We start from the raw sequence: 72,089 nt of genomic DNA, 5'->3' as shown, positions 1-72,089 counted from the left end.
GCTGTTGCAGCCAACTGGGGAGTGAATTAGTAGATGGAGGACCTATCTCTCTCTGCCTCTCCTTCTCGTTCTGTGTAACTCTGACTTTCAAGTAAATAAATAAATCTTTAAAAAAAGAAAAATATACCTGATAAAGTAATGGTATCCATAATATACAAAGAAATTTTGTAGTGAAACACTTAAGATGCCAACAAAACAACTCTTAATTCTAAAATAGTAAACCTGTCAGAAATAGTTCACCACGGGAGAGGGAGCTGTTGTTTAGTAATGGGTTGAGCCACTCCCTACAATACTGGCATTCCATATGAGTGCTGATTTGAATTCTAGCTGCTACACTTCCAAACCAGTTATGTTAATGCTCCTGGGAGAGCAGCAGTAGATTCCACACATATTCTGACCCTGGCTCATATGTGGGAGACTTATATGAAGCGATCCTCACCAGGTAATCAGCGAGCCCTGAGTACATGTAACTTCCCACAGTGACTGCCCAAGGTCCCAGCCACACCCTGAGCCCTCCCATGCAGCCTCAGTGTTTTCACAGTCCCAGCACACAAGCCTCCCACAGTCATGAGCATCCAGACCCCCATCAGTTCTCCCCACCAAATTCAAGTTTCTCTGCTCTGCTGTTTACTAGGTGTACAGACACTGGTGCATCTATTACATATGTCCAAAATGGTGCCTGCTCTCTATCAGCTTGTTACAGAATGCCAGTTTCAGGGTGGTCAGGGAGAGAGAAACAAGCCTAGTTTGGCAGGTACACTATACCACCTAGGGCTCCTATCTGGATTCCCACCAGGATCTTTCTGCAACTTTATCACCAGTGGCATGGGCTGCTCAATTTGGTCTCATCTCCTGAGCTGCTGCTGAGGTTCTTTGCTGCTGGGTTTCTGAGTTTGCATATCCACACCCTGCACATGGGTCCACAGTTCCTTCTAATTTGTGTTGAGTTTCCTCTGCCATTTTTACCTAACTCTTCCTTGAGACTGTACTTTCTCCACTTTTTTCATAGTATCTTCTACAACAGTAAGCTCCCTCTCTATTCCTCCATCTCAATCCAATCCTTGATTTATTTTTTCTCAAGAAATTCATCAATAGGCTTTTACTCATCTGTTCCATTGTTTATTATTGGATTCAATGGCCAGCACCGCAGCTCACTAGGCTAATCCTCTGCCTTGCGGCACCAGCACACCGGGTTCTAGTCCCGGTCGGGGCACCGGATTCTGTCCCGGTTGCCCCTCTTCCAGGCCAGCTCTCTGCTGTGGCCAGGGAGTGCAGTGGAGGATGGCCCAAGTACTTGGGCCCTGTACCCCATGGGAGACCAGGAGAAGCACCTGGCTCCTGCCATCGGATCAGCGTGGTGCACCGGCCACAGCACACTGGCCACGGTGGCCATTGGAGGGTGAACCAACAGCAAAAGGAAGACCTTTCTCTCTGTCTCTCTCTCTCTCACTGTCCACTCTGCCTGTCAAAATAAAAATAAAAATAAAAAAAAATAATAAAAATAAAAATTATTGGGTTCAACAAATACTTATTGAACAACCAGTGTAGGTCCATGATAGTCACAGTGGAAATAAGCATGGCTTTTAAATTTTAAAATTTTATAATAAAAATGATAATCTGCAATAGATTGCCAATAGTTTATTTTCTAAAGTACAGATACCAAGTCCTCTCACTTTCCCTAGAGTATAAACAACTATTATATAGCACCCTGAAAAATCATAGCCATTTATGATAACAGGGTCAATGACACTGTCATATATATATAATGCTAAGGAATGGCTAAATTTCATCTTTCAAATTGCTTTTATTGGACGCATGCTTGTGAGAACAGTATTAGAAAGACTTCACCCTTAGCTCATTTTCTCAACCTTACCTCCCTCCCTACAAACTGCCCTCTCTAACTTGGATCATCTTCCCTCTCTGAAAGAGAATGCACCTGCCAACTAATGTGAAGAGCAAATCACTTCATCTCCTGTTTAGATGCTGCTTTTTGGATACTTGTGTGCTTCTACCTCCAAAAACAGCCACTCTGTTATTCAACAGTCACTGTTACGTCCTTCAACAAACAGGCACTAAAAAAAAAAAAAAAAAAAAAAAAAAGACAAGAGCAATCCCACACTTCATGGGTTTTTTGTCTTCCCAGAGCCTGTAGATTAAGATTCTCATGGCTAAGATCCCCAAGGATTTGGATCAAGACAGACAGCATAGAGTTCCCTGTTAAAAAAAAAAAAAAGGTCAGGTCTTCCTGTAACACATTTGTGTTAGCCAATTAAAATTTATTAGATTATTAGATCAGCTACTTACTACGTTAGGACAAAGAGATAACATAGCACCATGGAACGAATAAGAAAATGAACCTAGGGTGCTGTTATTTTTTCCTTTTTTCATGGAGGCAGCTGGCAGTTTGAGGAAGAAAAGAGTTTGGACGAGAGTGCATGTTCTGAGCCAGCAAAAGCCAACCCCAGCTGAAAGAGTGAGGTCCACACCAAAAGTTCTTCCTTTCCAAAATTCAGAAACAAGCTTCCCAGAAACTGAGATGCCCCAGGAAGAAAAGACAGCTAAAGAATCCAGTTAGGTTGACTCCAATGAGACAAGAAGAGAAACACATTTTTCAGCATGATCCTTGAGGTATGTTCTCCATTTCATGAGGCATCTGTCCAGGGTCTGGTGCCTTCTTGGTAATGTCAGCCATCAAACTAACACCATACTTCCCCCCTAGCTGAACTGTAGCCATCATCATTCATCAGCTGGCCTCTACCCTGTTCAGCAGCACTGAAGCCTATACCCCATCCCCAAGTACTACTTCAACATCTCCAGCTTCTGTAGGACCAGAGAGACTGGTGAGCCAAACTTGACTGAAGACAAGGCACAATAAAAACAAATATGGGGAAATGTGTGATTCAAGTTTAAGTAGTAGAAACAACATGTGCTTAACTAACCAGTCCTGGTTCCAACCAAGGTCCTGCCACATGTTAGTCTGTCACAAGACTTTGAGCCAATTATCTTGCTCCTCAGCATCTGTCTCCTCATCTGCAGAGATAAAACACCTACTTTGCAGAGCTACTATGAAAGTTAAATGCATACAAAATTGGCCTTCAGAAAACAGCAATTAAAATTCTTATTTCTTTATTAAAGGACAATCCCAAATGCACGTGAGACAACAATCAGATTTTACTAGACACAAATCCTACAGTTTAACTCTAAGAATATAAAAAAAATCAAATCTGAATAACATATAGCAGCTACTTTGATGCAGCAAAATATACATGCACACACAACAGTTGTACAAATTCCCAGCTTATGAAATCAGAATTATCTAAACAAAACAGATGTTAATAACCAAAGTATATGATGAGTTCTGCTCATTTCTTCACCACAAATAAAGACCTTCCATTATGGCCCAGCACCGCAGCTTAACAGGCTAATCCTCCACTTGTGGCGTTGGCACCCCGGGTTCTAGTCCCAGTCAGGGTGCCGGATTCTGTCCCGGTCACTCCTCTTCCAGGCCAGCTCTCTAATGTGGTCCGGGAGTGCACTGGAGGATGACCCAAATCCTTGGGCCCTGCACCCACATGGGAGACCAGGAGAAGCACCTGGCTCCTGTCTTCGGATCAGCATGGTGTGCCAGCCACAGCGTGCTGGCCGCAGTGGCCATTGGAGGGTGAACCAATGGAAAAAGGAAAACCTTTCTCTCTGTCTCTCTCTCACTGTCCACTCTGCCTGTCAAAAAGAAAAGACCTTGCAGGATGAAATCGATGTCCTCATTTGCTTTCTCTAAGTTTGGGGGTTGTTAGGATCTCTTCATTGGCCTTCTGGTGTTTCCAAAGAAACTGTTAGGGTAATTCTCAAAAGGAAAAGAACACCAAGTCAGTGGCAACTATTCCTGAAACACTCATACAGTAATAGGCATTATTACTAGAAATGCAGTGCTCTCAACAGCAGCTATCTCCTTTGGATAATTTACTACATTCAATGCTCTAAGTAGGTAAACTTACACTTCTGCTAAAAAGTAATAATTATTACTACAAGAAACAATCATAACTCTAATGGAAAATAAAATTAATTTCATGAAAGTAAATTACAAAACTTTTTTAAAGCCCAAATTTACAGCATAACCCAGTATTGTCTTTCCAATCAAAAATAATGTTAATTCTCAAGTGTCTACGCCTAAGAGATTCCCACAGCTGCCAAATGTCATCCTTTTCCAGGACTCCTAGGGAGGGAAAGGACTGGCTAAATTATTTTCAGCATGTCCTTAGTGTTTCTGTTTATTATCACATAAATTTATGATAGGTCAACTTTCAGTTCAGCATTTCAGTGTTCAGTTGTGCTAGAATATTTCATTTGTGGAACAGGTATGTAACCTAGCAGTTAAGATGCCTGCATCCCATGTTAGGGTACCTGGGTTTCATTTCTGGCTCTAGAACCTGACTCAAGCTTCCTGATAATCCAGACCCTGGGAGACAGATAACTGCTCTTGCTACCCACCTAGGAGAACTTGATTGAGTGCCTTTTCTGCTGACCTAACCCCAAGTGTTTAGGCACTCATGGAGTGGACATGAAGACTTTAGCTCTTTCATCATATCCCTATTACTCGGTCTCTATGCCTTCCACATTTAAAAAGTGAAAGTAATTCTATTTCTGAGCCATTTAATAATGAATCACATCTAACCATGAACTATAAAGCAATTGAAGTTCTAAACAGAATTCTTTTTTAATTTTTTAATTTACATAAGATCAACAAATTCCATGCATTTCATATGTTCAGATTTAGGAGCATAGTAATACTTTCCACCAACCCTCTCTCTCGCCCTTGCTCCCATCTTCCCTCTTGCTTCTTTTCTTAATTTTTCTTTCAAAATTTACAATGACATACTTTTAAAACTCCACTAAGTAAAGAATTCAATAGATATCAAGTAAGAAAACCACTGTTCTTCAAGAGTATAGACAAGGGCAATAAATAATATTCACATTTTAAAGTCTCAATTTTGCTAACATACATATATTTTGTCACAGTAAATTTATAAAATATGTTTCAAGATTTGGACTACCTACACATGCAAACAAAAGTATATAGAATAAACACAGCCTTCTCTACCAGATCAGTTAAAGCACTGTAAAAACATATTGTAATTGATATATTTTAAAACAAAACTTAGAATTCCACATTCCTCAATTATCACCAACTTTTCTATTGCCTTTCTTAGTAAAAAATGTTTTAAGTTCTCTGAACTTATCCATATCAGTCAAAATTCCATAGCAACCATCTATTGAAATGGTTTCTTAACAAATTCAATTATCATCTACCTGTAAATCATTCAAGGTCACTGATATAGTGAAATATTTTCTTGCTATGCCCCAGGGAAAATACAATCCTGTTTTATTCCCAGAAAAAGTTATCACTGCTAACATTTTTGCAAAAGAAAATTAAGAATTTATAGTTTACTTTTTTCATCCTGATCACATAAACAGTTTTCATCATTCACTTGTAGCAGACTCCTGCTTTGAAATCAATCAACTGAGTATTTTATTTAAAAAAATGAAGAAAAGCAATTAGCCTACTAATATAGAGTGCATCTGTTGGTGAACTAAAGGTAGATATTTCTAGCCTCTGGACACACTTTTGAGGTAAACTTGATAGGATTTGTTTACAGACAAGAGAAGAATTGTGAAAGAGAGATTAATCAAGAATTGCACTGTGGATCTCAGCACAGCAACTGCAAAAGCTGCCATTAATTCAAGTAGGGAAGACTACCTAAGGAACAGGTATGAGAAAGAATAGCATTAGTAATATTTTGGACCTGTTGGGATTTAAATACACAATAGATAATCAAAGAGAGATCTCAAGTAGGCAGTGTGATATACTGATCTGAAATTAAGGAGGGGTTCCTGGGCTGCAGATACAAATTTGGAAACCTTTAGTACAAACAAGGTTGTAGAAGACATTAGAAGAATATCAAAGATTGAGCTCTACAGCACTTCTGTTTAAAAAGGAGGAGATGAGAAAAAATCAAAAGAAACAGGCTATTAGAAATACACTAGAAAAGCAATAGAAAAACTAGGTGAGTGATAGTTTTAATGCTTATTTCAGAATATTTATGAGTGATATGACCAGCATTTTCCATTTTTGATTTTTGAATGATAGCCATTCTAATTGGGGTGAGGTGACACCACACTGTAATTTGTATTTGCATTTCCCTGATGGCAGTGATCCTGGAGTTTTTCATCTGTCAGCCCTTTTTTTAAAAAGGATTTATTTATTTATTTCAAAGTCAGAGTTACACAGAGATAGAAAAAGAGGCAGAGAGAGAGAGAAAGATGTCTTCCATCCACTGGTTCACTCCCCAGATGGCTGCTATGGCTGCAGCTGAGCCAATCTAGAGCCAGAATCCAGGAGCTTCTTCTGGGTCTCCCACATGTGTGCAGGAGCCAAGCACTTGGGCCATCTTCTACTGCTTTCCTAGGCCATAGCAGAGAGCTAGATCAGAAGTGGAGCAGCTGGGACTTGAACCAGCACCCATATGGAATACTGGCACTGCAAGTGGTAGCTTTACCTGCTACACCACAGTGTTGGCCCCATGTTGGCCCTTTTTATTTCATCCTTTGAAAATGCTTGTTCCTGCCCTTGGCACATTTTTAACTGGATTATTTTGCTATTGATGATCTGGAACTCCTTATATATTCTTTTTTAAAATTTTTTTTAAACTTTTATTTAATGAATATAAATTTCCAAAGTACAGCTTATGGATTACAATGGCTTCCCCCCCATAATGTCCCTCCCACTCGCAACCCTCCCCTTTCCCACTACCTCTCCCCTTACATTCACATCAAGATTCATTTTCGATTCTCTTTATATACAGAAGATCAGTTTAGCATACATTAAGGAAAGATTTCAACAGTTTGCTCCCACACAGAAACATAAAGTCAAAAATACTGTTTGAGTACTAGTTATAGCATTAAATCTCAATGTACAGCACACTAAGGACAAAGATCCTACATGAGGAGTAAGTGCACAGTGACTCCTGTTGTTGACTTAACAAATTGACACTCTTGTTTATGGCATCAGTAATCACCCTAGGCTCTTGTCATGAGCTGCCAAGGCTATGGAAGCCCCCTGAGTTCACTGACTCTGATCATATTTAGACAAGGCCATGGTCAAAGTGGAAGTTCTCTCCTCCCTTCAGAAAAAGGTACCTCCTTCTTTGATGACACATTGTTTCCACTGGGATCTCACTCGAGGAGATCTTTCATTTAGGTTCCCCCACCCCCCAGAGTGTCTTGGCTTTCCATGCCTGAAATACTCTCATGGGCTTTTCAGCCACATCCAAATGCCTTAAGGGCTGATTCTGAGGCCAGAGTGCTGTTTAGGACATCTGCCATTCTATGGGTCTGCTGTGTATCTCACTTCCCATGTTGGATCGTTCTCTCCCTTTTTGATTCCATCAGCTATTATTTGCAGACACTCTTCTGTTTATGTGATCCCTTTGGTTCTTAGTCCTATCATTATGATCAATTGTGAACAGAAATTGATCACTGGGACTAGTGAGATGGCATTGGTACATGCCACCTTGATGGGATTGAATTGGAATCCCCTGGTATGTTTCTAACTCTACCGTTTGAGGTAAGTCAGCTTGAGCATGTCCCAAATCGCACATCTCTTCCCTCTCTTATTCCCACTCTTATATTTAACAGTGATCACTTTTCAGTTAAGTTTCAGCACTTAAGAAGAATTGTGTATTGATTACAGTATTCAACCAAAAGTATTAAGTAGAAAAAAAAATACTAAGAGGGATAACATATTAAGTTGCTCATCAACAGTCAGGGTGAGGGCTGATCAAGTCACCATTTCTCATAGTGTTCATTTCACTTTAATGGGTTTCCTTTTTGGTGCTCAGTTCGTTGTCACCTATAAGGGAGAACAAGTGGTATTTGTCCCTTTGGGATTGGCTTATTTCACTCAACATAATGTTTTCCAAATTCCTAACAGGGATCACTTTTCAGTTAAAATCTAAACACCTAAGAATAATTGTGTGTTAATCACAGAGTTCAACCAATGGTACTAGAACAAAAAAAAATACTAAAATGGATAAATTATTACATTGTACATCAACCATCAGGACAAGAGCTGATCAAGTCACTGTTTCTCATAGTGTCCATTTCATTTTAACAAGTTTCCCCTTTCGTGCTCAGTTAGTTGTCACCAATCAGGGAGAACATATGATATTTGTCCCTTTGGGACTGGCTTAATTCAGTCAGCATGATGTTTTCCAAATTCTTCCATCTTGTTGCAACAGCTGTCTGCACATTAATGTTTATTGCAGCTCAATTCACAATAGCTAAGACCTAGAACCAACCCAAATGCCCATCAACAGTAGACTGGATAAAGAAATTATGGGACATGTACTCTATAGAATACTATACAGCAGTCAAAAACAATGAAACCCGGTCATTTCCTTATATATTCTTGATATTAATCCTTTATTGGATGCATATTTTCAAATATTTTCTCTCATTTTATTATTATTTCTATTTGACAGGTAGAGTTATAGACAGTGATAGAGACAGAGAGAAAGGTCTTCCTTCCATTGTTTTACCCCACAGATGGCCGCGATGACCAGCACTGCACCAATCTGAAGCCAGGAGCCAGGTGCTTCTTCCTGGTCTCCCATGTGGGTGCAGGGTTCCAAGACATGGGCCATCCTCCACTGCCCTCCCAGGCCACAACAGAGTTCTGGACTGGAAGAGGAGCTACCGGGACTAGAACCCAGCACCCATATAGGATGCCAGTGCCACAGGCAGAGGATTAAACAAGTGGGCCACGGCACAGGCCCCTCTCTCATTGTTTTGATTATATCTTCACTTTGTTAATTATTTTCTTTTTCGTGAAACAATTTCTTAGATTGATGTAATCACATTAGTCTACTTGTGTTTGTTTTATTACTTGTGCTTCTGCTATCTTATTCAAGAATTCATTACCTAGGCCAATAGCCTTTCCCTTATGTGGTTCATCAGGAATGTCATGGTTTCAGGTATTAGGTTTAGATCCTTGATCATTGTGAGTTGTTTCTTGTATAAAGAGTAAGATACAGGTTTGATTTGAACTACAGCAATGGAAATCCAACTTTCCAAACATAATTTATAGAAGAGATTGAATTCATTTCTAAAATATTTATTTATTTATTAATTTTTAACTTTTATTTAATGAATATAAATTTCCAAAGCACAGCTTATGGATTACAATGGCTTCCCCCCAATAACGTCCCTCTCACCCGCAACCCTCCCCTTTCCCACTACCTCTCCCCTTCCATTCACATCAAGATTCATTTTCGATTCTCTTTATATACAGAAGATCAGTTTAGCATACATTAAGGAAAGATTTCAACAGTTTGCTCCCGCACAGAAACATAAAGTCAAAAATACTGTTTGAGTACTAGTTATAGCATTAAATCTCAATGTACAGCACACTAAGGACAAAGATCCTACATGAGGAGTAAGTGCACAGTGACTCCTGTTGTTGACTTCAAAATTGACACTCTTGTTTATGGCATCAGTAATCACCCTAGGCTCTTGTCATGAGCTGCCAAGGCTATGGAAGCCCCCTGAGTTCACTGACTCTGATCATATTTAGACAAGGCCATGGTCAAAGTGGAAGTTATCTCCTCCCTTCAGAAAAAGGTACCTCCTTCTTTGATGACACATTGTTTCCACTGGGATCTCACTCGAGGAGATCTTTCATTTAGGTTCCCCCCCCCAGAGTGTCTTGGCTTTCCATGCCTGAAATACTCTCATGGGCTTTTCAGCCACATCCAAATGCCTTAAGGGCTGATTCTGAGGCCAGAGTGCTGTTTAGGACATCTGCCATTCTATGGGTCTGCTGTGTATCTCACTTCCCATGTTGGATCGTTCTCTCCCTTTTTGATTCCATCAGCTATTATTTGCAGACACTCTTCTTGTTTATGTGATCCCTTTGGTTCTTAGTCCTATCATTATGATCAATTGTGAACAGAAATTGATCACCGGGACTAGTGAGATGGCATTGGTACATGCCACCTTGATGGGATTGAATTGGAATCCCCTGGTATGTTTCTAACTCTACCGTTTGAGGTAAGTCAGCTTGAGCATGTCCCAAATCGCACATCTCTTCCCTCTCTTATTCCCACTCTTATATTTAACAGTGATCACTTTTCAGTTAAGTTTCAGCACTTAAGAAGAATTGTGTATTGATTACAGTATTCAACCAAAAGTATTAAGTAGAAAAAAAAATACTAAGAGGGATAACATATTAAGTTGCTCATCAACAGTCAGGGTGAGGGCTGATCAAGTCACCATTTCTCATAGTGTTCATTTCACTTTAATGGGTTTCCTTTTTGGTGCTCAGTTCGTTGTCACCTATCAAGGAGAACAAGTGGTATTTGTGCCTTTGGGATTGGCTTATTTCACACAGCATAATGTTTTCCAAATTCCTGACAGGGATCACTTTTCAGTTAAAATTTAAACACCTAAGAATAATTGTGTGTTAATCACAGAGTTCAACCAATGGTACTAGAACAAAAAAATACTAAAATAGATAAAGTATTACATTGTACATCAACCGTCAGGACAAGAGCTGACAGAGATACGGGGGGGAGAGGAAGAGAGATTGAGACAGAGATTTTCAGTCTGCTGTTTCTCTCCCCAAATGGCTGCAATGGTAAGGGCTGGGCCAGGTCAAATCCAGGAGCACAGAGATCCTTTTGGTTCTCTTACATGGGCTCATTGACCCAAGGTGCATTAGAACAAAGGTGGATTGGAAGTGGAGCAGCTGGGGCTTGAACCAGCACCCATATGGGATGCAGAAACTGCAGGTGGAAGCTTGACATTCTATGCCCCAGCATCAACCCAGAAGCAGCTGAATTTTATCAAATTGTGAAGGAAGAACTGATCTCCATTCTTAAATTATTCAAAATAATTGAAAGGGATAAAATCAATCCAAATCTATTCTTTGAGACAAGAGTTAGCTCAATTACAAAAGCGCAGAGATGCAATAAATAAGAACTACATACCAATATCCATAATGGACATAGATTCAAAAATCCTCAACAAAGTGGTATAAAATACTTCAATAAAATCATCAATAATACATTCAATAAGACACAAGGTAGAACTTATTCAAGGGATGTGGGGGTAGTTCAACATATGCAAATCAACAAATAGGTTATTTAAAATCAATAAAATGAAAGATAAAGCCATTTGATTTTCTCGATAGGTGCAGAGAACCATTTGATAAAATGACATCCTTTCATGATTAAAAACCTTTAAAATTTGGGATAGAAGAAACATTCCTTGACACAATCAAAGCAATACATGATTAAACCACAGGCAGCATCATACTGAGTGAGGAAAAGCTGTGAGGAATTTCACTAAGTCTGGAACCAAAGATTATTTTTCAGTATACTTCTGGGAGTTTTAGTCAGGCATTAGGCAAGAAAAACAAATCAAAGTGATACAAATTGGAAAGGAGGAATTCCAATTATCCCTGTTTGCAGATAATATAATCCTTTATATACAGGAACCAAAAGACTCCACTAAGAGACTATTGGAACTCATAACAGAATTAAGAAAATTTGCAGGATATAAGATCAACACACAAAAACCAGTGTCATTCTTATACATGAACAAATCTCTGCCTGAGAAAAAACTGTAAGATTAGGCCCATTCATAATAGCTATAAAAAAAAAGACCCTTGGGATAAATTTATTCAAGAATGTGAAAGATCTCTACAATGAAAATTACAAAACCTTAATTAAAGAGACAAAGGACATAAAAATGGGAAATATCTCTCATGTTCATTGAGTGGAAAAAGTAATATTATCAAAATGTCTATACTACCCCAAGTAATTGATAGAGTCAAAGCAATCCTAATCAAAATACCAAGGACATTCTTCACAATTATAGAAAAAACTGATTTTAAAGTTCATATGGTAAAAAAGAAGACCCTAATTACTTAATCTTAAGCAGAAATGAAGCTGGAGGCATTAGAATTCCAGATTCCAGTACATAATCGAGGCCTCTAGTACTGGAACAAAAATAGACATGTAAACAAATGGGACAGAATAGAAACCCCAGAAATGAACACACATTGACAACCAACTAACACTTGACAAATGAGCTAAAATCACTCCCTAGTTGCAAATATTTTGGAAGACAAATGAGGAAGCTATTTTGGAGAAGAGTTTTATGTTGAGAATAATACTGCTGACAAGTTATGTTAAATGACATTGAAGAAATGACCTCTAATTTTATAAAATTAACTGTCAACCTGGAGAGAACAAATTTTGAATGGTCAGGGGAGTGGAAATTACTGGAATGAGTTAAGGAGTAAAGGAAAAGGATATTTGAGACAATGCATAAAGGCAGTCCTTTCACAGTCATTGCTGAGTAACGTAATCATGTACAATCTAATTTTACTTATCTGTTTTCTAATCCTTAAATAACAGTTACAAATTATATTGGCAATACTTCAAAGCTTTTAAACTATGAAATGAATATATAGCAATAAAAGGCAGACCAAGATACTAAATGATACATATCTAAAGCTAAAGAATAAAAGGACTTCGGCTGTTACTATGGCTCAATAGGTTAATACTTTGCCTGTGGCACTGGCACCCTGGGTTCTAGTCCTGGTCAGGGCTCCAGATTCTGTCCCTGTTGCCCCTCTTCCAGGCCAGCTCCCTGCTGTGGCCCAGAAAGGCAGTGGAGGATGGCCCAAGTGCTTGGGCCCTGCACCCACATGGGAGACCAGGAGGAAGGACCTGGCTCCAGGCTTCAGATTGGTGCAGCGCCCTGGCCACAGTGTGCTGGCCATAGCAGCCATTTGGGGGGTGAACCAATGGAAAGGAAGGCCTTCTCTCTCTCTCTCACTGTCTAAGAATAAAAGGATTTCTTGAAAATTCTCAGATATGTATTATGTATACTATTTATCATTTTGCTTAGATTTATAAATACCATAAAATGTTTGAAAATCTTAAAGACTTGGTAATCCTACCCCAGTCAAATATAAAATTTCTTAATCATATTAAAATTTTTGAATTACTTAAAAAGAAAAGAAAAAGGCAGAAAGAAACCTTATTTTGTAATGAAAGATTTGAAAGTTTTATTTGAATTCCCACTTGAAAAATGTGGCGTGGCACACAATGGTATCCGTAAAGTGGGTAATAACATGCATGCAAGATATTCTGAGAATTATAATTCTTAAAAACATAGAGCTGCTGAAAACCCAATGAGAGCATTTCAGGCATGGAAAGCCAAGACACTGTGGCAAAAAAATGATCTACATGAAGGATATCTGTGAGTGAGATCCCAGTAGAAAAAAGGGACCATCAAAGAAGGAGGTATATTTCTATGAAGGGAGGAGAGATCTTCCACTTTGCTTATGGCCCTGTCAAAATATTGACGGAGTTTGTGGACTCAAAAGGCTTCCATAGCCTTGGCAGCTCATGACAAGAGCCTCAGGTGATCAATGACATCATAAATAAGAGTGTCTATTGTTAAATCAACAACAGGAGTCACTGTGCATTTGCTCCCCATGTAGAACCTCTGTCCTGCATGAATTGTATGATGAGAATTAATGGTAAAACTTGTCTTCAAACATTACTTTATACTTTGTGTATCTGTATGGTTGCAAATTGTTAAAATCTTTACTTAGTGTACAGTTGGTTTTCTGTATATAAAGATAATTAAAATTAATCTTAATGATGAATGGGATGGGAGAGGCAGTAGGAAGTGGGATGGCTTGGAGATGCGAGGGTGGGTATGGGGGGAAGAATTACTATATTCCAAAAATTGTAACTATGAAATTTGTATTTAGTAAATAAAAGCTTTCTTAAAAAAATGAAGATACGGGGTGTGTTCTCTAAGAAGCTAAAAGGGCCTGATACCTTTCAGACTAACCTCAGCATTTAAAGCTCTGACTTTGTCTGAAATTGAATGATGATGATATGTGCTTGAAAATCCTCCCTCTTAGTTCCTTTTCAGTACATGTGGCTCAGGTAATCCTTGAGTAGGAAAAAAGAATTCTAAATTCTAACTTTTGCAAGTTGGATTGTGGAAATGAGGGTTGCCACTGATCTGAAAATAACTTCAGTACAGCTGTCATCCTACCACGGATTGTTCTGTATCAGTCAAATCCTGCACTTGGAGACTACATGTATCTGATGTTCTCCCTTCATGTATCTATTCCTTTGGGTATGTGCAGCCATATCTGTCTCTTTTTTTAAAAGAATGGTTTACTTAATTGAAAGGCAGAGTTACAAAGATGGAGGGAGAAGAAAAAGAAAGAGAGATCTTAAATTAAAAAAACAAAAAACATAGAGCCACAATGGAATAGATCTGCTATGGCCTTTTTTATGAAATGTACTTTTCATTCTCATAAACTCCATATTTTTCAAGATTTTTACAACTGTTTATATTTTCATAGTATGAAAATCATTGGTGTTCAATTATTTTCTTTGCTTGAGTTCAGATCCAAATATTTGAAGAAAGAAACTATTATGGCAAATTAGGTACAATTTTAATGCTTGAGATATTTCAGTATGTTGTGTATATTCAAACTGCTACAGCTTCATGCCTCCTGCTTCTGAAGCAGTGTATGGTGAGCGCTTGAGGAGATTGTTATGCATTTGCATGTGTATTTTTTTTTGACAGGCAGATTTAGACAGTGAGAGAGAGACGAAGAGAAAGATCTTCCTTCCATTGGTCCACCCCTCAAATGGCCACTATGGCCAGCGCGCTGCACCGATCCGAAGCCAGGAGCTAGGTGCTTTCTCCTGGTCTCCCATGTGGGTGCAGGGCCCAGGCACTTGGGCCATCCTCCGCTGCTTTCCTGGGCAACAGCAGAGAGCTGGACTAGAAGAGGAGCAACTTTGACAGAACCAGCACCCCAACCAGGACTAGAACCCAGAGTACTGGCGCCGCAGGCAAAGTATTAGCCTAGTGAGCCACGGCACTGGCCGCGTGTGTATTTTTAATATAAATATGTAGCTTCCTTTTCACTCTATGTTGCTAAGTCATAATTCACATGTGTGGTTATCCTATTAATAATGGGCCTTGTAAGCTTTGAAGCATTTGCAAATAATAAATATGTACTGCTGCATATTAGTAATGCTTACTTTTTCTTGTATTTATTTCTCTTTTGTAAAGACCAAACATTTTACATTCTTATCTAATATTTGATGCATACAAAAGAATATAATTGATATGCTGAGATATAAAACAGAACAAACTAGCACTCCAAACTTAAGATTGGCACCGTATTTGCTTTTGGCAAGTGCTTGTTCTTTTATTATATATATATATATATATATATATACACATGTGTGTGCATATAATAAAATAAAATGAAATAAATATTATATAGTATATTAATATAATAATATGATAAATATTATATAATATAATTATATAAATATAATAAAATATATTACATATATATAAGCTTGTGCATTTGGGAAAAATTTCTTAAATGATGTTTGATTTCCCATTTATTTCTATTTTACTGAGCTGGCATGGAAAGGGATCTCAGCATTTCTTCACTGGTCCCATTACTGGCCCTTTCCAAGAGCATTGTAGTTGCAAAATGAAAGGAGAATTCCCACCTGAAAACATAAAACATAGCAAAAAAAAGAATCTTTTCTATAATGGAAACTAGTCTGGGAGACATCTGCTGGAAAGGAATGAAAAGCACAAGTGAGCTCCACCTCTTACTGAATTGGGCAGGTTTTGCTACTGAGTTCCTCAGTTTCCTTGAACTTACAGTGTCAGCAGCAAATGATAACATCAGTCACAACACCCATTTTATATTATATGAATTCATGGTTGGAAGAAATTTCTACAAATAGTTTTGTCAAAATATTGTGGTTGCTACCAAAATTAAGCATATAAAAATGAAACCATCTAAACCTTGAATTATGTATTTAAAATAAATACTCAGGTGAATTTTTACAAGCAGCACTTCAGTTACTCTGGGTAAATATAATAAATCTATAATTCCATAGCATCTGGTTTCAGAGTCAACACAAAGTCAGAAAATTAAACTGCCATGTACACAATAGCGAATCCATTCAAGAAACTAGCGCTGCTTGCTATGAGGCAAGTGGTGGGAGCAGGCCAGGAGTAGGGGCAGGGAGGCATCGGCACCCTGTCCTGCAGCACAGACTTTGGCACCTGGGGAAATCTGGCAAAGCCTGGCAAGATGAGGCACCCCCAGCCTCCAGGACCTGCTTGGAAGCTGAGATACCTCGGCCAGCCCGAGTTCTCGGGTCTAATCTCAGAGCTGGACCCCATTGCTGATCTTGATGCCTTCAGTTCCAGCATCTAAGGCAGCCCACAAGGTGGCCAATGGTCCAGGTGACTTCCTGCATCCCCATGCCAACCCACTTCCCAAAGACAATGCACCACGAGCAGATACAAAGATAAAGATAAAGTTGTCTTAAAATGGGCAGTTTTGAGAACAGGTGCAAAGTCACAGCACCATTAAATCACAAACAGATATAGGTTTGCGCACTGTTTCTCAGTCCTCCCCTTCCTCCCTGCTCCCATGACTGCATATTTTGCTGCTACTCTGATGGGGGAAAAATGCCTGTTTTCTCTTTTGTGGTTTGAAGAGTTGTCTAGAGATGGACTTGGGATCAAATCCAAGGTTTTCTTTTTCTGTGGAGTGTTGTAGCCATTACATCTACATGCTTGACTGTGAGCATCACTTTTCCAGGCCTCCCTGAGAGGGTGCAGTTTATTTTCACAAGTACTACTCAGATATTATCTTTCATCATAAAGCACAGCCACTGTTGACATTCAGCTCATTTTCTTATTTGTAGACAATAAAATTCATTTGATCTGCCTTCTATATCTGATTTTTCCACTTAATATGTTTCAAATGATACATTTTCAGCATTTTGTCTGTTTTCCTCCTGTTACAAAGTTTACACTAGGACTGGAGGGCCAATCCGTGGCAGTTACTCATAAAGCCTCTATTAGACTTCAATAACTGACTGATGTTTTCTGAATTTTGTTTGCAAGTTGCATTTTTTCCTCATCCTAACTCACAAGCCTTTCCATGTGTGTCACCATAATGACACCTAGAAGTTTAACAACAATTTGCTTGAAAATGGGGCATTTTCAGAATTGGTGACTAATGATGGCACCATTCAAACACAAATCCTGACAGCTCATGTGATGCAAATTCTACCATTCAGAGTTAGAAGTAAGTGTAGGGCTAGGTATAGGATAAGTGTTAGGGTTAGTATTAGGACTAGAATGAGAGCTAGGATTGGTGTTAAGGTTTAGAATGAGCATTATTATTAAGGCTAATGTTAGAGTTGGGGTTAGGGTTAGATTTAGGGCTAGGTTTATATTTAGTGTCATTGTTAGTATTAGGCTTATGGCAAGAGTTGGGGCTAGTTTTAGGATTACGGTTCTATTAAGTTTAGGCTTAGGTTTAGGTTTAGATTAAAGGCCATGGTTAGGGTTATGGTTATGGCTAGGCTTAGGGTTAGGACCTAGATTATTGGCCCAGCTCTGGCTGATGCGGGTGTTTGAGGAAAGAATCAGTGCAAAAAAGTGTTCTCTCTACCTATATGTCCCATTCTACCTAGCTCCCTTTCTCTTGAAGATAAAAGTATCTTTCAGACATGACAAAAGATTCAATTAATGCAATGATTAGAGAATAGCCTTTGGCTCTGATTATAATTAATGTACTGGTGTTTCAGGAATTCAATTAAGACTAATTTGAGTAGGTTAAAGTTCAAATGAAGGATAGAATGATTTGCCTGAAAATATAACATTAAAAAGTGTGTGTGCAACATATATTTATATACTGAGATAAATGCATGGAGAATTATTTAAAGACACAGAGTAGATTCTGTCCTCCACACACTCCTGGTCTTATCTATATATAAATACAGGCTCCAAAAAGCTATCAAAGATCATACAATTCCAAAATAATCTAAATAACCTGTTTATGTTTTAACACTAGGTAATTCTTGGCTCACAGCATGTTGAGTGTTTATTTCCAGTCTTGAACTAAAATACTATCCACAACATCATCTTTATGCCTTATAAAGGTTCTGTTTCAGAATACATCTCATAAGAATTTAGCAAATTTCTTCTTAATTTTCAATTTGAAATGTAACAAATATATCTTTTGCTATAGCATCAGAAAGACAAGAGACTGTCTACAGCCATACCACCCTGAACCACCTCCCCAATGTCATCTGATCTTGGAAACTAAGATGGGTCAGACCTAGTTAGTACATGGATGGAAGAAAGACAAGAGACTAAATTGCTTTCATCTTACATGGCTCTATTGTCTTATAATCTTGCCAACTTTATCTTGCTCATGTGTATTCTCTAATGATGGATGTTGCATTTGCCTTCCATTTTAATTAACAAATTTTCAGAACTGGCACTGTGGCACGGTGAGTTAACGCCCTGGCCTGAAGTGCCAGCATCCCATATGGGCACCGGTTCTAGTCCCAGCTGCTCCTCTTCTGATCCAGCTCTCTGCTATGGCCTGGGATAGCAGTAGAAAATGGCCCAAGTCCTTGGGAGACCTGGAAGAAGCTCCTGGCTCCTGGCTTGGGATTGGCACAGTTCCAGTGTTGTGGCCATCTGGGGTATGAACCAGCAGATGGAAGACCTCTCTGTCTCTACCTCTCTCTGTAACTCTTTCAAATAAATAAAATAAATCTTTTTTAAAAATCTACTACTGGTTGTAAAATAAACTAGCACAGCTATTGTGGAAGATAGTATGGAAACACCTCAGAAACTTTAAAGCAAGTATTGAGTATAAACAATAACCGTGATCAAAGAAAAGTCTAAAACTATCTTTGCAGGGCAATTATTGTGGCATAGCAAGTAAAGCCATTGCCTGCAATGCTAATATCCCATACTGGTGCCAGTATGAGTTCCCGCTACTCCACTTCTGATCCAGTTCACTGCTCACAACCTGGGAAAAGCAACAGGGAATAATGCAAGTATTTGGGCCTCTGCCACCCATGTGGGAGACATGGATGAAGTTCTTGGCTCCTGACTTCAGACTAGCTTGGCCCTGGCCATTACAGCCATCTGGAGAATGAAGCTGATGATGGAAGATCTCTCTCTCTCTCTCCCTCTCCCTCTCCCTCTCTCTTCCTCTCTCCACCCCTCCCTCTCTCTTTGTTCCTCTCTCACAGTAACTCTGACTTTAAAATAAACCTTTTTTAAAAAAATTAGTTATATATTTGAAAGGCAGAGTTAGAGTGGCAGAGGTAAAGAGAGAGAGAGAGAGAGAGAGAGAGAGAGATAGGTTTTCCACCCATTGGTTCATTCCCCAGATGGCTTCAACAGCCAGAGCTGTGCTGATCCAAAGCCAGGGCCAGAAACTCCTTCTGGGTCTCCCACACCAGTGCAGGAGCCCAAGGACTAGGACCACAGGGATTCTGCTATGAAAGCCAGTTTAGGTTGTCCTCTTTTGCACTCCCTTAATTTATTTGTCCACATGGTCCCTATGTCACCTCAGACCTCTCCAAAAATTAGGACTTCATGAGATTCTTCCCCTTAACCTGGGCTAAAACCTCGAGCTGATGACATTTTTATAGCCTATCCAGTGTATGACATTGTTCTATTAGCAGCAGAAAAAGGACTCAGACCCCTAGAAAGAGCTATACTGAGAGAACCAGGGAATGTACTTGAGAGCCCACTTCTCATATAGTTAGAAATCAGGATACCCCTGGGGAGAAAGAATGGAAACAGGATCCTGTAGACCACAACTCCTCCTTCAGAAATGCTATACATGCAGTGAAGATTCTCCCTGGTGACTGTCCCATTGTCACTGCACAAACAGGGGAGCTGTGGGTCTGCTGGTGCTGATTTTCACAGAGAGTGTCCCTGGGTTGAGCTAAAATCACTGCATGCAGACATAAGCAGAAGCCTGAGGTTGGTGCCATCAGCCTAGCTCCCACCCCATGGCCCAGAGGGGATTGGTCCCACACAGTCACCATTACCCAGCTTCCGAGGTGTTCCGAGTCCCTGTGGGGGTTCCTGTGGCGGCACTCGCAGAGCAGTGCACTCGGAGGCACTGGAGCCCTTCTCAGCAGCAGGACCAGGAAGCCAGGCATGGCGATGCCAGAAAAGAAGATCGTGTGTGATTCTGCAGTGCTCGCCTGAACACCTGATTGTACAATTTGCACAGCTAGGAAACACGTATGACATCAGAGAATGTGCAGTCAATCAGAATCCCGCTTGCGTGAGGGCAGTTACTTGGGGCTTCGCTTGTGTTCTGTACTGAAGCTGCCTTCTGCTTCTGGGCCCACACACGTAGGCAGGGGGGAGGGGCGGGGAGGACAGGTGGCGCTGTGCTCACTCTGATGATTACATCTCCTAGGATCACTCCCTCAGCTGTCCAAAGTCCTTTGGAATCTTGTAATCCCCAAGTTTGCAATAGCCTGCTTCACATGACCTAAAATTCACCAAGTGTTTACTGAACACTGGGCTTTTTTTTTTTTTTCATAGTCTTAGCTTATTTTTCTGTTAGGTCATTTGAAGATTTTAAAAATATTTGTTTGAACAGGGTATACAAATATTATATACATTAATTATCTTTGTTTCTTTCTATGTATTTGTAACCTTTCTTTTTATGTCATTTAAAATTTTTTCTATTTGTTTCCTGCGGCTGTAAAATAAACAAGTTGGTGGTATACATTGATTGTGTACCCAGTAATCTTGCTTAATTCTCTTATCAGTTTATATTAATTATTGAATTATGTCAACTATCTATATATTTAAATATCATCCACATATATTGCCGGCGCCACGGCTCACTTGGCTAATCCTCCGCCTAGCGGCACCGGCACACCGGGTTCTAGTCCCGGTCGGGGCGCTGGATTCTGTCCTGGTTGCCCCTCTTCCAGGCCAGCTCTCTGCTGTGGCCAGGGAGTGCAGTGGAGGATGGCCCAGGTGCTTGGGCCCTGCACCCCATGGGAGACCAGAAGAAGCACCTGGCTCCTGCCATCGGATCAGCGTGGTGCGCCGGCCGCAGGGCGCCAGCCGCAGCGGCCATTGGAGGGTGAACCAACAGCAAAAAGGAAGACCTTTCTCTCTGTCTCTCTCTCTCACTGTCCACTCTGCCTGTCAAAAAAATAAATAAATAAATATCATCCACATATATTGACAATTTTGTTGTTAAACAGTTCACCCTTATACCTAATATTTCCTTGTTGGTCTGATTTCACTGACTACACCTCCATAACACCGGAGAAGAGAACTGGTGAGGAAAGGCAGCTTTGTCTTGGTCTACTCCAAAGGAAAATGGTTTTGGCATTTCATGTTAATTATACTTTTTAAAAAAGGTTCATTATAAGGGCCAATGCTGTGGTTAAGCCACTGTCTGCTGTGCCAGCATTCCATATGGGCACCAGTTTGGATCCCAGCTTCTCCATTTCTGATCCAGGTCCTTGCTAATGGCCTGGGAAAAGAGCAGAAGATGGCCCAAATCCTTGGGCCCCTGTACCCCCTTGGGAAACTCAGAAAAGTTCCTAGCTTCAGCATGACCCAGCCCCAGCTGTTGTGGCCATTTGAGGAGTGAACCAGTGGATGGAAGACCTTTCCCTCTGTCTTTCCCTCTCTCTGTAACTCTACCTCTCAAATAAATTATATCATAAAAATAAACAAATAAATATATAGGAATATCTTTGCTGCATTGTATAGTGATGATATTATAGGCTTCAAAAGAACATGTCAAGATACTTTGTAAGGTAGTTATGTTTTCTGACCAACAATGAATTGGATTTCCAGATATTCTGTACCCTTGTAAATCACTGGTATTGTCATGTTTATTTATTTTTATTATAACAACACATATAGATGTGTAGATCACCTGCCTCCTTGCTGTTTTAATTTACACTTCCTTAAGGTACAATGCATTGAGTTACCTTATAATTCCCTAATGTTCAGGATATTTTTTGGTTTTATTTCTAATATATTTATAAAATTGCTTTTTCATATATTTATCTAGTTTTCAAATGGGGGATTTATTGTGTTGTTGAATTTTACAAGTTCTTGATGAATTTTACACAAAATTCCTGTATTCTGAAAATGCTGACTCAAAGTGGGACAGACAGCAACACATACAAAAACATGCAAGGTATCAGCACTGTGCTTGACCTGAGTGGGGGACGAGACAGTGCCAGCTGAGCCTGATACAAAAGGGAAAATGTGAGCTCTTGAGTTCATGCTGTCATTGATTTTATTTTGTTTATTCTCCCAACAGTGTTCAAACATTGGCAAATATTTTCAAAAGTAAGTGATTTAAAACTCATAACATGTGGTCGGCATTGTGGCAAAGCTGGTGAAGCCACCACCTGCAATGCCAGCATCACATATGGGTGTCAGTTTGAGTCTTGGCTGCTCCACTACTAATCCAGCTCCTTGCTAATATGCATGGGAAAGCAGCAGAGGATGGCCCAAGTCCTTGGGCCCCTGCATCCACGTGAGAGACCCTGCAGAAGCTCCAGGCTCCTGGCTGCAGAACTGCTCAGCTCCAACTGTTGAGGCTACTGGAGGAGTAAACAAGCAGCTGAAGACCTCTCTCACTCTGTCTCTACTTCTCTCTGGAACTGCCTTTCAAAAAAGTAAAATAAATCTTAAAAAAGATAATGTTTAAATAATTAGAGGATAAATGGAGAAGAGTTGGCAAACTTAAAGAAAATAGAAGAGCCAGCACTGTGGTACAGTGGTTAAAGCCCTGGCCTGCAGTGCCGGCATCCCATATGGGTGCTGGTTCAAGTCTCAGCTGCTCCACTTCCAATCCAGCTCTCTGCTATGGTGTGGGAAAGCAATAGAAGATGGCCCAAGTCCTAAGGCATCTGTCCCTGAATGGGAGTTGCACTGATCCAAAGCCAGGAGCCTGGAGCTTCTTCTGGGTCTCCCATAAGGGTGCAGGGAACCAAGCTCTTGAGCCATCATATACTGCTTTCCTAGACCATAGCAGAGATCTGGATTGGAAGTGGAGCAGCCAGGACTTGAACTGGTTCCCATATGTGATGCTGGCACTGCAGGCAGTGGCTTTACCCACTATGCCACAGTTTGCTCTGTTTGATGCAGCCACAGGATATGCAAACATTTGGAGTTACCAAGCTTACATCCTTAACCAGAAGTCATGGTGAATGAGAATTTAGAGTCTTTTTCAATGTGTGATTAAATGAGTAACTACAGTGAACTAGAAAATATGAATAAGAGGTTGGTGTTATTGGAATTGGGTCCAATAGAGGGGGAATCCCCTTGCAGTACTACAAATGAGTCATATAGAACAATAGTGTGAAAAAGCTAGAAGGTGGTATTCCAGATAAAACTTGCATCTGATATATACCCCTAAAGATGTGCATGCTTAGGATTATGAGCTTTGAAAAGAGGTACACCTGGATGCAAATTCTTGCCATGTCATATTTTGCAAGGCATTTTTGTTATATTACTAAAACTTTGACCTACATTTCTCCTCACACAGAATTAAGAATTCAATCCATAAGTAGCAGGTGTACTTCAAAGATTAAATAAGAAAATATATACAAAACCCCATGGATATGGTCTTAATTAAACAGCATTTGAACAACTTGTTCTCTTGCCACAGGACTCCAAATCCCATTAAGTTGGCAGGTACCAATGCCATCTTACTAAAGTAATCAGTTTAAGTTCATAATTGATCATAAATATAGGATTAAGTGTCAAAGAGATTACATAAATAAGATCAGTGCCTGCTACTAATAATTGATAGAATTGAAAAGGAGAGAACAGTCCAACATGGGAAGTGGGATACACAGCAGACTCATGGAATCACAAATGCCATAAACAGCACTCTGGCCTCAGAATCAGCCCTTTAGTCATTCAGGTATGGCTAAAAAGCCCATGAGAGTATTTCAGGCATGGAAAGCCAAGACACTGTAGCAAAAAAGGATCTACATGAAGGATCTCTGTGAGTGAGATCCCAGTGGAAAGAAGGGGCCATCAAAGAAGGAGATACCCGAGCCGGCGCCGCGGCTCACTAGGCTAATCCTCCGCCTAGCTGCGCTGGCACACTGGGTTCTAGTCCCGGTTGGGGCGCCGGATTCTGTCCCGGTTGCCCCTCTTCCAGGCCAGCTCTCTGCTGTGGCCAGGGAGTGCAGTGGAGGATGGCCCAGGTGCTTGGGCCCTGCACCCCATGGGAGACCAGGATAAGCACCTGGCTCCTGGCTCCTGCCATCGGATCAGCGTGGTGTGCCGGCCGCAGGGCGCCGGCCACGGCGGCCATTGGAGGGTGAACCAACGGCAAAGGAAGACCTTTCTCTCTGTCTCTCTCTCTCACTGTCCACTCTCCCTGTCAAAAAAAAAAAAAAAAAAAAAAAAAAAAAAAAAAAAGAAGGAGATACCTTTCTCTGAAGGGAGGAGAGAACTTCCACTTTGCTTATGGCCTTGTCTAAATAAGGTCAGAATTTGTTTACTCAAGAGGCTTTCATAGCCTTGGCAGCTCATGACAAGAGCCTTGGGTGATCATTGATGTCATAAATAAAAATGTCAATTGTTAAATCAACAACGGGAGTCACTGTGCACTTGCTCCTCATGTAAGACCCCTGTCCTTAATGTGTTATACTATGAGAATTAATGGTAAAAGTAACCTTCAAACAGTACTTTACACTCTCCCTCTCTCCCACCCTCCCATTCTCCCTCTTGTTCTTCTGTAGGTCTGACTTTCAGATAAGTAAATAATCTTTTTAAAAAAAGAAACTAAGAAAGCAGAACAGATTCAAGAAAAAACTAACTAAATATGTTTAATAAGGACTCCAGAATAGAGTATAAATGTGCTACTACTGCACATTTGTCATATGATATGCTAAAAAAGAAATAACTAATGTATATTATTATGTGATTATTTGGATGATTGATTATTGGTAATTACAATTTAGTTTTAAATGAAAGCATTTCAAGTGACAATATTCATCAGCCTAGTAGAAAAAGAAATTGAAACAAAGCACTCTCTCTTAATCTCACAAAGTCATATGGATAGGAGAAGGCATATCTGATTTATTCTAATCAGCCTTCCTAAAATTTACAAAATTTTTCTGACAATGAATTTGACTCATTATTGAAAGTTCTTTGAGGCTCTTGTTAAACTTGTTCCTCTTTGAAAAACTAAATTTTACTGCATGATACTACAAGAGGTAAATTTTTGATTTATAGGACATTTGAAAACCAATTATGCTTAGTCTCTAATTTCTGATTTACTTTATATAATAGAAATTATACGGATATATTTCACTTTATCTAATTTCTTAAAATATTTGCTTATTTATTTGACAGATGGGAGAGAGACAGAGAGGTCTTCCATTCACTGGTTTACTCCCCAGTGGCCACAATGGTCAGAGCTGGGCCAATCCCAATCCAGGAGCCAGCATCTCCTCTGGGTTGCCCATGAGTGCAGGGGCCCATGCACCTGAGCCATCTCCACTGCTTTTACAGGCCATTATCATGGAGAAGTGGAGAATCCAGAACACCAACCAGTGCCCATATGAGTACCACAGGAGGAGGATTAACTTCCTATGCCATAGTGCCAGTCCCATTTCCATGTCTCTTAATCCAGTCTATCTGCTAATGGGAAACAGAATATTTCCAATTTAATGTCATCTCAACATTCATTCAAAAAATTGTCATGTAACTTTTTTTTTTATTGTTACATGCCTTTTAAATCTATAGCCAGGGGGCCAGCATTGTGGCATAGTGGGTAAAGAAACTGCCTGTGACACCAGCATCCCTTATGGGTGCTGGTTCAAGACCTAGCTGCTCCAATTCCAGTTCATCTCCCTGATAATATGCCTGGAAATACAGTGGAAGATGGCCCATGTGCTTGGCCTGCTGTACCCATGTGAGGGATCTGAAAGAAACTCCTGACTCCTGGTTCCAGCCAGAGCATTGTGGCCATTTGAGGCATGAAACAGTTGAAAGAAGATCTCTTGCTCTCTTTCTCTCTCTCTCTCTCTTCATTTCTCTCTGTAACTCTGACTTTCAAATAAATAATTCTTTTAAAAAATCTTAAATCCACAGATAAAACTAAATAAAATTACTCTTCATATATTGTATGTATTTTTAAAATATGGATAAGAGGAGCCGGCAGGTCTAGTAGTTACATGCCTGAATCCAACATTACAGTGCATAAGTTTATATCTTCATCCAGAACCATACTCCAGTTTCCTGTTACTGCAGACCCTGGAAACCAATGGTGATGGTTCAACTAACTGGGTTCCTGTGACCCATTTGGGAAACCTATATAAAGTCCTTACCCCACCTTAAGTATTGGCACAATCTTGACCATTGCAGATATTTGGGGAGTGGACCAGTGACAGGGAGCTTTAAGCCTAATAGTTGATTTTATACTGCAGCCAGTCTTTTACAACTACCTTGATACACAGAAATCTTTTCAAAACCAGACCATCCCTGAAATCTTCAGTTTGCATGCTCACACGCTGATGCTTAGATGTTCAAATATCTAATTTGGTCACAGTAGTCTGGATAACCAAGGTTACATGCTGGGGTGTGCAAATGAAAGGAACAACAGGACATGGGGTCTCTTCCTCCAGAAAGTGTGCACAGACTAACCAGGTGTGGTTTCTTTACTGATAAGGATTACAACAACCTACTGTAGAGCATGTGCATGTGTTCATAGAACTAAGATTTCTCTGAAACATGTTTAGCAAGATATATTAGATAAACATTGTGAGAGTCCTGAATCCACACTGGTCTGAGGTGTCTCCCCCATTCTTTCTTGGCATCAGAAAGCAAAAGCACAAAGGTGCTGTGCTGATGGAGAGCCTCATCTTTCCCACAAATCAGGCCTGAGAGACTTTCTGTGCCTCACCATTCCCACAACTGCCCCTAGTTATAAATCAGGCAGACATCCTGTGCCTTCTGGTATCAGGTATCTTCTCCAGCTGCTCCAGCCCACATCCCACACCCCTTTGTTTGGCTTCTCTAACCTGTCTCCCACCTATCTCCCACCTCCCTTGGGACAGTTCCCTATAACATCCCAGCCCTACACCTGAGCCCAGAGCGTCTCTCCCTCTGAGGATACTCCTGGCAGTTCTTCACCCTAAAACTTTTTCTTTGCTCAGCATGGTCTTGGTTGTAGTTCTCAGTCATGGTTGCAAACCCTAACAAGCATGTCTGAGAAAGCAGCTGCATGTTCTTGTGAAGCCTAAGTTCTCACAAGGGCTCAATGCTCTTCTTATTAGTAGGTCATAAGCTATCCTTAATCATTATCTGAGGTCACATGCTGTGTACTAGGAAGAAAATGTCTTCACTAAGAGTGCTCTGGCAGAAATCTTATTCTCCACAGTCACACTTTATCATCTTTACAAACCTGCCTGGGAACAACCAGGTTGACCAGATCTGAGTCCACTGTGTGTGTGAATGAACGTGACTGTTTGCTTCATATCTAATGCTGTTCCTCTATTTTGGATTGCATATATGTTTGTGTGCTTATGCTTTGATTCATAGTAATTCCTCATGTTATGGAATTGATTTGCATTGAACACAAACTGCAAATAAAATAAATGTTGAAAGAGAAAAAAGAATTTATCAAAATGTTCCTATACATCCAATAAATTTTTTAAGTTTAAATTGGTGAACACAAATGAATAACTCCATCTTGCTCTTCTACCCAACCCTCTCATTTCTCCTTCACTCAATGTTTCTCAACCTATCCCAGTCCCTCTAACACTGATTGAGCTCACTGCAGGAGTATCTGTCTCCCCACTGCACTGTGAACTTCTGCCTTCACTCAACTCTATCTCCTGTGTTCAACACTCACTTAAATTCACTTCGATCACTCCAATGGTTAATGAGGGAATTATTTCCTTAGCAATCCCATGACATAGAAGAGAAAAATCACAGTCTTTCATGTTTTTTCTCTGTAGGAAAATTCTTCATGGAGAAAGAAATGTTAATGTAAATGTTGGAAAGATATTATTGACCATCCTCTGGCCTGATACACTTGGACAAAGGTCCCACAAAAATAAAACTAGAACTATATTTATTGGATGCATTTCAAAGTCTCAGGCTAAGATGAGAGGCTGCCCATTTTCTTACAAAGGAGAATCCATTCATAGGACTGAACTGCAGTTGCATTATCATAAACTCAGCAGAGACTGGTGTATCTTCCTGTATTCTCACCCAAAGAGAGTGTGATAACTAAGGAGACCAAACTGGAGAGAGAAAGGAGACATCATTGCAGTCTTCCCAACATTCCTAGATAACACCAGTCAAGAATCCCCACTCTTTTGGAATAGCCTGCCACCAGCCCTACTCACAAGCACCTGAAGAGTGACCAAAGACCAATAGAGGGAGCCCTTTTCTTATCCAGGGTCAGGTAGAAGAGGGCTTGAGTACTGTATCTCACAAGGGCAGGTGTCACTCTAAGGTAAGTGACATATACATGTGTCTACACACACACACACCAGATCTCTAGGATTTTTTTTATATAAAAATTCCATTTCTACTGAATAGCATACCCTTCTACCATCCATAACCACTCTTCTACTTTTTGTTTCTAGTATTTTGGCTATTTTATTTATTTTAAAGATTTATTTTATTTATTTGAAAGACAGAGTTAGAGAGTGGTAGAGCCAGAGAGAGAGGTCTTTCATCCACTGGTTCACTCCCCAAAATGCTGAGATAACCAAAGCTGAGCCAATCTGAAGCCAGGAGCTAGGAGTTTCATCCAGGCTTCCCACTCAGGTGCAGGGGCCCAAGGTCTTGGGTCATCTTCTCCTGTTTTCCCAAGCCATAGCAGAGTTCTGAATCAGAAGTGGAGCAGCCAGGACTAGAACCAGCAACCATATGGGATGCTGGCACTCTAGGCAGGAGCTTAAATCCACTGCCCCACAGTGCCAGTCCCTCTGACTACTTTATTTATTTCATATGATTACAAGCTTGCAGTATTTTTCCTTTGGGGATGATATTTGTGGCTAATTTCATTTAGTAAAATATATTCAAGATTCATCCATGTCACAGGATTTCCTTTTCTTCTGTGCCCGCATAACTTTTCACTGAGTACAGGCCACACTAGAAATCTTGGCTACAGTGAATTATGCTGTGGTGAATAATATTTATACTTTGCTTATATTGAACTTTCAATACTTTTAGATGTATACTCAGAAGTGAGAGTATCGGCTCACATAAAAATTCCATTTTTAATTTAATTAAGAGACACTGTTTTCTGTGGTGATTGTGTCATTTTACATTACCACAAACAACGCACATGTGGCTGAAAATCTTTGTATCTTCACCAACACAACTGGGTGTTCCATTTTTTTAAAGAACAGGAGCAGGAGATCTTATTGGCCATTTTCAGGCCATGGTTATGAAAATCTCTTTCCATGTGCACTCAAAGTGATGCAGCATTGGGTTTCATTGTCAGTGTGGTGCAATTGCTCCTCACCCAGGGAGAAGTATACGACTCTGTTAAGTACATTTTCAACTCCATGCAATGGTTCTTTTATTTAAAAAGAGATTTATTTATTTCTTTATTTGAAAGTCAGAGTTACACAGAGAAAGGAGAAGAAGAGAGGGAGAGAGAGGTCTTCCATCTGATGGTTCACTCCCCAATTGGCCCCAATGGCTGGAGCCTCACTGATCCAAAGCCATGAGCCAGGAGCTTCTTCCAGGTCTCCCAAGTGGGTGTAGGGGCCCAAGGACTTTGGCCATCTTCTACTGCTTTCCCAGGCCATAGCAGAGAGCTGGATGGGAAGTGGAGCAGCCAGGACTTGAACCAGCATCCATATGGGATGCCGGCACTTCAGGCCAGGGCGTTAACCCACTGTGCCACAGCACTGGCCCCTGTGCAATGGTTCTAAAGGTAGGTCTGGTGGTATCATAACCCCATCTGGCTATCAATACTGTTTCTGTTCCAGGTAACTTTCTGTTAGCAAAGCCAAACACAGATTTCTCTCTGAACATTTCTCTAGCTTAGGAGTCACATAAAAGATGAGCACCATCTCATCATTCTTCTTCCCATTCTGTCTGCCGTGACCTAGAGTGTAGACCTAACAGGCTGACCTATATTTTAACTCTTCCAATAAATTGTTCCCATATGGGACAGAAAACCCTACACGAGGCTCCCAAAAAACACACACACAAAAAGGGAAGTAGTGTTGCAATGCCCAAGTGGGATCAGAGTGGTGACCTTGCCTAGAGTTTCCTTCTTTGGGACAACCCACGTCACCATGGGATCCTTCCTGCCCAAATGTCTGAGGTATCAATAGTGAGAGCTGAGTCAATATCTGCAGGATTTCTTGAATCTGGGCACCTGGAGAGTCAGGACAGAAGAGCAGAACAGATGGCTTTCTCCAGTGGGTTTTCAGCAAAGAAAGCTTGACACCTTGAGTTCCAGGTCCTATTGTAGACTTTCAGCAAAAAATTGATTTCATTTTTTGGGATCCATTTTCATGGGATTCCTCAGCAGAAAAGACCTCTCCAAAGTCTCATCCTCCTTCTGCCTCATGCCATGTCCATAATCACACACATGTATGCCACATAGCCAAATCCAAAAACCTCAGGGAGTACCTGGGTACAATCAAGACCCAGCTTTGCAGAGACAGAACTGAGTTCCAACATGGTTCCCTCTACCCTCTCAGTTATATGACCCTGAAATATCACTGCACCTCCTAAAGACTCTGTAGCCTGAGCAATGGCAAGTAGAATGGCAGTTACTTGGAGTTAGGGATGGTGGACTTATAAGAAATTTTCATTCATTGGGTAGAGAATTTCAGTCGCATAAGGAAAAACAGTTCTGAATACTAGTCACACAGCAATTTGCTTATACTCAACACTACTCAACATATACTTAGAAATGCTTAAATGATAAAATTCATCAGCTATATTTTGTTTTGTTAGTACCACACTAACAGTACATTTAAAAAGTGGTCAAGTGCCACAGCTCCAGCCTGTGATGCCTACATCTTATATGGCTGCCGGTTTGAGTCTTGGGTGCTCCACTTTCCATCCAAGTCTTCACTAATGTGCCTGGGAAAGCAGTGGAAAGTGTCTCAAGTGCTTTGGCCCAGCACCCACATGGGGCACCTGGAAGAAACTCCTGGCTCTTGACTTCAGATTGGCCCAGCTCAGGCCATTGTGGCCATTTGGGGAGTGAACCAGTGGATGGAAGATCTCTGTCTCTACCTCTCTACCTCTGTGTTTGAAATAAAAAAAAAATCTTTAAAACAAAAAAGAACTCTTGATGTGAAAAAAGTCAAATACACATCTCATTAAAGTTAACATGTTATGCTTTCTCAGAGTGCAGTTAATAGTGATTATTTTTGTACCATGTCTTATATTTGCCCATTTCCACAATAACATTTCTGATTCCATTTTGCTGAGCTGCTATGTTGATTTTTTTTAAATAGGAATCAGCAGATGCCTTCTTCTCTCACTAAAGACACTGATGACAGAGTGCAGAAGCCATGCTCAATGTGAATGAGGCCTGGGTTCCCTCCCTCCTGGCTGTGTTCAGGGAAACATAATTTGTTCACTCTGTGCATCTTACACTTAAGCAGAAGCGGGTGTGCCTTGTTATGAAGATAGAGACCATTTGTTCATTGCCAGGGCTAAATCATGGAACCTGTGCATTTCCTCAAAAGATGTGCGCACTTGAGCCCCAATTCCTCATGTACCAAAAATTCCACAGCAGGAAGAACAAGCATGACCCTTGCCCCTGCAGCAGGAGCTAGTTCTATCCTCACTTCACACTTGCATTTATGGGATGGATCACTCCCTGAAGAAGTCCTGGGACAATGTTCTCAGTAGAAGACATGGTTTTATGCCAGGGAAATGCATCAGAACTTGAGGATCATACAAATCCAACCTCATTTGTGCATAACAAAATAATTATTCTGTTGTATTTCCTTGGAGTAGAAGTTTTTATTTTTTTTCTTTTTATTCATCATTTTCTACATCTTGAAAATTGATTCTTCTTCATGGTTCTATGTATATTTTGAATTCCCCATTTTTTTCCCATATTATTCTTGATATTGAGTTGTTCACCTGTGTACTTTCCTAGGTTGAAAAACATGCATACTCAACCACAGAGCACTACAATATGTAAAGCAAATGTTGACAGCTCTGAAGGGATAAACAGCAATGGAACAAACAGAAGAAGCCCATACTCCACTTTCAAAATAAAAGAGAATATCTACATGGGAAATCAATAGAGAGTGGTAGACTTGAACAACACTGTAAATCAACTTTTCCTAACAGTTACACAGAGAGCATTCTACCTGACAGCAACAGAACATGTGTTCTTCTCAACAGCTGTCAAAAATTCTCTAGGTAGGATCATCTAATTCAGAAAAAAATGTGTCAACAATTTTTAGAAAATTGAAGTCATACCATTGTCTTTCATAACCCCAATAGAATAAAAATAGGAATCTATTTGAGAAAAACTGGAAAAGTCACACATACGTGGAAATCCACACTGTAAAACAGCCATTGGTTTGAAGAATAAATGAAAAAGAAAATCAAAAATATTTCAGTGGGTTCATTTTGAAGTTTTTTTCAAAGATTGATTTATTTATTTGAAAGGCAGAGTTACACAGAGAAAGAAGGAGAGGCAGAAAGTCAGGTCTTCCCATCTGCTGGTCATTCCCCAGATGGCCACAATGGCTGGAGCTGAGCCAATCCTGAGCCAGGAGCCAGGAGCTTCTTCCAGATTTCCCACATAGGTGCAGGGGTCCAAGAACTTGTGCCAACTTCTGCTGCTTTCTCAGGCCACAGCAGAGTTAGATCAGAAGTGGAGCAGCAGGGACTTGAACCGGTACCTATATGGAAAGCTAGCAGTGTAGATGGTGGCTTTACCTACTACACCACAGCACCAGCCCCTATTTTGAGTTTTGAGCTGGGATCTATATCAACAATCACAATCCTCAAGTCCAGGCTTAGATACAAAGAGAAATCAGGTGGACATGGAAGGTCACCAACAGAAAAGATCTTTGAACACTGAGAACCATGGGGATCTTTAAGCAGAGCAGACAGATATCTTCTTACTGCCCACAACAAATTTAGGAGACCAGGATGCTGATGCTTATGACCAAGTTCAAAGGCAGACTGCAAAGTCATATATATTTTATATAAAATATTAACATTCCATAGTCTGCTGAGCTTTATTTTATAAACGGATTGATTATACATGAGCTCAGCCATAACACTTAGTAAATAGCTCAGTGTGCTCATTCAACAAATGTTCTTTACATGTCGGGCACTAGACATTCTTCTAAGTATATGGAATGGAGCAGCAAAAAGACACAATCAGGAAGGCTGCTTTTTAATAGGTCACAGACTAGATACAAGAAAATGAATGAAAACACACTGGATGCCATAATAAGTGCTATAAAAACATAAGTGTGGGATATAAAAAACCTACTTTGAGCACTCTGAACAAATCAATCCATTTCCTGCTAAAGTGTCGTATCCCCAAATGCTTGATTATGATGGGAGATTTTATTTTGCTGAAAGGCAGAGTGACAGGGAAGGAGATTCACATGCATGAAGGAGGAGTGCAGAGAGAGAGAGAGAGAGACTTCCATTCACTGGTTACCCCCCCCAAATGGCTGCAACAGTTGGGCCTGGGCCAGACTGAAGCTAGCAGTCAGGAAACCCATCTGAGTATTGCATGTGGGTGGCAAGGAATCAAGTAATTGAGCCATTATCTGCTAATTCCTAGGTACAGGTTAGGAGATTGGATCAGAAAGAACACAGCCAGGAATCAAATGGCACTCTGATATGGCATGCAGGCATCATAAGTGATAGTTTAATGTGCTGTACCACAATGCCAGTCCCAGCAACTGAGTTTTATGTTTATATTCTTGATGATTATTTCTTATTCCATTTTTGCATTGGAACCTGTGAACTAAACTGCAGTAGAAGGCAGAGAAAAGTTTATTTTCCTGAGAACAAATGTAGGTTTCACTCAGACTTGTTCCTGGAGGCTATTTAACACATCTCAGGTTGTTTCTTTGGTTGACTTTTCTTCTAGATGTTCCAGTGTCTCAGGGTCTTTCACATATTAGTCTCCTTGTGCTCCCCTCTCTGGATTGTCTGTTCCAAGGGCTCTTGTTTCCTCACCTATTAACATCCTCCCACTGTCTCTAACTCTCCTCATTGTGTAAATGAGGGCATAGGCTTTTGGCTTGTTGCAGGAAAAGTGCCACACATGCCACCTTAGCAGCCTCCATGTGATATCACTTATCACTTCCAACTTTTGCATGACATGGGTAAGCTCCAGTGCCACAAAACAGCCCAACATGGACTGACCCAGCAAAAAGCCTGCAGACAAGTCACACACCATTCAGCTGAAATGCGCAGATTTGTGGATCAAGAATCTAATATATCACAAACCCTCAGCAGTTATGTCACTGTTGCATCCCAGAATCCTTTCAACAGAAAGATAAGACTAAGGGAGGTGCTTTAATTCAAGCTGTTGAAAGCATGTATCTTTCTTAGACAAATACTAAAATTACAGGAATTTCTACTATCCAGGTCTTCATTCTTCACCAACATTCATCAACTTTTCAAAGCTTGGTTTACACTCTAAATTGCTTAACATCCATTGTAGTGTCATAGTAAATGTTACTATTGTCTGAAATTCTGTGACAGTGGGCATACTTGATGTGAGATTTCTAGTACATCTAGATCTGCATGACAGATTAGCATGGTGTCTTTGGAGTGACTGTCTAACTGCTTATTTCCAAGAAAACAAGCATTCTATGTGACATCCATCATGACCAATAGAAATCTGTGAAAATCAGGGCCAGCACTATGGTGTAAATATTAGGCCTCAACCTGCAATGCCAGCATCTTGTATGAGCATTCATTTGAGTCCTTACTGCTCCTCTTCCAATCCAACACCTATAAATACATGTTGAAAAGCAGTGGAGTCATCACCCAAGTACTTGGGCCCTTACACCCACATGGAGACCTGAATGGAGTTCCAGGCTCCTGGATTTGTTCTGGTTCACCTTCAGCTATTGTGGCCATTTGGAGAGTAGACTAATAGATGGAAGATCTCTCTCTCTCTCTCTCTTTCAACTATCTATCTTTCTCTTTCTCTGCACTCAGCCTTCTATATTTTAAAGATTTATTTGTTTCTTTTGAGAGTCAGAATTGCAGAGAGAGAGGAAGAGACAGAGACAGAGGGAGAAACCTTCCATCTGCTTGTTCACTCCCTCCAGATGGCTACAATGGCTGGTGTCAGTTCAGGCTAAAGCCATGAGTCAGGAGATTCTTCCAGTCTCCATGTGAGTGGCTGGAGCTCAAACACTTGTGCCATCCTCTGTTGCTTTTCCCAGGCCATTAGCAGGGAGCTGGACTGGAAATGGAGCAGCCAGAACATAAACATATAAGATGTCAGCATCACAGGTGCTAACTTTACCCAATACCCCTCAAAGCCAGCCCTTCTGCCTTTCAAATAAATAAATAAATCTATTTTTAAAAAATAAATCTTTGAGTATCTTCTTGGTTGTGTCTGAAATCATCTAGCCAACAAATGCAATGGTGTGATAACATCACTACAATGAACAGGGACCCAGACACTGGGAACTGATCCTGTGCCCAGCATGTAGAATGTTTGGTAGGTTGTTTTCTAAGTCTTTTTAAAAATCTATTTATTTGAAATAAAGCTACAGAGAAAGAGAAGAGAGAGAGAGAGAGAGAGAGAGACCCTCCTCCCACTGGTTCACTCCACAAATGCCTGCAATATCCAGAGATGGGCTGAGCTGAAGCCAGAAGCCAGGAGCTTCATCCAGGCCTCCCACATGGCAAGCAGGGGCCCAAGTCCTTGGGCCATCTTCTTTTTTTAAGATTTATTTTGCTTATTTGGAAGTCAGGGTTACACAGAGAGAAAAGGAGAGGCAGAGAGAGAGAGAGAAAGGTATTCCATCCACTGGTTCACTCCCCAGTTGGCCACAATGGCCGGAGCTGCACCCATCTGAAGCCTGGAGCCAGGAGCTTCCTGCAGGTCTTCCCATGTGGGTGCAGGAGCCCAAGGACTTAGGTCACTTTCCACTGCTTTTCCAGGCCATAGCAGAGAGCTGGATCAGACGTGGAGCTTCCAGGACTTGAACTGGTGCCCATACGGGATGCCAGCACTGCAGGCTGTGGCTTCACCTGCTATGCCACAGTGCTGGCCCCTGGGCCATCTTCTGATGCTTTCCAAGGCACACTAGTAATGAACTGGATCAGAAATGGAGCAGCCAAGTCTCAAACTGGCACCCACATGGGATGCTAGAATCATTGGAAGTGGCTTAAGCCACTATGTCATAACAGTGTCCCCCCACCTCATGTTTTGAGAGTGCTCCTGGGATGGCAAGTATTTGTCAAGGGGTTTGTATGTGTCAGACTCTACAGTACCTCAACATGTTATGAGTGTCCCTCATATTCAGAAACCGAGTCACCACTCCTCCAAACCTGTTTCCTCTGAGACTGAGTTTCTGAACAGGACACTGCTGCCACAAGTGCCATCCATCCTCCAGGTCACAAGGGATGCTGAGAAGACAGCAGCTGTCAGCTAGAAAGGGGTCATAGAACATTTCAGCACTGGCTGGGGGTGGAAAGAACATTTAAATTTTGTAGAGACCTGAAATCTGGGGCCTGATCCCAGAGGAGAGAAGCAGCCTCTGTGCTACTGGGAGGAAACATCACAAGATTTCCCTGCTGGGACCCCAAGTTACAGAAAGATGCTGCTGCTCCCTTTTCTGAACCTCCAAATGACAGGTTTGTCAGCTGCAGTCTTTGAAGCCTTCCTGTGGCTCCCTTAACCCACATGAGTAGGCACAAGACCCAACAGACAGGTGCCAACAATTCACCAGATTTGCAGTTTTACTGCACGTCACTATTGCTCCCTGGAGAGTCCAGTTGACACATTTCAGTAATTTCTCTTTGTGGAACACTCGAAGCAAGTTTACTCATCAGTGCAGTGTATAAGCCCTCTGAGAGTGGTTCTGAATTGGAGTGCTGAGGAGCCATTGATGTTTAGCTCTACCCAAAAGGTAAGGATGAACCCTGGGATGTATGTCATTTACCTGTGTGTTTACCTATTCAAATATCCCCAAGATATCAAGCATTACAGTTATTAAAAATATATCTTGGGTCCACTGTCTGCAATGATGACACCCTATATAGGCACTGCTTCATGTACTAACTGGTACACTTCTTTCTTTTTTAAAAAGATTTATTTACTTATTCGAAAGGCAGAGCTACAGAGAGGGAAAAACAGAGAAAAAGAGGTCTTCCATCCATTGATTCACTCTCCACATGGCTGTAATGGATGGAGCTGAGCTGATCCGAAGCCAGGAGCTAGGAACTCTCTCTGGATCTCCCACTCAAGGGTAGCTGCCTGATGACTTGGGCCATCTTCTACTGCTTTCCCAGTCAGAGAGCAGGATCAGAAGTGGAGCAGCCAGGACTCAAACTGGCATCCATATGGGATGCTGGCACTGTAGGTGGTGGCTTTACCTGCTACACCACAGTGCCAGCCCCTTCTGCACTTCTGATCTAGTTCCCTGCTAATAGGCCTGCGAATGCAGTGAAAGATGACCGAAGGCTTTGGGCCTCTGCACCCTTGTGGAGACCCAGATGGAGTTCAAGCCTCCTGCTTCAATCTGTACCAGACCTAGCCATCATTGATAGATTCTGTGTGTGTGTGTTTGTGTGTATGTTTGTAACTCTGCCTTTCAAGTATATATATATATATATATATATATATATAGAGAGAGAGAGAGAGAGAGAGAGAGAGAGAGAGTACACCAAGCTACTGCCAAAAAAAAACACAACCACTCAAAATCAATGGCTATCCTTGTGGCACCGTGGGTTAACCCACCAGCTGTGATGCTGGAGTCCCATATCAGAGTGCTAGATTAAATTCTGAATGATTGACATTTTGCCCAGTTCCCTGCTGTTCCACCTGGGAAAGCAGCAGAAAATGGCCCAAATACTTGAGTCTCTGACACTCATGTGTGAGATCCAGTTAGTATTCCTGTCTGATGCCTTCAGCTAAGTCCAGCTTGGTTGTTGTCATCCAATGAGATATGAACCAATGGATGAAAGTTCTCTATCAGTATGCCTTTCAAATAAACCATTAAAAATAAAAGAATAAAATGCATAAATATTTAAGCTTAATGCTAGAAAGTATTTGATTAAATTCAGCATCTAAGCTTTAAAGAAACTGTTAGCAGAGAAGTAAAATATCAGAATTTTTTATTATAATTAAAATTGTCTCTGAGGAGCCTATAACAACCAGTATCATTAAGATAAGACAATGAAAGCTCTTTTCCTGGGAGTTTACCCTGACAAAGCTACCTCCTCCCATTCTATTTCTGCAACATTGTACTAGAAGTGTAGTAAAGAAAATGAAACAACAAAATAGAAGCATCAGATAAATGGATCAAATTTTAAACAACAAAATTTTATTTTGTTTTTAGAAAACTTTTATTTAATAAATACAAATTTTGAAAATACAACTTTTGGATTATAGCAGTTTTTCTCCCCAAAATCACCTTCCCACCTGCAAAAATCCCATCTCCTACTCCTTCTCCCATCCCATTCTTCATTAAGATTCATTTTTAATTATCTTTATATACAGAAGGTCAACTTAGTATATACTAAGGAAAGATTTCAACAGATTGCACCTGCACAGACACACAAAGTGTAAAGTATTGTTTGAATACTAGTTTTACCATTAATTCACATAGTACAAAACATTAAGGACACAGATCTTACATGGGAAGTAAGTGCAGGGTGACTCCTGTTGTTGATTTAACAATTGGCACTCTTATTTATGATGTCAGTTATCACCTGAGCCTCTTGTCATGAGCTGCCAAGGCTATGGAAATCTCTTGAGTTCACAAACTCTGACCTTATTTAGACAAGGCCATAATCAAAGTGGAAGTTTCCTCCTCCCTTCAGAGAAAGGTACCTCCTTTTTTGATGGTCTCTTCTTTCCACAGGAATCTCACTCATAAAGATTGTTCATGTAGGTCATTTTTTTGCCATAGTGTCTTGGCTTTCCATGCCTGAGAAACTCTCATGGGCTTTTTAGCCAGATCTGAATGCCTTAAGGGCTGATTCTGAGGCCAGAGTGCTGTTTAGGGCATTTGTGATTCTGAGTCTGCTGTGTATCCTGCTTCCCATGTTGGATCATTCTCTCCTTTTTAATTTTTTCAATTATTTTTAGTAGGCACTTATCTTATTTATGTGATCCCTTTGACAATTAATCCCATCTTTATGATCAATTATTAACTTAAACTGATCACTTTGACTAGTAAGATGGCATTGGTAAATGCCAACTTAATGGGATTTGGAGCCTCACGGCATGTTTCTAGCTCTATCATTAGGGGTAAGTTCAAGTGACCATCTGCCAAAATGTACCTCTCTTATTCCCACTCTTATTTTTGACAAGGATCAATTTTCAGTTGAATTTAAACACCTAAGAATAATTGTATGTTAATTAAAGAGTTCAATCAATGGTATTAAGTAGAAAAAGGAAATACTAAAAAGAATAAAATAGTAAGCTACTCCTCAACAGTCAGGACAAAGGCTGATCAAGTCATTGTTTCTCATCGTGTCAGTTTCACTTCTACAGGCTTCCTTTTAGGTGCTTAGTTAGTTGTCACAGATCAGGGAGAACATATGATATTTGTCCCTTTGGGATTGGCTTATTTCACTCAGCATGATGTTTTCCAGATTCCTCTATTTTGTTGCAAATGACCAGATTTTTTAAAAATTGCTGTGTAGTATTCTATAGAGTGAATATCCCATAATTTATTTATCCAGTCTTCTGCTGATGGGCATTTAGGTTGATTCCATGTCTTAGCTATTGTGAATTGAGCTGCAATAAACACTGAGGTACAGATAGCTCTTTTATTTACCAATTTAATTTCCTTTGGGTAAATTCCAAGGAGTGGAATGGCTGGGTCGTGTGGTAGGGTTATATTCAGATTTCTGAGGAATCTCCAAACTGTCTTACGTAATGGCTTTACCAGTTCACATTCCCACCAACCATAGATTAGTGTGCCTTTTTCCCCACATTCTCACCAGCATCTGTTGTTCATTGTTGTCTGTATGAAAGCCTTTCTAACTGGGGCAAGGTGAAACCTCATTGTGGTTTTGATTTGCATTTCCCTGATGGCTAGTGATCCTGAACATTTTTTCATGTGTTTGTTGGCCATTTGGATTTCCTCTTTTGAAAAATGTCTGCTTAGGTCCTTGGCCCATCTCTTAACTGGGTTGTTTGTTTTGTTGTTGTGGAGTTTTTTGATCTCTTTATAGATTCTGGTTATTAATCCTTTATCAGTTGCATAATTTGCAAACATTTTTTCCCATTCTGTTGGTTGCCTCTTTAATTTTCTGACTGTTTCTTTTGCAGTACAGAAACTTCTCAATTTGCTGTAATCCCAATTGTTAATTTTAGCATTGACTGCCTGTGTCTCTAGGGTTTTACCAAGAAGTCTGCCTGTGCCTATATCTTGCAGGGTTTCTCCCATGTTCTCTAATAATTTGATGGTGTTGGGTAGTAAGCTTAGATCTTTAATCTAAGTTGAGTGGACTTTTGTGTAAGGTGTAAGGTGTGGTTTTGCTTCATACTTCTGCATGTGGAAGTCCAGTTTTCCTAGCACAATTTGTTGAACAAACTGTCCTTGCTCCAGGAATTGGTTTTAGCTCCTTGAACAAATATAAGTTGGCTGTACATGTTTGGATTGATTTCTGGTGTTTCTATTCTGTTCCACTGGTCCATCCATGTGTTTCTGTACCAGTACCATGCTGTTTTGATTACAACTGCCCTGTAGTATGTCCTGAAATCTGGTATTGTGATGCCTCTGGCTTTGTTTTTGTGTACAAGATTGCTTTAGCTATTCGAGGTCTCCTGTGCCTCCATATGAATTTCAGCATCATTTTTTTCCAGATCTGAGAACAATGTCTCTGGTATTTTGATTGGCATCATATTGAATGTATAAATCACTTTTAGGAGAATGGACATTTTGAAGATATTGATTCTTCTAGTCCATGAACATGGAAGATTTTTTTTCATTTTTTGGTATCCTATTTCTTTAAAGTTTTGTAATTCTCATCATAGAGATCTTTGACATCCGTAGTTAAGTTTATTTCAAGGTATTTGTTTTTGTGGCTATTGTGAATAGTAATGATCTTAGAAGTTCTTTCACAGCCATGGCATTGCCTGTGTATACAAAGGCTGTTGATTTTTGTGCACTAATTTTATATCCTGCTACTTTGCCAAACTCTTCTATGAGTTCCAAATAGTCTCTTAGTGGAGTTCTTTGGATCCCCTAAAAAAAGAATCATATTGTCTGCAGAGAGGGATAGTTTGAGTTCTTCCTTCCCAATTTGTATCCCTGTAATTTCTTTTTCTTGCCAAATGGCTCTGGCAAAAAATTCCAGTACTATATTGAATAGCAGTGGTGAGAGTGGGCATTGCTGTCTGGTACCAGATCTCAGTGTGTTGTGTTCCAGATTGCCCAGATAGAAAGAACCAGTGAGACTCACCATAATGCAAAGAATGAAGGGACTTTATTTGTAGGTCCAGCATGCTGGGGCCCCAGCCTCCCATGCAATGCAGTACTGGGAGACCAAGACCCCCTTCTCTTTGTTCTCAGGTTTTTTATAGTTCCCAGGCAAACAAGTATTATATCTGCATTCCTTCCTTCCCCTGGGCCTGCAGGAGCAAGGACGGCCCACCTTATTGGTTGCCTCCACCTGGTCCTGCAGACAGGACCAAGGACTGCCCGGTGTCAGGTTTCATCTTCTCATACCAGGGGCATCCTGGGCCTAGTCAGTTTTTTTGTCTTGTGAGAAGCCTGTCATGGCATGGCTCTGGTCTCTCACAAGTGGAAATGCTTCCAACCTTTCCCCATTCGCTATGATGCTGCCTGTGGTTTTTTCATAAATTGCCTTGATTGTATTGAGGAATGTCCCTTCTACACCCAATTAAACAACAAAAATTTCAATATATGGGGTTGACTCTACAGAGGTAATCCAAAACAAACTATAAACTGACAAGAGAATTAAGTGATATTAGTGAGTATAAGATCACTATATATCAAGTGGCTTTCCATGTAGCAGCAGGAAAAAATAGAAAACCATTTTAAAGGACAAAATACAGACTAGAAAACTTCTATAGAGTATCTTTAAATATTTTTCAAATCATTAAAAAAGCAAAATGACCTAAAACAAAATTAAGTCAAAAAAATGAAGAAAATGAAAAGCTCAGAATTCATTAAATTTTGAGTAAATTTCATCTCTTGTAAAGGAGTTTATTGGAAGCTCCAGGTCATAAGATCCCAGCAGAATCACAGACATTGGAGTGTGGGAGAGATCCCCAATCTCATGTGGTTGAGTCATCATGAAGGTGACAGCAGCCCCTGCTCTTAGGAGAGCGAGGCCCAAGGAGGGTGAGCACCTCCAGACCTGAGCCCAATACTCAACCCTCACTACCCCCACCAGCCACAGCCTGGATGAATGGCACCCCTTCTCCCCAACTGTCACAGAAATCTAGTAGGTGTGACTCTGATTGGCTGCATCTTCTCTGACATGATGCCTGCTCACTGGCTCGACAAACTGTTGTTCAATTAGACACACTGGATCAACAATGAAGAGCAACATGAGGTCTTTTTCTTCATGCTGCTAAATACAGCTTCTCCAGTCTGCTGCTTATAGGGGTTCCACATGGCTCAGTCTGTCATCCGTGAAGTTCTCTCACTACAAGAGCCATCAGAAGGATGCCTGGAATCTGGAATATGGTGAGTTTGTGGCATTAGTTGCCTCCTGCTTGCAGGATGGTATCTGGCATGGGACACTGGCTATCTTCTCATTCCTGAATGTGGTGACTTTGACTCAGCCCTAGAGCTCTGTGTTTTTCCAAATTGGTTAGGATGCACAGGTTCTCAGGGAGAATCCACATTTCATGCATGAAATTTGGGGGAGAACCCATGATTTGTGGGATCCCCTGGCCCTTGTTTTTCCTCCTGGATAATGTAATTCCCCTCAGTTAGGAAACAGGTCACTAAATCCACAACCCAGTCCTCTGCCACAGCTCTTCCTAAGGGACTGAGGCTCTCATATTGTGGTTGCTGGATATGAGCTGACCCTGGGGCAGAGAGCTAGATTAGAAGTGGAGCAGCCACTTCTAAAACCAGCATGCTGGACCTACAAACTCAGTCTCAAACCAGTGCTCATATGGGATGCTGGCACTTCAGGCCAGGGCATTAACCTGCTGTGCCACAGCACCGGCCCCTGTACTGTTTGCTTTTTAAAAATTGTAAAAGACAATGGACTTTTTTGTTTACATAAATCATTGATATAAGACAAACCATTTTAGACTACTTAAAAATAATTTGAAATTCTACATGTTCTTTTATTAAAATACTTTGCTCTTATTTTAGAGGATTTTTAGGATTATTTCAAAATGCAAATTAAGGAACCAATAGATGGGGAAGAGAAAAAGAATGAGAATGTGTCTTGGCACCCAAGATGTGTTCCAAATAACAAAGTGGTAGCTTTGGGATCCACAAGAGAGAAGGCCCACACTTCCAGGAACAAAAAGTCCTTGCCAAGGTCCCGCGTGCACCTAAAGGTCAACCAATGAGGATCAGAGGCGCCTCAACCTTTAACCCCCATGCCCTGTATCTATAAAAGGAGCCCTCCCAACCTCTGAAGCATGACTTCCCTGGCCCCCACTCTGTTGGAACTGGTGAACCTTGCCCAGGAGGAGAATCCCAATAAATACCAGTAAACTGATTCATTTGGCTGGGAAGATTTGTTACACACTGGACACCTTGCACAAAAAATGCAAGTGATCTTTGTCCTAACATGAAATAAAAGTGTTTGGCAAGGAGAGAGAGGAACAAAGCAGAACAAATAACTTAAGGAATATAAGGGAATATAAGAATGTTACAGATTTGTAGCAGATAACTTTGTGTGAGGTTGCTTTGGCTGAGATTAGAAGGAAATTATTTCTATGAGTTTCTCATGTTATATAAGTATCAAGACAGAACTATGGATTTGGGAAACATGCTAAAGCAATGAAGTTATTTAGTTACAGATATATATATATATATGTGTGTGTATATATATATATATATCTGTAATAAGATATATATATATGTGTATATGTATGTATATATATATCTGTAATAAGTCATATATATACTTTATATATACATATATATGTATATATATACATATAAGTCTTAATGCTTCATTTTTAAATCTATTTTTAATGCAATTTCCCTTTTAGTAGTTTCTACTTAATTGATAATTTTCTTTGTCAAATTTCTAGGCATCTCCTGTAAGTTATTTCTTCCTCCTTGTTTCTGACTGTTGTGACCTGACATTAAAACTGTTTTATTTAGAAACCTAAGGTTATGCCTACTTCAATAGGATAACTTGATTCTTCTGTCTTTTTGTTAGGTAAGAAGTCAGAAATTAACCTATGTGTGTGACAAGGGCCTAAGGAAAGGGACATCTACAGCAGTCCAGCATTCGCATTTCAAAGTCACCCAATAACATTGCAGGTGCTGTCCAGTATCTGCACTTCAAAGTCCTGCCCTCAGACCCTGATAACCTTCCAGGGGGCCCTGCCTCTTCTACCTGGCCTGATGAGCATCCTTCCTCTAAGGCAGGCACCCTAGAGAGAAACCCCTTGGCTAAGCTAGCCAGGTTTCCCCTGTCTGACTTCAGTGGGAAACTCAGAAAGGAATCTTTTGTATTTACACCCAAGAAGTCCTTTGTTCTGGAGAAGAAGGAAACAGCAAAAAGGTGGAAAGGCAAGACCCAGCCCCTTAAAAGCCCCAGCCTAAATGTGAACTAGGCACTCTCTCTGGTTTGTCTGGAGAGGTGCCCATCTGTTCTTACGTACGTCCCAACCCTAATAAACTTTGCTACTTTGCTTTCCACTGCTCTCTGTCTCACACCTGAGTTCTTTCTTGCACAAATACAAGGACCCTTAGCTTCTTCTCCAGTGACATTTCCTTAATGTGTTTAATTTTTCCCATGTAATCAGACAATTCCTTCAGCTTTTGTTTCTAAGGGTATTCTTCTATTGAAGGCTTTCATATTCTTCAATAATGTTTTTAGATAGGAAGATAGAAGTTAGCCTATGTGTGTGAAAGCAGCCATGGGAAACAAAACACGTGCCCCACAGAAGTTATGCAGTAGTCTTAGAAGCATGTGCAGGCCAGCAGCACCAGTCAAACAGAACATGAAGGGGGCAGTGGGAATGAAAAGAGGGACAAGGGTGCAGAGAATGGAGCCAAGACAAGGCACGTTTATTCCAGTGTCTCAGTGATATTTATACATAACCAACTATAGCTCAAGGCAACACAGAGGATAACACTATACACAAGCAACTTATCGGGCTTTCTGCAACAGTCATAACACAGTTAATTTTAGCAGAGTGTTCTTGTTTAATCATTCCCCTTCAACATTAGAGTATGTGACTTTTTTATCTCAGGAATTCCACAAGCTGAGACGGACCTTGACTTGTCGATGACTTCTTTATGGGCTGTCTACAGACACAGGCCTTGGGAAACAGCCCAGTATCCTACAAAGTCCTGCTTTATCCCAATAACTTCATAGGTGGTTCTAGTCTTCTCCTCCAATAAATACACACCCGGAAAACACTTTTTGCTTGGTGCAAAGAAGGCTACTGAGTCTGATAACATTACCTAATTTTGTACCTGGGAAATCTTTTGTCCAGGAGAGGAGTGTGTGTGTGTGTGTGTGTGTGTGTGTAGAAACAGTGAGAAGTAGACACCCAGCTCTTAGAAATCCCATTATTGACCAGTGCCGTGGCTCACTAGGCTAATCCTCTGCCTGCGGCACCAGCACCCCGGGTTCTAGTCCCAGTTGGGGCAACGGATTCTGTCCCAGTTGCTCCTCTTCCAGTCCAGCTCTCTGCTGTGGCCTGGGAAGGCAGTGGAGAATGGCCCAAGTGTTTGGGTCCTGCACCCACATGGGAGACTGTTAGGTAGAAAGTCAGTTATGAGTTTATATGTGTGTGTGACATAAAGGCCTAAAGAGAAAACATCTATGTCCGGCATATGCATCTGCATCTCAGTCATCCTGACAATGTTTCACTGGCAGCCTGGCCTTTGCATCCTGCCCTGCCCCCTTCTACCTGATAACCTGCCAGGTGGAGGTCCCCGCCCCTTCTGTCTGACAAATCTTCCACAATCTCCCAGATGCAGCCCAGTATCTGCATTTCAAACACCCTGCTACCGGATCCCCATTCTCTAGGGGGTCTTGCTCACCCTCCCTCTAAACTCAGGTTGGGGCCAGCTAGGCTTCCTCCTGTTTGATACCTTCAGGGGAAAACTCAGATAGAAGTTTTTCCATTTACATCCAAAAAGCCCTTTGTTCCAAGAGGAGTAGAGGTGGGGAAGCGAGACCCATCTCCTTAAAAACCCCCAGCCTCAACCAGACTGCGCGCTCAGCCCTCTGCCTCTCTGCAGAGCCGCCCGCCCGGTCTGGCAAGGTGTAATCTCTCCTCTCAAAATGTAACCTCACTCCCTCCCACCCCAGTCCGAGCGACTGGGCATTCTCTCAGGTCCTGTCTGGAGAGGTGCCCATCCGTCCTTACGGATGTCCCTTCCCTAATAAACCTTGCTATTTTACCTCCTACTACTCTCTGTCTCACGCCTGAATTCTTTTCTTGCGCAAATACAAGAACCCTGCAATTTCTCCGGTAACATTTTTGGCAACCATGAAGGGATTTTGAGAAGACATCGGAGGTCAGTATTCCTTCCCTCAAGCGGTACCAGATCTGTGGAAGTGACCGTTGAGTGTCTGGCACCCCAAAGCTCTCCGAGAATGCGGAGTCCCCCCCGGCCACGGCTTAGCTACGGCTGAAACTCCAGAGGGATTGTTAGGAATGGGAGGGAAATTAGGAAGGGCAGTTGGCTGAGAGCCTGGAGACCCCCTGAGCTCGCTTTGGCTTCCCGGTGGCTGGACTGCGACCAGAGGATCAGGTCTATCTCTTGGAGGGATGCCTGGTCACACTGCCTACTGCTACGTGAGCAGGGCTTAGCTTCGGTCGAGGCTAATATTGGCCCTCCAGGTAAACTCAGACAACTAGGTAGTGGGTAATCTTGAGCGATAGATTTCGAACCCCACTCAGCCCCAGACATGAGTGCCTTTCCCTATGCTGTCCTCCAGCTGAGATTTGTAGGGGAAGGTGAGGGCAGTCGCTCACATCTTGTCCCCTGTGGCTTTCTGCCTTCCTCCTCCTCCCGGGGGTCCCTCCCCGACTCTTTTACTCTCCTCATCTCCGTTCCTATACCACTGGCCAGGAGAAAGGGAGAGGGAAATTCCACAGGCCTCTCCACCTAGGGAAAAGCTGTTACCTGTTACCTGTTACCTGTTAACCCTTTCCAACTTGGTAGAAAGTTTTCCATCTTTGCAGCTTATGGTAGCTCTGGTGCTTCTTAAAGTTTTTGTGAACTATTACTGTTGCTAAGCTTTGACTGCCTGAGGACTGAATCTGGAAAGGAGCTAAAGTTAACTATCTGTTGTAATTGACTGAGTGCAGTAGTCCTGATTGATCTGGCTTTGGTTGAATTATAGGAGGTTCCCAGCACTCTTGGTGAAACGGCACACCTACCCAACCCCACAGCTAGTCCTGCCAGGCCCCGGTGTGTGTGCAGTCTTCCCTGTAAATGGGGGACCACAGCCTTTCTCTGCACTCTTGGTCTGCCACACCCAGGCAGGCATAGCCAGATATCTCTAGGGAGAGCACCCCCACTCCAGGGCTGCTTTTTTTTCCTCTCCTGGAGGAATCTCCAATTCAATACTACTGCTGGGCTTACCTAAGGGAGCCAGAACCTTAAGCCATTAACCCTTAACAACCTGATGGGTTTTTCTCTTTGCAGTTAATGGAAACCTAAGCAATGGGTTCATATGCTGATAATCAGCTCTTTTTTTTTTTTTTTAAACTTTTATTTAATGCATATAATTTTCCAAAGTACGACTTATGGATTACAATGGCTTCCCCCCCATACCGTCCCTCCCACCCACAACCCTCCCCTTTCCCACTCCCTCTCCCCTTCCATTCACATCATGATTCATTTTCGATTATCTTAATATACAGAAGATCAGCTTAGTATACATTAAGTATGGATTTCAACAGTTTGCTCCCACACAGAAACATAAAGTGAAAAATAATAGATGATTTTTTTAAATGATGATGAAATCAGAGCAGACCTATTGTCATGTTTAAAAAATCAGCTCTTTTCTGTGCTACTGTTCCTGACTTATCTGAGAGGGTTCACCTGTCTTGAAGGTTTCACCTTTTTCTATTGCCATTAGAGTCTTGATTGGGAAAATTGCAATGCGAAGTTGTTTACATTGTTTATCTGTTTTTAATGTTTGAGTGATTACCCAACTGATCAGAAACGTACTAATTTTGGGTAAATAGTTTGACTCTCTGACAGCTTAAATTCTAAACCGAGTCTTCCAACTTTGGGCTTCCAGTCAGATCCCTGGAACTCTCAAAGGATAGGACTCTAAAATTTGTTAAAGCAACAGCTGTTTGAGTCAATTCAGATTATGTGACCTATGCTGTATTCAAGTTTTTGCTTTCCAGCTAGAGTGGTCTTATGAAAATGAGAGTAAATTCTGTGCATACAAGCCTTTATGTTGTTAACTAAAGTAAGCCAATACAGATTGGTTCAGAGAATTGAGTTAATGCAAACGCCCTTAGGTTTGCTCAGTGGCTCACTTGCTCAGTTTTACATGTCTTTGATATGCTTTAAACTTGTTTCTCTTAACGATGAAGATCTTTTCAAAGTTGTAAACATGAACTAGTGTTTGCTGTCCAGGAGGTGCTATCCTTATGTTACTTAAAAGCATGGGAATGTAATTTTGACTTCTAATTCAGATAATGGTGTGGTATTCATTAATAACTCAGTGTCTTAAGTCATTTAGGCATCAGTGTTAAGTAAAACTTGGGGAAAATGTATTATGTGTACTTTTCACATCTTAAATTCGATAAGAGAGTTTGAGTTCGTTAGCATGTATTCTCATAGGTTGTCCATACATGACAATTCAAGACTATGTAAAAGTAACTATGGGTGTAAAGTTTCAGAAGGTGTGAGCAAGTCATTAAAAGTTTTAAAAGGCTTACAATTTTAAAATTGTTTACAGAGTTTTAAGTTGAGTGCTAATGTCAAAATTACACTGACCTAAAGTTGAAGTACAACAATGGGGATCTGGGAGCAGGGTGTTTGAAATGCAGATACTGGGCTGCATCTGGGAGATTGTGGAAGATTTGTCAGGCAGAAGGGGCAGGGAACCCCGCCTGGCAGGTTATCAGGTAGACGGGGGCAGGGCAGGATGCAAAGGCCAGGCTGCCAGTGAAACATTGTCAGGATGACTGAGATGCATATGCATATGCTGGACATAGATGTTTTCTCTTTAGGCCTTTATGTCACACACACAGAAGCTCATAACTGACTTTCTACCTAACAAGACCAGGAGGAAACATCTGGCTCCTGGCTTAGGAATGGCACAGTGCACTGACCACAACATGCTAGCCGGAGCGGCCACTTGGGGAGTGAACCAACAGAAAAGAGAAGACTTTTCCCTCAGTCTCTCTCTCTCACTAACTCTGCCTGTCAAAAAAAAAAAAAGAAAAAAGAAAAAAAAAAGAAAAGGAAAGAAAGAAAGAAAGAAAGAAAGAAATCCTATTGTTAATTTTGCTCCTCACAACCAACTTCATAGGGGCATCCGTGGAAATTTACAGTAGGTTTTTAAGAGAGCAGGGAAGCCCCAGGTCTCTGTTCTACCATTAGGCTGAGGCAGAGCTGAAGGACTCAGGTGCTGACCACCAGGAGGAATCAGAGAACTTAAGCACTGTCCTTGACCTAGCGACAAGCCATGACATCTGAAACCAGAGACCATCAACTCTTCCATGACTTCACCACACCAAAGTAATGGGGGAAAGTGGTGATGAAGGAAGGTGCCTGGGGAATTTCCCTGTGGACACGCAGTGAGCAAAGCAAGATTTATTTACATGAGAAACCTCTTGCCACAGCAGCCACTAGGGGGTCTCCAAGAGAGGGAGACCTGAAAAATGGAGTGGAGTCTTTTAACTGCAATTTGGATGAGCAGAATAATCACAGCTAACAATTAGTCAGAGGCTGGGGACAAAACCCATCAATAATCCTGTCTAGCTTGCTCTTGTTAAAACAAAAATCCAGCTGAATAGTAGGATAGGCAAATTCTTTCTATTCTCCTGATGAAACTAGAAGCTCAGAAGTGTGGATCATTGCTTCCTTGCTATTCTCATGATAAAGCTAGAAACTGGGGGAGTGGGATCACCACTTCTCTCTTGCTAATAGACAGGTTCTGGGGAGAAGCAAGCATCTTGTGCACTCTTACAAGGACTCCCCATTAGGTCATCTAGTCCTCACACCAGCACCCCCTGCCTTAGAACCTCTTTATAAACCCCGATCACCCTCCTCCAACAGCATGGTAGTCCTAATGAAGGCACCCTACCTTACCCTAATCTTGTGAGTAATATTTGCAGAAGAGTTTTGGAAGCCTACTGAAAAAAAGGAGATGATTTGGAAGGGCAGGCATAGCCCCTGCTGACAGAGAACCCTCCCCCAACTGAGGTAGAAAGCACCTCCCACCTGACACCCTGGACTCCCCAGACTGTCTGGTGGGATTTCCCCCAGAACAAAGCCTGAAAATCTGCATAGTTGTCAATTGAATAGACTCATTGTTTTATTTCAAGCCTGATGCTCCAATTACCCCTGTCCCTTTAAACACCCTCTGTGCTGCGCAGTTTGGTAGAAAAAGGCTTCTTTGGATTGGGAGGACTTTCTTTCCCAAGACTGCAGCTGCCTTCTGGAAATACACCCTTTCCTCTGGCCAGCACTCAGCTATGGCGAATTGAAGCGGTGAGCATCCAGAGCCGGATTATGTGTCTGGAAACAACATTGGTGAGCTAGCCCAGAAGTCCGCGATGTATTTTTGTTGTTTTTTTAAAGATTTTATTTATTTATTGGAAAGTCAGAGTTACACAGAGAGGAGAGGCAGAGAGAGAGAGGGAGAGGCCTTCCATCCGATGATTCACTCCTCAATTGGCCATAATAGCTGGAGCTGCACCGATCTGAAGCCAGGAGCCAGGAGCTTCTTCCGGGTCTCCCACACAGGTTAGGGGCCCAAGGACTTGGGCCATCTTCTGCTTTCCCAGGCCATAGCACAGAGCTGGATGGGAAGAGGAGCAGCTGGGATTAGAACCAGTGCCCATATGGGATGGCAGCACTTCAGGCCAGGGCTTTAACCCACTGAGCCACAGCACTGGCCCCTGGAATGTATTTTTCAAGTGGCTTAAACCTTCACATTAGTAAGGAGGGCAATGGTCACTTGTACCTCCACCCCAGAGCCACTTTTGAGCTAACATTTTGGCTGGGACTCTGGGGACATCCCCGCAGCTTCTGAGAGCACTTTCTCTCCGGGACTTTCCTTTCTCTTCCCGCTGTCATGTTAGCTACCTTGCGGGGAGTCAATGGCTCCCCTTTGTGTCTGGAGTCAACAGCTCTGAGACTGGGTAAGTTGAACCAGGGGCATACCTGAAATTTCTGTCTCTGCTCTTTGGGCTCATGGCATTTAGACCTGGTTTAGGTCATTTTTTGTAGTACTGGTGTGTGGGAGACAGATTCTAAGATTTTTACTTCAGCCTCCCTGTGAGGAAATTTGGATATTTTTTGGAAGAATACTCATTTGGTTGTTTGTATGAGGATTTCTTCCTCTTGGGTGAAATATGAGTGGTTCAATTTAATTTCCATCCAAAATCACCTTGAGTTGCATTGTGGCTGATTGGGCAGGATATAGTTAAGATCTTATGACTAAGAAAAATATGGTGTTCTATTGTAATATTGCATGGCCTGCATATGTGTTAAATTTAAGAGAAGGTGGTTGTTAAGTGGGATTTTTTTAAATGTTTATTTTATTTGAAAAGCAGAGTTAGAGAGGCAGAGGTGGGGGGGGGGTCCTGTTAGGAAAAAAGGAACAGAACAGAGGAGGTAGTGTATGAATTTATAGCTGGACCGAATTCATTCAGGGAAAATAAATCTGTAGAGTTGGGTGACCAACAGCAACTGTCCACATACCCATGATGGAATACCTGACTGACCCCTAGGGAAGGCTGGGGATGGGGGTGAGGTAGGGGGCAGCAGGCAGAGGGGAATTCCTGGAACTGGTCTTTCAGGTGGCTGTAAGGGGTGGAGTATGAAGACAACACAGTGTAAGACCCATTTGAGGGTTTTTTTTTTTTTTTAAAGAGTAATCAGAGAGAGAAGGAGAGGCAGAGAGGGAGAGAGAAGGCTTCCATCCTCTGGTTCACTCCCCAGATGGCCACAATGGCTAGAGAGAGGTACATCGATCTGAAGCCAGGTGCCAGGAGCTTCTTCTGGGTCTCCCACATGGGTGCAGGGCCCCAAGGACTTGGGCCATTTTCCACTGCTTTCCCAGGCATAGCAGAGAGCTGGATTAGAAATAGAGCAGCCAGGACTCAAACCGGCACCCATAAGAGATTCCTGCACTGCAGACAGCAGCTTTACCTGCTATGCCACAGCGCAGGCCCTCCAATTGTGTTTCTAGGGCAAAGAATACATTCCAATGTTTATCTCTTTTGTTCAATGCAGGAGAATGGCTGAGGTTTATGTCCTTGTTCCTTGTTCCATCAGGTCCTTCATCTACTGGTTTACTTCTCAGATGGCTGCAATGGCCAGAGCTGGGGCTGATTCGAATCCAGGAGCCAGGAGGTTTCTCTGGGTTCCCCCCCCCACACACCCAGTGCAAGGGCCCAAGGGCCTGAGCCATCCTCCACTGCTCCCCCAGGGCCACATGAGACCTGGATCACAATTGGAGCACCCAGGACTGGCCCCAATGGGCACCCACATGGGATGCTGGCACTCACTGCAGGTGGCTGCTTTACCCAAAATGCCACAGCGTCAGTGGGTTTCTAACAGTAGAGGTTTTGTGAGAGTTCTGGTAAATGGGATGGAGTAAGCATTTAAATCCCTTAACCCTTCCAGCAACTGTGTCTGTGGCTGTTGATGTCCAAGGAGACAGGTTAGGAGTCCTTGTCAATTTAGAAAAAGCAGGAGCTTCAGCTCTGCCTCAGCCCAGTGGTAGAGCAGAGACCCTGGGGCTCCCTGATCTCTTAAAAATCTATCATAGGGGCCAGCACCATGGCTCACTTGGTTAATCCTCCACCTGCAGCACTGGCATCCCATATGGGTGCTGAGTTCTAGTCCCAGTTGCTCCTCTTCCAGTCCAACTCTGCTGTGGCCCAGGAAGGCAGTGGAGAATGGCCCAAGTGCTTGGGCCCTGCACCCACATGGGAGACAAGAAGCACCTGGCTCCTGGCTTCAGATTGGCACAGCACCGGCTGTAGTGGCCATTTGGGGGGTAAACCAATGGAAGGAAGACCTTTCTCTCTGTCTCTCTCACCGACTAGCTGTCAAATAAATTTAAAAAAAACTTTTTTTTAAATCTATTGCAAATTTCCACAAATGCCTCTGATAAAATTGACTGTGAGGAACAAGAGTTAATAAAGCAATAAAAGATGTTTTTCCAACAGAGTGCCTACTGAATCTGAAATGAGGATATAATTATCTTTATGTATGTTAGTGTCCAGTACCATCACTGTGACTGGAGTTGCTTTCCGAGTTAAATGCTCAAGTAAATTTTTCAGGTTTCCCCTGAGAACAATAGGGTTAATTGAGGTTACTAACAGCAGGAAGTAATTATATTCAGTTGATTGGAGCTTTTAAAAAGGAGTTGTAACCATACTAAAGCCATCCTCCTTCCCTTTTCCTTTTCACATTTTATATAGCAAAAACCAATTACTGATACTGTATATTGCCTGAATTACTCTGGTGAGTAGTAGCATTTGTATAATGGTGGACTTTTGCCCCAGCTGACAAAGAAGCCTCCAACCAACTGATGCTGAGCCCCCTGGTTAAGAGGTCTCATCAGAAAAAAGCTTGGGCATTTACATATTGTCAATTAAGGTGACTCATTGTTTTATTTACCTCCCCCTGAAGCTACCCTTATCCTTTAAGAAACCCTTTAGCAGTTATGGTCTGGGATAGCAGTAGAAGATGGCCCAAGTCCTTGGGCTCTTGCACCCAAATGGGAGACCCAGAATGATCTCAGGCTCCTGGCCTTGGATTGACACAGCTCTGGCTGTCACAGCTAATTGGGGAGTGAACATTTGGATGAAAGACCTCTCTCTCTCTCTCTCTACCTCTCCTTCTCTCTGTGTGTAACTCTGACTTCCAAATAAATAAATAAATCTTTTAAAAAATTAACCCTTTAACAGATATTACATTTTATATCAAGAGCTCTCTTTTGGGGCTGTACTGTGGCATATAGAGCTGGACCTCCACCTGTAGTGCTGACATCCCATGTGGTCACTGTTTCATGTCCCTGTTGGTCCTCTTCTGATCTGGCTCTCTGCTTTGTGGCCTGGGAATGCAGTGGGAGATGCCCGGGGGGCTTGGGACCCAGTACCCATGTGGGAGATATGGGGAAGGCCCTGGCTCTTGGCTTTGGATCAGCCCAGCCTCAGCCATTGTGGCCATTTTGGGGGTGGTCCAGCTGGTGGAGTGTGGGGAGCAACTCGGACTAGACTAAGTTACTGGAATTAAGACTTATTCTATGCATCTGCTCTCCCACAATATGGCACTGAGAAGGGAGTAACAACTTCTACGCAGCTGCCTCTCGCCAATTTGATTGACTGAGCTGCTCCTGATTGGAGGAGAGCAGTGTACTCGGCGTGTGGGCAGCCGAGTTGGGATTGGTGGAAGAGGACTATAAAGGAGGAGAGACAACATGCACCAGGAACATCTAAGGGGAACATCTAAGAGGAACACCTGTGCAGCCCCTGAGAGAGCCGGCCGGCGGTGTGCCACTCCCCTGCGGAAGTGGGGAAAGTGGCAGGGGGAACCGCCCTTCCACGGAGGTGGAAGGGACGGCAGCCAACCCGGGAAGAACCAGCAGCAAACCCGGGGAGGGCCGAGCAGACCAAAGAACAGCGCAGGGTCCTGTTCTGCTCCTCCGCGAAGAGGGGGAGCAGCAGTGGAGGACCTTTCTCTCTGGCTCTCCCACTCTCTGTGGCTCTGTCTCTCAAATGAATAAATAAAATCTTAAAAAAAGAGAGAAATTTCTTTCCCCAAGATGCCAGCTTCTAGAAATAAGCTCTTTCTTCTTACCAACATTCATCCCTGTGCAATTGGCTACCCACATGGTGTGCCATAGGGCCTGATTAAAAGATTTAAAGAGTTGCAGAGATTTCTATATTTTTCTGTGTCATAATGTATGCTATGCATTATATGTGTGTACTGTTATATGTGTAAAAGTTGGTTGTGCTTATTTGTGTTATTTAAAATCCAAACATAATTTTCACCTAAGCACAAACAATAGATGAAAAGATGATGCAGTGTTCATTGCTTCCTATGAAGTCCAATTTAAAGTTGTTCTGTGGCAAGATCATGACTTAAGAGAATAACCATACTTATCTAATATGTTAGTTTCTCAGGCAATGTAAGTATAATGGCTAAAAAATGAATTGGTGGTCTTTGCTGTGGCACCTTGTGCATCATCAGGTCCCTGCAACTTAAGGGATGTCTCCCTCTCCTCATCTTCCTGAGAAATGGACTCAAGTGTACACTGACTGGAGAGGAAGTAGAGAAGATAATGTATGCAGTGCTGGGTCAGAATCCATAGTGAGGTTCAAACTGATGCTGCAAGCCTTGCTGGATTCGTGGATATGTGTGAGATGGAGCAAACATCAGCATCAAGCAGACAGGTGAGCATTTCTGCCTGATCTTTGACACCACAGGGCCATCTTGCTGTTCACTACATCACAGCAGAAGCCACATGGTGGCAGACATGAGCAGGAGGTGGTATACAAACTGAACACACACTGAAGAGAATGCCCAGTACGAGCTGTGCAAGGTGAGGAGGATGACTGGGTAGAAAGGGAATGCCACCCCTGATGGCTCATGATGCTTGTGCCATGCGCAACCCAGATCCTCTCCTCAAGGTGATCATGGGATGGATTACTGATTTGGGGCCCCTATGCAATTTGACATGAGGTAATAGACCTCAGGTTTTCCTGCCCAGGGATAAGAGCATCTCTGACTTACAGTGGCTGCAGAGAGATAAAGCAGTGTAGCAGCTAGAGAGACCAAGGACTACTCTGCAGTAGGATGAATTTTTTTTGAATTGCTAAATGTAAAAGATAGATTTTTCTAAATACATGTACTCTTGGCTTCTTAAAATATATAGAAGGCATTTGGCCTTTTGGTAAATGTTTTCATAAGTTGTTAACATATAACCATTCAAAATTACCTGCTAAGTTTTCACTAAACAGTAAGTTACCAAGGATAAGAAATAATTTTTAAAGATTTATTTACTTAAGTATTTGCAAAGCAGAATAACAGAGCGAGGGAGAGGGAGAAGGGGGGAGAGAGAGAGAGAGAGAGAGAGAGAGAGAGAGAGAGGGAGAGATCCTCCATCCACTGGTTCACTCCCCAGAGGGCTGCAATGGCTGGATCTTGCAGATATCAAGCCAGAAGCCAGGAGCCTCCTCCCACTCTCCCACATGGGTGCAGGGGCTAAAGGACTTTGGGCCACCTTCCACTGCTTTCCTAGGTCATTAGCAGGGAGCTGGATTGGAGTGGAGCAACCAGGACTTGAACCAGTGTCCTTATGGGATGCCAGCACTCCAGCACTGTGGGTGGAGGCTTAACCTACTATGCCATAGCACCAGCCCCAATAAGAAATAATTCTAAGTCAATATCCCAAAGTTTAGAATTTTTGAAAGATTTATTTACGTATTTGAAATGCTGAGTGAGAGAGACAGAGACACACTTCTCCCATTTACTGGTTCATCCCCAGATGTCTGTAATAATCAAGCACTGGGCCAGACTGAAGGCAGGAGCCTGGAGCTCCATTCAGGTCTCCTACATCAGTAGAAGGGGCCTAAACACTTGTGCCATTTTCCTCTGCTTTTGCAGGCCATTAGCAGAGAGCTTGATTTGAGGTAGAGCAGCTGTGAGATGAACCAGTGCCCATATGGGATGCCAGCATCACAGGTGGTGGCCTTACCCATACATCACAACACTGGCACTGACATTAAAAATTTTCAGAGTGGGGGCAGGCAGCATCATAGGTTAAATGCAGTCTATCATACCTGCATCCCATAAGAGTGCTTCTTTGAGTCCAAGCTGCTCCACTTCTAATCCAGCACCCTGCGAATATGCCTGGGATAGCAGAAGGTGGCCCAAATGCTGTGAACCCTGCCACACATGTGGGAGAACCACATGGATTTTCCTGGCTCCCAGCTTCAATCTGTCCCAGCTCTGGCTGTTGTAGATGGATGGGGAGTGAACCAGATAGACAATCTCTTTCTCATTGGCTTTATTTTTCTGTAACTCTGTCTTTCAAATAAATAAAACTAGGATTTAGTCCTCTATGTTAAATCAGTAAAGTTTTTTTAAGAAAATATCAATATTAATGATAAATATTTGCTAGAGATTTTTAATATTTGATTTTAAAGTCTGCTAACTTTCTAAAAAAGATTTATTTATCTGAAAGGCAGAAATACAAAGTGAGAGGAAAAGAAAGAGATCTTCCATCCAATGACTCACTACCCAAATGGCCTCAATGGGTGGGGGTTGGGTCAGGCAGGAGCCAGTAAGCAGGAGCTAGGAGCACCTGCTGAGTCTCCCACACAGCTGCAGGGACTCAAGTACTTAGGCCACCTTCCTCTGCTTTTCCCAGGTGCATTAGCAGAGAGCTGGATCAGAAGTAGAGCAGCTGGGACTCAACTGAGCCGGAGTCCACATGAGATGCTGGCACTGAGGAGGAGGCTTAACCTTCTATACCACAGTGCCTAAAAATTTTGAGAGAGATAGAGAGAGGGAGAGGCAGAGTGAAAGGTCTTCCATCCATGGGTTCACTCCCCAAATGGCTGCAATGGCTGGAGCTGAGCCAATCCAAGAGGAGCCAGGGGCTTCTTGTAGGTCTCCCATTCTCAAGCACATCTTGCACTGCTTTCCTAGGATTAGCCTGCTATACGCTCCAGTGCCTGGCCCCTCTAATAACATTTTCAACCATCTTCTCAACTGCAGCTTCTTACAATTTCCATTTGATTGACTCCTTTCCAACAACTACCCATCTCTTATAAGCTATTTTCTCCTCCTTTATTGTTTAGTTATGGCCTGTCATGAGAAATGCTTGTCTTTACAGCTGATATTGTGGCACAGCGGGTTAAGATGTTAAGATGCTGCCTGTGATGGCAGCAACACATATGGGCACTGGTTTGATTCCTCATGGACCACTTCTGATTCATCTCCTAGCTAATGCACCTGGGAAAATAGGAGAGGATGGCCCAAGTCCTTGGGACCCTGCACCCATGTGGGAGACCTGGATGAGTCTCCTGGCAGTGGCTTCTGCCTGGCTCAGTTCTGGTTGTAGTGGCCATTTGGCTAATGAACTAGCCAATGGAAGATCTCTCTCTCTCTCTGTAACTCTGCCTTGGAAATAAATTAATCTTGAAAGAGTAATATTTATCTTAGGAGACTAAGGATAATAAGAGTACTTGATCTTTACACCTAATTTTTTAAAAAGCTTTATTTATTTGAAAGTCAAAGTTACACAGAGAGAGAAGAGGCAGAGAGAGAGAGACAGGTCATCCATCTGCTGGTTCACTCCCCAGATGGCCGCAACAGCCAGAGCTGTGCTGATGTGAAGCCAGGAGCCAGGAGCTTCTTCCAGGTCTCCCAAGTGCATGCAGTGTCACAGGTGGTGGCTTTTACACTCCACACCACAACACTGGCCCCTACACCTGACTTTTCTAGATGTATTTAAATTGGTCTATGGGATTCTTTTTCTGCTTTTGTTTCTAAGGTGTATTATTTTCTTTAATTTTGATGCATTTATTTATTTGAAATGTAGAGTTACAGAGAGACAGAGAGAGAGAGAGAGAGAGGTCTTCCATCTGATAGTTCACTCCCCAGATGACCACAATTGCTAAAGCTGCACTGAGCTGCAGCCAGGAGCTTTTTGGTCTCCCACAGGGATGCAGGGGCCTAAGGACTTGGGCCATCTTCTGCTGCTTTCCCAGGCCATAGCAGAGAGCTGGATCAGAAGTGGAGCAGCCAGGATGTGAACTGATACCCATATGGGATCACAGCATTGCAGGCGGTGGCTTTACTTGCTAAGCCACAGTACTGGCAACAGGTGTAATCTTTTCTAAGTTTTTTCATTCTTTTATAATGTTGAATGCTCACAGCCTCCAGTGTCTAAGTTTGGGTACCTTTCCATTGGGTTTAACTTCTAAGTAATCTGGAGGAGCTTCCCTTTAGAAGAAACACAGCACAAAAGAATTTTCTTTACCTTTTGGTTATTACAGAAGGGAAAGAAATTTTGTGTTTTGTCAAGATTATCTCATGTATTCTCTGACTTTGGGTTTAGAAAACTGAGTTTTAAGAGTTGAGATTTTTAATATATTTTAAATGCCTATGTCTATTACTTAAATATTCAATATACTTAATATATTTATACATAATTTGACTTAATATTATGTAAGTGATTATTATAATGATCAGGGATCCTATGTGGTATCCCATCCACTGGTTCACTCCCCAAATGACCACAATGGCCAGATCTGAGCTGGCCAGGAGCCAGGGGCCTCTTCTGGGTTTCCCACATGGGTTCAGGGGCCCAAGGACTTGGGCCATCTTCTACTGCTTTCCCAGACCACAGAAGAGAGCTGGGTCAGAAAAGGAGCATCTCATATGGGATGCTGGTGCACAGGCCGTGTCTTACCCTGCTGTGCCACAGCACCAGCCCAGAATAGCAGGCTTTGACCCAGCTAACAAAGGAGCTTCAGCCCCATCAAAACATCTTCACCTGGTTGATGCCTTGGATATCCCCAGATGAGCACTTATTAGCGCAAAGCCTGAACAGCTGCCAAATTGTCAACTAAATAGAATCCCTTTGATTTCTAACCTCCATCTGAAGCTACCCATTTTTTTAAAAAAAGATTTATTTATTTTATTTGAAACGAAGAGGTACAGAGAGAGAGAGGAAGAGATGGAGAGAGATTTTCCATCAGCTAGTTCATTCCCCACATGGCTGCAATCACCTGAGCTGGGCCAGACCAAATCCAGGAGTCAGAAGCATCTCCCAGGTCTCCCAAGGGGGTGGCAGGGGCCCAAGCATGTGGGTGACCTTCCACTGATTTCCCAGCTGCATTCACAGTGAGTTGGATCAGAAGCCGAGCAGCTGGTGCCCATATGTGACAGTGGTACTGCTGGCTGCCTTTACCCCATATACCACAGTGTCTGCCCCTCGACCCATGTTCTTAGAAACAGCTCTTGCTGGCTTGTTGGGTGGAAAGAGCATGTTTTAGATGAAGAGATCTTTCTCCCCAAGATGCCGGCTTCTTGAAATAAATGCTTTCCTCTCTGATGAATCCAGTTGTCGAGAAGCAAGGGCCTCATTATTGTTCAGTAGCACTTATTTTCCGCTGACTTTACATAAAAATATAAACACCCACAGAATGCTTACCCAAGTGAATGAATGGGCATTTGTCAGTTCAGGTGTCTTCCTGATTTCTTCCGCCGCTGTCCTCAGAAGTGACCAAGTCTAATTCTTTGTGGTTCTTTTTGTAGTTTACGGTCTGCTTCTTCCAAAGAAGAATTTTGCTTGTGTTTGTCTCTTGGCTTCTCAACTTTTCAGAATGCTGATACTGACTATTGATATTTTACACTAAAAAGATGTTTTCCTTTTTTGCCTTGAGTGTTTTTTCTCCAGATGTTTTTTTTATTTATTTATTTTTATTTTTGACAGGCACAGTGGATAGTGAGAGAGAGAGACAGAGAGAAAAGTCTTCTTTTGCCATTGGTTCACCCTCCAATGGCCGCCGTGGCTGACGCACTGCAGCTGGCGCACTGCAGCCGGTGCACCGCGCTGATCTGAAGGCAGGAGCAGGTGCTTCTCCTGGTCTCCCATGCGGGTGCAGGGCCGAAGGACTTGGGCTATCCTCCACTGCACTCCCGGGCCACAGCAGAGAGCTGGCCTGGAAGAGGGGCAACTGGGACAGAATCTGGCGCCCCGACTGGGACTAGAACCTGGTGTGCTGGCACCACAAGGTGGAGGATTAGCCTATTGAGCCACGGCACCGGCCTCCCCAGATGTTTCTATTCTAGGTTGTTGTTCAGGCAGTTCATGTCAGTGGTTCCAGGAGTTATGGAACGTTTCTTTCTTCTAGATTATTATTTGATGTCTGTGACTGTTACTTTTTTTAATTCCCCACCAGTGCTAATGCATGGCAAATATTTTAAATAACTGAGAAAAATATTGTTAGGCTACAGGTTGTGGATAAATTCAAATTTAATATGAAGTATTCATAGAGTGGAGGGATTAACTAAATTTTCATTGATGTGTATTTTGTGATTTGTCAACACTGGGATGACCTTATTTCCTTATTCCATCTAGTAGTAACTGGCATGTCTGATTATTCATTACTAAATACCAGTTTCCAGTGACTTGGTATTTCCACTTATATTTATTTGTACTGATTACCACTGATGTATCTGTAATGCCCATTCAGTTGTATGGATTTTACTTTGCACAGATTGATGCTAAGGAAACAGTGTACTATCCTTTTGGAAAACTGCCTTCAGTTTCATTGTGTAACACTTAAAATTTTTCTGACCTAAATCCTAATCAGAACTGAAGCTATATTTGTGTTTATCCTACTCATAATGTACTTACATATTTTCACTTGAAAAAAATGGAATAATTTAACACATTAGTGGTGATAAATATGTGTGTAGAAGTGAAATAAACCTCACCACCATATGCATTCTATCATGTAGTTGTTTTTGATGATGGTGGAGTCACCATGTTGTAATGCAGATCTTTCACATTTCATATGCAAATGAAATTTATTCTTTCTTAAATATTTATTTATTTGAATGGGAGAGTGACAGAGAAAGAGGTCTTCCATCCTCTGGTTCACTCTGCAAATTGCTGCAATGGGCTGGATTGGGCTGGGCTGGGCCTAAGCCAGGACCCTAACTCTTCATCTGGAGGATACCTGAGTTCCATTTGGGTTTCCCACATGGGTGGCAGGAACCAGGTACTAGGATAATCATCACTGCTTTCCTAGACATTAGAAGGGAGCTCAATTGAAAACAGAGCAGCTGATATTTGATACTCTGCTGGATGCCAGCATCATAAGTAGGAAGTTAATCTTGATACAGTACTATAATGCTGGCATCCAATTTTTTCTTTAACCCAGAATCAGATCATCTTTTTGTGTTTTTATATATATAAACATATATATATATACATATATATATGTTTTCTTACAGATCACACATAGGTTGGTCTTGGTTTTATTTTGGCTGTTTCAATCTCTTTTAATTGGTATATTTAGATAATCCACATTGAACACGATAATTTATATAGTAGAATTCATTAAAATAGGATATTTTAAGCCGGTGCTGTGGCTCACTAGGCTAATCCTCCACCTTGTGGCACCAGCATACTGGGTTCTAGTCCCGGTCGGGGCACCAGATTCTGTCCCGGTTGTCCCTCTTCCAGGCCAGCTCTCTGCTGTGGCCAGGGAGTGCAGTGGAGGATGGATGGCCCAAGTCCTTGGGCCCTGCACCCCATGGGAGACCAGGATAAATACATGGCTCCTGCCATCAGATCAGCATGGTACACCAGCCACAGCATGCTGGCCACAGTGGCCATTGGAGGGTGAACCAATGGCAAAAAGGAAGACCTTTCCCTCTGTCTCTCTGTCTACTCTGCCTGTCAAAAAGAAAAAAAAAAAAGGGATATTTTAATTGTTCTCTTTTGCTGTCATTTTTCTTAAATGTCTTATTTATTTTCATTTAATTGAAAGGCAGAGACAGAAAGACCTTCTCATCTGCTGGCTCACTGCCCAGGGGCCTGCAACAGCTGAGTCTAGGACAGGCTAAATCCAGCATCCAAAAACTGCATTTGCAGCTACCATGTTTATGGGGGGGGGGGGGACTCAAGTACTTGAATCATCATCTCAGGATGAACATTAGCAGGAAGATGGATCAGGTAGGATAAGCAGGCTCCAGCAAGGCACTCCAGTATGCAATGATGTTATCACAAGTGGCATTTCTTACCCTCAAACCTCCCTGCAATGTCCACAGTAAGCAAATGTATTTTAATGGAGCACATTTGCAGTTGCTTGTGTTGCAAAGTTTAGAAATAGGGAAAAGAGCAGAAGGCAGCCAATTTTTTTTTTACATTTTTAAGCTTTTATTTAGTGAAAGAAATGCATAGGAGAGTGAGAACCCTATCTACAGGAGAGAAGCAAATCTGAATTCATGCTGAGTACTAGGAACCAGTCACATGGAGGAACAACTAGGCCAGGAAGCATGGGGTGGGTGGCCCAAAGTCCACGAGCCCTGGAGGTGCAGGGCCGCAGCAAGCCCCATACTGGCAAAAGGCCAAGGAAAGGGGGCGAGAAGGACACCATGTCCCAGACTTTTAATCCATTTCCAAAGGGGAGAGGTTAATTAACCTGATTGGCTGGCGGGTACACAGGTGTGGCCAGGTAGAGGTATGAGGTCACACAGGGGCATCTTGAAAGTGTGGTCTTTTAGCTCACACATCTAATCAATTTTATTCTATATGCCTGCCTACAACATTCTTCCCTCAGAGACCCCATTCTCTTAATCCTAAGGGACGTTGAGGGGCGTAGAGTCAACATCTCTTCTGTAGCTGCATCCTGCTTATAAGGGGCATAGTATATTTCTTTAATTTATCCTTTTATTTCTTTTAGGCAGAGACACAGATACAGTGCTTTCATGTGCTGATTCCTCCAAGGCTCACAACTGAGTCTGGGCTAAAACAAAACCAGGAGCTGTGGGGCAGGGATTGTGCTGCATCAGTTTAAGCTGCTGATTGGGATGCTCACATCAAATACCAGGGTGTGTGTCTTGTCTACTATGATTTTTTTTAAAAAAGTGTTTTCTAATTAATGTGAAATGTAGTTTGTCATATTTGATATCTAGAGCTATAGTGAAGTGCATTGACAAATATCAAATGATTTGTAGATGTCACGAACTCTGGTTTATTTATTTATGTTTGAGTAGGGTTATTTAATTTACCACATTTATTTTAAAAGTTGTATTTTGAGACCCATTTCAGAAACCACAGTTGATTTGGAACAAACACTGTTTTGGAAGAATTTTCCTTGTTCATGGTTACACTTTTTCCCTAATAATCTCTATGGATTGTGTATCCAAATGTGGGCATTATACAGATTTTTCACACTTAGTATCAGATACTTATATGCTACAAAATTTAGTGTGAATCTATTTTCCATTACTTAACATGTAAACAATTCATGCTTTTACTGCTTGCTGGTTTGTAAAATACAAATAAATCACAGTACAGTGCTCAAATAGATGTATAAGATTAAAACAGTTTTGCAGCCTGTGTTGAGGCATAACAGGTGAAGCCACTGCCTGTGACCCTGGCATCCTATATGGCACCAGTTAATGTCCTGGCTGCCCAAATTTTGATCCAGCCCCCTGCTAATATTCTGAGAAAAAACAGGAAGATGGTCCAAGATTCTGGGCTCTTGCACTCAAAATGGAGAAGAATTGTGCAGGTATAAAATTCAACTATTTCATTTGTAATTGTTAGTAAGCATTTTGGGGTGGCCTCTGCTAGGCCATCCATATGCTGCTGGCACCTGGAATCACAAATCACCTGTTTTAGTTGTCTACTGCTTTAATTGAGGCTGCTGCCTTCAGGATTGCTTAACTCACACCAATATATTTTTTAAAATTTATTTATTTATTTGTTCATTTGAAAGGCAGATTCATAGAGAGACAGGGAGAGACAGATCTATCTTTCTATCTAATACCTTCTGCTGGTTCACTCTTCAAATGGCTTCAGTGGCTAGGACTGGACCAGGCCAAAGCCAGAAAACAGAAACTCTATCCAGGTTTCCCAGGTGGATAGAAATGGTCCAAGTAGTTGGACTGTCTTCAGATATTTTCCCAGGTGCATTAGTAGAGAACTGGATTGGAAGTGGAGCAACTCTGGCTTTAACCAGTGGTGGTAGAGACCCATTGTTCCATATCACATACTGATAATTTTTTACTGATTTGTTTATTTGAAAGGCAAAGAAAAAGGTTCTCCATCTGCTGGATCACTCTGCAAAAGCCCACAATAGCGAGTGTTACATCTATGAAAGCCAGGAGGTAGGAACTCTATGTGGGTTTCCCATTCAGATGGCAGGAAACCAAGTTTTTGAGCCATGATCTGTTGACTCAAGAGAACACTTTTGAGCTGGTGCTGTGCTGTAATAGGAAAGTCATGACCTGCAGTGCCAGCATCCCATGGGCACTGGTTCCAGTCCTGGCTGCCCACTTCCAATCCAGCTCTCTGCTATGGCCTGAGAAAGCAGTAGAAGATAGCTCAAGTCCTTGGGCCCCTGCACCTTCATGGGAGACCTGGAAGAAGCTCCTGGCTCCTGATTTTGGATCTGTTTAGCTCTGGCCATTATGGCCATTCGGGGAGTGAACCAGCAGGTGGAAGGCCTCTTGCTCTCTGCCTCTGCCTCTCTGTAGCTCTGCCTTTCAAACAAATAAATAAGTATTTTTTAAAACAAATAAACAAACAAACAAAAACCACTTGCAGGAGGTGTGGAATAATGAGGACACAAACCAGGCACTCTGTGATGTGGTATGTCCAGAGAAGTAGGTAAGCCTACTGCATCATAATGCCTACCCTTCCAATGCCTGACTTGCACAGCCTTGACCTAGGCCCCAGGTGTCCATCAGGTAAGTCTCAGGATTCTCCACATGAATACTGTACAAGAAGGCACACTCCCAACTGTAAAATACTTTACAAACTATGTTGATATCATATTTATGGTCATCTCATGGGCTAGAACAAGTGAACAGGAAAATGTCAGGGGTCTGTGTGGTGGAGAATTATGTTAAGATTTGGATACAGGGAGGAGTGTCACGTGGAAGTTACAGAAAGCTGTGCTAGTAGATTCTGTCAATTTTTCCTATACATATACTTGTGGCCAAAAACTAATTTTCAAGCTGGATACTTTTAAGGAATTTGAGATACATAAAAGCAAGAGATGTTTTAAGTACTGCCTGAGTAATTTTCTGTGTATATAGATTCTAGTGAAATCATAATTTCTGGTGTACTGCTATTTATTTGAACAATTGTGATGAACATTATAAATTATTTCTATACGATTTATTTATTTGAAAGGCTGAGTTACAGAGACAGAGGAAGAGAGAGAGAGGCCTTCCACCTGCTGGTTCACTCCCATATGTCCTCAATTGCTGGGGCTGGGCTGATTGGAATCCAGTAGCCTGGAGCTTCTTACAGGTCTCCCATGTGAGTGCACGGGGCCCAAGGACTTAGGTGTTCATCCACTGCTTTCCCAGTCCATAGCAGAGAGCTAGACCAGAAGTAGAGTAGCTGGGACTCAAATTGGTGCCCACATGGATGCCCACACTGTAGGAGATGGCTTTACCCACCACTCCATAGTGACAGGCCTGACAAGGATTTTTTTTTACAGAATTGGTAATACATTAATATTTTGGTTATCTAACAATAGTTTATGTTTAATCAAAGTGATTGGTAGTCTTGTGTGTGCTCTTTTGGCATCTTTTCTGTTTTTCCCATGTGTAAAGATTATATTCCCCCACAGGGAGGCCACTTCATTTTTGTCACTGAGCCAATATTTCTCTTGCAGATAAGATTCTAGAGACATCTACATGTGGCCAAGACCGACAAAAATAAATATATTGCTGGTAGGTTATTTATTCCTCAGCTTCTTTCACATTGTATGTTAAGAGTTTTATGAGATTTTTTAAATAAATTGGAAAAGCATAAAGAAATATAATTCAGAATCAGGATTCATATAAGATAAAGTAAGAATGGGCCAGTGCTGCGGCTCACTAGGCTAATCCTCCGCCTAGCGGCACCGGCACACCGGGTTCTAGTCCTGGTCGGGGCACCAGATTCTGTCCCAGTTGCCCCTCTTCCAGGCCAGCCCTCTGCTGTGGCCAGGGAGTGCAGTGGAGGATGGCCCAAGTGCTTGGGCCCTGCACCCCATGGGAGACCAGGAAAAGCACATGGCTCCTGGCTCCTGCCATCGGATCAGCGCGGTGCACTGGCCGCAGTGCGCCAGCTGCGGCGGCCATTGGAGGGTGAACCAACGGCAAAAGGAAGACCTTTCTCTCTGTCTCTCTCTCTCACTGTCCACTCTGCCTGTCAAAAAAAATTAAATAAAGTAAGAATGGTTTCAAGATTTAAAGCCATCTGAGCTGAATTCACATTGGTCTCAATTTTGTTTATTGCCATAGCCACAAGACTTTTTACATGGTTTGAATTCAAACTTTGGCAAGAATTTGCTACATCAGAAAAAATTAAAAAGATGATATTTTGAATTATTAAAGTAGAGTGTCTTTAAAAGCTTTTGGAGGCTGAACTTGCTTCATGGATTAGATCAGAAAATGTGTAGAGGATAGAATCTATTGCAGCTCCTTAAATAACTCTCCATAGTTTTATCACAGTGAGTCTACAAATGCAGGATTACTTCAGACTCCACAAAGTTATGTTTCAGGCAAATTATTCCATTTATCAATGGCATAAACTATAGTCAGAGCCTAAGACGATTCTCTAGTCTTTGACTTGAATCTTTTGCCATCTTTTTATTTTTTCTTTGACAGGCAGAGTGGGCAGTGAGAGAGAGACAGAGAGAAAGGTCTTTCTTTACCATTGGTTCACCCTCCAATGGCCGCTACGGCTGGCGTGCTATAGCCGGTGCACTGCGCTGATCCGAAGGCAGGAGCAGGTGCTTCTCCTGGTCTCCCATGCGGGTGCAGGGCTGAAGGACTTGGGCCATCCTCCACTGCACTCCCGGGCCACAGCAGAGAGCTGGCCTGGAAGAGGAGCAACCAGGACAGAATCTGGTGCTCTGACCAGGACTAGAACCTGGTGTGCCAGTGCCGCAGGCAGAGGATTAGCCTAGTGAGCCATGGTGCTGGCCAATCTTTTGCCATCTTAAAGTATTTATATACTTGAGAGAGAATGAGAAGTAGATGGAAATATATAGAGACTTTTTTTAAAAAAAGATTTTATTTATTTATTTGGTGGGCATAGTTACAGGGAGAGGAGAGACATACAAATTTTTTATCCACTGGTTCAGTCTCCAAATGGCAAAAATAGTTGGAGATGGGCTGATCCAAAGCTAAGAGCCAGGAGCTTCCTCTGGGTCTCCCAGGTGGGTTTAGGGGCCCAAGGACTTGGGCTGTCTTCCACTGCTTTCCCAGGACAAAACCGGGGAGCTGGATCCAGAGAAGAGGATCTGGGGCCCTTGCTGTGGCATAGTTGGTTAAGCCTCTGCCTGTGGTGCTGGCATCCCATATAGGCACTGATTTGAGTCCCAGTTGGTCCACTTCCAATCCAGCCCTTTGCTATGGCTTGGGAAAGTAGTTGAGGATGGCCCAACTCCTTGGGCCCCTGCACCCAAGTGGGAGACCTGGAGGATGCTCCTGGCTTCTGGCTTTGTATCAGCCCAGCTCCAGCTATTGCAGCCATTTTGGGAGTGAACCAGCAGATGGAAGACCTTTCTCTCTGTCTCTGGCTCTCTCTCTGCAACTCTACTTTCAAATAAATATTTAAAAAAGAAGAAGAGCATCTGGAACACAAATTGGTGCCCATATGGGATGCTGGCACTATGGGTGGAGGCTTAGCCTGCTCTGTGTTATGGAATGAGAGAGAAAGGGAGAGAGAGAGACAGAGACAGAGACAGAGACAGAGACAGACACCAACACCTTCAATCCATTGATTCACACCCACAACAACCAGGACTGAGACAGGATCATAACAGAGAGCCAGGAATATAGTCCTAGCCTCTCACTTAAGTTGCAGAAGCTTAATTTCTTCAGTTGTCAACACTCACTTCTAGTGTCTAAATTTACAAAAATTGTGACATTGCAGTATATTGGGTTAAACAGCTGCCTGGGATTCGAGTAACCCTATGGGTTCTGGTTTGTTTCTTGGTTGCACCACTTCCAATCCAGCTCCCTGCTTAAGGCACCTGTGAAAGCAGCAGAAGATGGTCCAAGTGCTTGGGCACCGGCCACCCATGTGTGAGACCCAGATGAAGCTTCTCGCTCCTGGTTTCAGTCTGGCCCAGCTCTTGCTGTTACAGCCACATGGGGAGTAGAGCAACAGATGGAAGATCTTCCACTGCCTTCTGCTCTCTCTCTAAAACTGTCTTTTAAGACAAAAAAGTAAACAATTAAAAATAAATAAGATGAAAAATGCATCATTCATTCTTTGCTTTTAAATATTGCTACCAAGTAGCCTTGACCGAAATCATCAAAATGAAAATTTTTCTGGAATGTTCCTTTCATATCTTTTTTCCTTAGAAACCTTTTACTTAAGGAAGACAAACTTCATGCATTTCATAATTACAACTTTAAGAACATAGTGACTCTTCCCACCATAGCCACCCTCCCACCTACACTCTTCTTCCTCTCCTATTCTCATTCCTATTTTTTACTAAGATCTATTTTTTTTTTTATTTTTGATAGGCAGAGTGGACAGTGAGAGAGAGAGAGACAGAGAGAGAAAGGTCTTCCTTTGCCGTTGGTTCACCCTCCAATGGCCGCCGCTGCAGCCGGCGCACCGCGCTGATCCGATGGCAGGAGCCAGGATCCAGGTGCTTTTCCTGGTCTCCCATGGGGTGCAGGGCCCAAGCACCTGGGCCATCCTCCACTGCACTCCCTGGCCATAGCAGAGAGCTGGCCTGGAAGAGGGGCAACTGGGACAGAATCCGGTGCCCCGACCGGGACTAGAACCCGGTGTGCCGGCGCCACAAGGTGGAGGATTAGCCTATTGAGCCACGGCGCCGGCTACAATCCTTTGTCTCTGACCCAGGTGAAAATACAAAATCCCCAGGATATTCAAACATGCCGCCTTCTTACAATTGGTATGTAGTAAACCCTGCAGGGTTTTCACCCTGCCAGCCAACAGACAAGAGCATGTGGCTGGTAAATCTGAACTGGCTCTTCCTGGGCTTGGCTTACATGCACAGCAGGGGTCGTATGACTGTCCCAGAGGCATCAGCAGAGTCCAAAGAGGATTCATATGTGAATATGGTGGTTGATAGCAAGGTGCAGAGATTGTACAGTCTTGGTGGGGAGGCATCCTTGCCACATGCTAGCAACACAGCACTGCTACTTTCCTACATGAAGATGGGGAAAATTACCCCTTCCTGTCTCCACCTTCTCCATTTTACTCTTTATTTCTTCTGCTTTCTTGTTTTGGCTTGAGTTTTCTCTGAAAATTTTTTTAGCTTCAAATATTAGAATTATAGCTATGCCACAGTGCTGGCCCCTCAAGTTTTATCCTGCTATGGAATGCATGGAACATTTCTCTTTGTATTAATACAAAAAAGTTTTTAAAAATGTTTTAATCCTATACAGATTATATTGGCTCAATAGGCTAATCCTCCGCCTAGTGGCACTGGCACACTGGGTTATAGTCCCAGTGGGGGTGCTGGATTCTGTCCCGGTTGCCCCTCTTCCAGGCCAGCTCTCTGCTGTGGCCAGGGAGTGCAGTGGAGGATGGCCCAAGTGCTTGGGCCCTGCACCCCATGGGAGACCAGGAGAAGCACCTGGCTCCTGCCTTCCGATCAGTGTGGTGCGCCGGCCACAGCGCACTGCCGCGGTGGCCATTGGAGGGTGAACTAATGGCAAAGGAAGACCTTTCTCTCTGTCTCTGTCTCTCTCTTACTGTCCACTCTGTCTGTCCAAAGAAAAGAAAAAAAGGAATCCTAATGGAGACTGGGAATGAGAGAGGGAGGAGGAAAAGGAGGGAGTAGGGGTGGGAGAGTGGATATGGTGGGACGAATCACTCCGTTCTTAAAGATGTACTCATGAAATTTATGCTCACTAAATAAAATGTTTCTAAAAAAAAAAAAAAAACAGATATGCTAGTGCCATTGCTCCCCAGTCTTCCCTTAAGCTAATAAAAATGACTAAATAGTGAATCCTTAAGATAAAAAAAGACACTTTGAATATAATTTGCCAGTGCCTTATGTGCAAAATCACATTCTCCAGTTCTATGTATAGAATGAAGATGAATAGCCAGTGTTCATACAAATAGAACAGAGGTATGGACTAGCTTCAAAGAAAGTTTGGGAAACTCACCGATTTCTGTATATCTCTTCCATGTTTCTTGAACCCAAGGAAGTCCCAAAGTATGTCTTTAATCTTTATCCCAACAGAAACCCAGACCATCAACATCCCTCTTTCCTAACTCAAGGCAGTGTGAGTGTTCACCCTTACCTCTGAGACATAAGGCCTGGGTGAGGACTTTGAGCTTAACCTTCTGTTCTAAGATACCTGGTAACAGTGCTGTTGCTTCCAAAGATTCTGGAGGAGTTACTGCTGTGTGTTCAATGGTTGAATCTCCTTGTCTTTGAAGCTGTTTCCATCCTTTATTGTTTAAGGTCTGTAGTCTTTAAAGCAAAGGGCCTTTCTTCCAAGGGACATTTTGGTGTCTATAACATCATTCACAGGACATACAAAATTATCAACTTAAGATTTATTTTGTATAGATTGAATATCAAGTCCCATTTGTAGTTGCCTTGGCAACTTAAGATTTAGTCGGTATAGATTGAATATCGAATCCCATTTGTAGTTGCCTTGGCAGGGTCAGACCAAATGATTTTATGGGCTTTATGTTGCTAGGGTATGGAAGCCCTCCACCCCTGCTAAAGGGCCATTAGAATAGCCTGCTGGGACACAATTGTTCAATACATGTAATCATTCACATTTATTTTCTCTAGAGGGGCCTGTGGACAATGTGGCTGGATTAAAAAAAAAAAAAGACTTTTTTTCTTTTAGTAATATTTCAGTTATCAA

The 72,089-nt window shown here is 42.1% G+C and overlaps 1 long non-coding RNA gene across 1 annotated transcript; it reads left to right on the top strand.

Moving 5' to 3' along the window:
* The first annotated feature begins 50,881 nt into the window (after nucleotides 1–50,881).
* LOC138848221 (uncharacterized) lies at nucleotides 50,882–66,959 on the top strand. The gene is made up of 3 exons (XR_011386040.1): nucleotides 50,882–50,990; nucleotides 63,950–64,097; nucleotides 66,902–66,959. It is a non-coding gene; the product is annotated as an uncharacterized lncRNA (long non-coding RNA).
* The last annotated feature ends 5,130 nt before the right edge of the window (nucleotides 66,960–72,089 follow it).

This window comes from Oryctolagus cuniculus, unplaced genomic scaffold, assembly GCF_964237555.1.
Source record: "Oryctolagus cuniculus unplaced genomic scaffold, mOryCun1.1 SCAFFOLD_54, whole genome shotgun sequence".
Taxonomy (NCBI): domain Eukaryota; kingdom Metazoa; phylum Chordata; class Mammalia; order Lagomorpha; family Leporidae; genus Oryctolagus; species Oryctolagus cuniculus.
This window is presented reverse-complemented; position numbering and strand designations above follow the sequence as displayed.